This window comes from Equus quagga, chromosome 7 (assembly GCF_021613505.1).
Source record: "Equus quagga isolate Etosha38 chromosome 7, UCLA_HA_Equagga_1.0, whole genome shotgun sequence".
NCBI classification, from domain to species: Eukaryota; Metazoa; Chordata; class Mammalia; order Perissodactyla; family Equidae; genus Equus; species Equus quagga.
Genome location: NC_060273.1, coordinates 39,098,720 through 39,169,791, shown reverse-complemented (window position 1 = coordinate 39,169,791; position 71,072 = coordinate 39,098,720). Strand labels below are relative to the sequence as shown.

At 47.4% G+C, this 71,072-nt stretch overlaps 2 protein-coding genes and 1 long non-coding RNA gene across 5 annotated transcripts in view; 1 reads left to right on the top strand and 2 right to left on the bottom strand.

Annotated features, from left to right (window-relative positions):
• YWHAG (tyrosine 3-monooxygenase/tryptophan 5-monooxygenase activation protein gamma) overlaps positions 1-20,505 on the bottom strand; it is a 24,537-nt gene extending 4,032 nt beyond the window's left edge. Inside the window, exon 1 of the mRNA XM_046666722.1 lies at positions 20,165-20,505. Within this exon, the coding sequence (XP_046522678.1) occupies positions 20,165-20,251 (87 nt within the window). The 5' untranslated portion in view covers positions 20,252-20,505. The remainder of the gene's footprint in view (positions 1-20,164) is intronic.
• A 13,246-nt stretch (positions 20,506-33,751) lies between these two features.
• On the top strand, positions 33,752-39,299 carry LOC124241724 (uncharacterized). The gene is made up of 3 exons (XR_006889306.1): positions 33,752-33,859; positions 37,376-37,508; positions 39,171-39,299. It is a non-coding gene; the product is annotated as an uncharacterized LOC124241724 (long non-coding RNA).
• A 708-nt stretch (positions 39,300-40,007) lies between these two features.
• SSC4D (scavenger receptor cysteine rich family member with 4 domains) lies at positions 40,008-62,575 on the bottom strand. Of its 3 annotated transcripts, XM_046667388.1 has the most exons (15): positions 62,518-62,575; positions 53,965-54,176; positions 53,575-53,714; positions 53,347-53,487; positions 51,611-51,683; positions 49,040-49,235; positions 47,595-47,630; positions 47,014-47,319; positions 46,194-46,271; positions 45,127-45,441; positions 44,010-44,087; positions 43,377-43,451; positions 42,949-43,260; positions 41,991-42,068; positions 40,008-41,345 (listed from the first exon to the last, which is right to left on the bottom strand). In XM_046667388.1, exons 6-15 carry the CDS (start codon positions 49,200-49,202, stop codon positions 41,029-41,031), a joined length of 1,758 nt encoding a protein of 585 aa, XP_046523344.1. In that variant the 5' UTR covers positions 49,203-49,235; positions 51,611-51,683; positions 53,347-53,487; positions 53,575-53,714; positions 53,965-54,176; positions 62,518-62,575; the 3' UTR covers positions 40,008-41,028. The 3 variants fall into 3 exon arrangements, with proteins under 3 accessions (XP_046523344.1, XP_046523343.1, XP_046523345.1); XM_046667387.1 differs by having other exon boundaries at positions 53,347-53,714; XM_046667389.1 differs by lacking the exon at positions 47,595-47,630 and having other exon boundaries at positions 53,347-53,714.
• Positions 62,576-71,072: the final 8,497 nt, after the last annotated feature.

Sequence of the window (71,072 nt, the reverse complement as noted above, 5' to 3'; positions counted from 1 at the left end):
TGGGACCATGGGATTGAGTCTGCCCACTGAGATGTTTTCGCCACTTGGGGAACTCGTATTCCTTAGTGTCTGAATGAACACAATTAGCAATACAAAAGATGGAGGGATGAGCTAGTACTTCGGAGCTGAGGCGGCCAACAGGGATTAACCTTCTTTCAAGAAGGGCATTTCTAAAGGTTTCTATCTTCATCATCCCAAAGACTAATCACCTCGAGGAAACAAGCACCACCACACCAAGGTTCTACATTTTTATGACTACCAAACAACTGCTTATAATAAAGAAATTAAGTCATCACAACGCTACATTTGATTTATTTTACCTGATTTCTGTGATATCCGTCATATACCATTGTCTGATAACCACAGGAAACAGAAAATTTTACAAGAAGGCAAGAGCTCTGACTTTTCATTCCTATTGTGAGGCCACAATTTTATGTGTCTGGTAAACTCTCATATCCACGCCGCTGCATGCTAAGTCCACGGCTCAATTACAACATCGGGAATCCCAGACCATTCACTATTTCCTAAGTCTTACATAAGACTAGACACTTCCTCACCTCATCCCCACATGTACCCAGTCATAACGTGTTAACTGCCAAAACTGCATACTTCTGCCCTTTGTTCTTCTGCCCCTGCCTAGAATACGTGTCAGTGTTCCTGCCTGGAAAATACTTTCACACTGGTCAAAAACCAAGTTAATATTCATGTCCTCTATGAAATCTTTCCCATTTCTCCTCCTCCTACTCCCAGTCAAATTGGCTAAAGTCCTCACTCTCCCCGTGTAGATGAACCATAGCATCAACATAACATTATATTATTTATAGATGTGAAAGGCGGAGATATAATCCAAAAAGACATATCAAACCATATCAAACCCTTTTGGGGTGGGTTAGGATACCAAGAGACTCTGTACGTAGTACCCCATTTCCATCCAGTACGTACCCCATTTTTTTTAAGCCTAAAGGATCTTTTTTTTTTAACACTTTTTTTTTTTTTTTGGTAAGGAAGATTGGCCTTGCAGGTAACAACTGTTGTCAATCTTCCTCTTCTTTTTTTCCCCCCAAAGCTCCAGTACATAATTGTATATCCTAGTCTAAGTCATTCTAGTTCTTACATGGGACGCCACCACAGCATGGTTTGATGAGGGGTGTACAGATCCACCCCCAGGATCCAAACTGGAGAACTCCGGGCCACCAAAGCAGAGCCCACAACTTAACCACTCAGCCACAGTGCTGGCCCCTATACTCCACTTTTATAATCGAGGGGGAAGAGGAGGGTTATACTTAGTGAAACTGGTTGTGTAATTCAAATAGCATCTCTCAGAAATAATTAAATCACAATGTAAACCAAATCATACTTATTAGTTTACTGCAAGCAATTCAGTCTTTGAACTGATCATGCATTGCTTACTAATGCTCACAATAGCCAGTAAATGATAGACAGTCAAGTATCTCCTAAACTAGTAGTTTCCTAAATGAGTCGTTTTTCTTATGTTAACCTTTCACTATGCTTACCGATTTCCCACTATAATGCTAGAGGACAACAGTACCTCTACCAGACACAGGCTAGTGAAATAGACTGCAGCGTGGCAGAACGGGGGTTTGGTACCGCTGGGCTTCAGAGCAGAAGGAAACCAGGACAGAGGTGCTTTCTGCTCCATGACCCCCTACCCCACTCCCCTGTGGAAACTGCTTCTCCTGAATAACGAGGCTTATTATCTCATAGCCAATTTTTCATATATTCTAGGCTTTAAGACACTATTCTCAGCCCTGAGACCGCTGTCACTTCTATTGATTTCTGATGTATATTCAAATAACCCAGAAGACTGGGGTTTCCCCAGTCTCACCATTTGCAAAGTAACCTTGGGGGCAAACCAGTTCATCTCTCTGGGTCTTGATTTTCTTATCTGCAAAACAGAGATCTCTGCCTCTTTCATAACATTCTAGGTATATATCACACAAATGATAAAGCACTCCTGACAAGGTAAAGTGCTGTAGGGAGGTGGGCAATTACTCTTGAGAATATCTTGAACAATTTTCCTTCATTTTAATTCTCACACAGGAGGCCTCTAAATTTCTTACAGTAACAATCTACTAGCTTATCTTCCTATTTCAAGTATCTCTTCTCCATTTCATCCTGTTCTCTATTCTACGCTGAAACTTCCTTAGCTACCTTACATCACTTCCCTTCCATAAGCCTTAGTATCATATAGCCTGAAAATACTCCCCAGACTGGCTTTCAAACAAGCTGAGGCCTCTGCAGGCCTTGGGCACGCACACCATAGAACTGGAGCCCGCACTCACTGCCTGTGCAGACAGTGAAGACAGCCGCCTCTGGTGCAACTTGGCAACTGTCTCCAGTGCAAGAAGCCAGAGTGCCTGAGGCCACTGAGACTGAGTTCTGGCCTGTCCCCTAAATCATGTTATCCTTCTTTCAAGAGCCAGCAACTATTTAAGGTTCAAATTACCTCACCAGTATGCTATAGGGTGAGGTCTCCTCCCGCTGCAAAAGAAGTTCGGTGGCAGAGCCCAAAGGTAGCAAGCTGTGCTCGTGTAAAGTTTGCCTAGTTGCCTCACACCAACTGGAACCTGCAGATTATGAAATGCCAATGTCACCTTTAGATATAGTAACTCAAGCACATTCGGAACATACCCAGATGTTCTCTGCCACCGAAAAACTAAGTTAGAGGGAAAAACTTTAAAAAGTCTGCTCAAAGGAAAGTGAGGTTTCTCTAAGAACTGTAAATCAGAATTTTTAAAAATCCTTAAGATCAAAATGGCTTGCATAAGAATTAATCTGTGATTTTTACATTAAAATAAAGTAGAGATCCCAACTATAGTAGTTTTAAAAGGTCAAAGGATAATTTTTTAAAAGGAAAAGAATTATTCCTCCAGTGTCCAAAAAAGATTTAAGCAAGATAGAATGGTTATTCAATGTGGGAAGATGTGAGAAATGTCTCACTTTGGAAGGGAGGGAACATTTTCAAAACAGTCACTGAATGGCTTCTAAGAATGCAACACTCACAAATAAAATCCCCCAAATTCACTGTCATGTCTGTTGGAAAACGTATAGTTTGTATTCTCCGGCACTGCACTTATAAGGTATATAAATAAAAACGTGTAGTTTGTCTTCTCTAGCATTGTGGTCTCCTTAAAAACAAAACTAATCAACTCCTATGCTAACAGCTCAAGGCCAAATTTCTTTTAGCCAGAGAGCTATTAGAAAAAAGGTTAGAAAAATCTGTTATTCTCAGCCACAGGTTAAGAAACAAAACTCCCCAAAGCCCAGCTGCTAAGGAATCAGATCTTAACCAGCATCAACTGCTCTCCCCTAAGAGTTGAAGAGAAAAATCCTTCCTACCTAAGATTAGAAACCCTTGAGATTCTTGGAGAGCTATTTATGTGACTTTCTGACCCTAAGTCTTGGAGTACCAACTCATTCACAATTTCCTCAACTTATCTATCAAGAACCTTAAATTGTAATGAATGCAACTTCAAATGTTTAATTGTCTTAAATAAGATAAAACTTAAACTAAGTTTACTTTATTTAAAGGTATTTCTATCTTGCAGAATCTTGCGTACAAGTTACAAAGTAACAGTTATGGTGGTGAACAAAGGACACATTGATTTAAGAAAGCTGAAAATCGCCAAAGAATTTAAGTTCACATCCAAAAAACAAGAGGGATGAATAGGCGGAAAAAAGGATTTTTAGGGCAGTGAAATTATACTCCAGGATACTCTAATGATGGATACTTGTCATTACACACTTGTCAAAACCCAGAGAATGTACACCACCAAAAGTGAACCCTAATATTAAGTATGGACTTTGGGTGATAATGACGTGCCAATGTAGGTCCATCGATTGTTCTAACAAAGGTACCACTGTGGGATATTCATAGTGGGGGAGGCTGTACATGTGTAGGGGCAAGCAGTGTATGGAAACTGTGCTTTCCGCTCAATTTTGCTATGATCCTAAAACTGCTCTAAAAAATAGTCTATTAAAAAACAAACAAACAAAAACTAGCAGATGGGGCTGGCCCAGTGGTGTAGTGGTTAAGTCTGCGGTCTCTGCTTCAGCGGCCTGGGGTTCGCCAGTTTGGATCCTGAGCGTGGACTTATGCACCACTTGTCAAGCCATGCCGAGGCAGCATCCCACATATAAAATGGAGGAAGATGGGCATAGACGTTAGCTCAGGGCCAATCTTCCTCAGCAAAAAGAGGAGGATTGGCGGCAGATGTTAGCTCAAGGCTAATCTTTCTCAAAAAAACACAAAAAACAAAAACAAAACTAGCAGACATTAAGTATAACATTTGGCCCCACCATGCATTTTTTGTCCTCCTAGGTTTGGAATACTATTACCTGAAAGGGCCAAGAGGCCATGAAAAAAAAAAAAATGCAGTGATTGCTATATATGAACACCCTACACCAAAAACATAAGAATAAGAAATAAGATGACAAGGTGCAAGATGGGCATCAGTGTCCACATAACGGACGGTGTCTATATACAGTGCAGGCAACAGAATAAACCACTACAAATATATGTGACACTGTTCTGCCTGAGTATAATTAATCGTGTATTCTAAAGACGACCTGTCCACTAAATAACTAAACAATTTTTAAATATGAAGTTAGGCCTTGCACATCAGAGAAAAATGCCTTAAACCTGAATTATAGTCTGTGCAGAAAAGAGTTAACAGAACAAGCTTGAGACTGCTATCTTTAGAGAGGTCTGCTTGCAAAGCTGACCCTTGGCTGGCATCTGAGAACTTGGGTTTTGGAAGGGTTCCCACCATTCCCAGCTAAGAATGGCTCAGTGTCCCTCAAACTGTTTGTGCAAACAATGTGGTTTATGCTAAACACCTGTTTTCCTTCTAGGAGTCTTGAGTTTGGTACGTGCTAAGCAGAAAGTGCCTATAGGAGCAGGCCCCAATAAAACCCTTGGGCCCCAAGTCCCTAACGAGCCTCTCTGGGAGGCCACATTGCACACTTGCATCCTGAGAGTCCCCTGGGCGAGGACCCTTGGAAGCTTACGCCTGGTCTACTCAGACCTTCAGCCCAAGCAACTTGTCCCTTGGTTCATGTGGCTTTCTTTCACTGTAATAAATTATAGCCATGAGTAAAATTATATGCTGAGTCCTAGCAAATCACTGAACCTGGGGTTTGTCTTGGGGACCACCAACACGTATTCACTCTAGAAAACTGAATTATAACATGTCCCGTAAGGCGAAATGACAAGGAAAATATACTTAAAGGCCACTCATCAGATACTCGGTCAAGTGTTCACTGAGCATCTAGCATGTGCCACACTGCACCACACTGTATGGATGATAGAAAATTTAGAGAGACATCCCCAAGGTGCTAGTTCACAGGAAGGAAACACAAACTTATTCACATTATCAGTAACACAGATGTTCTTAAGGTAGCAAAACCGCCCAGGAAGCTTAGAGGAGACTTTAACTAGGAAGTAACAAGATTAGGCAGGTTTTTAAAAACCAGCAGCAATCACCTGGATAAAAACTGTGCAGGAGGGGAACATGCCAGGAAGACGAACATCCCAGAAGAGTCATGAAACTTCCACGGCATATTCAGGGCCAAACTCAAGGTCTGAGAGATGAGAGGAGAGCTGGCTGAGAACCTGGGTTTTTCTGACAGCCACCCAAGTCCAGTTCTTTTCACAACTACCCTACAAGGTGGACAACATTATATTTATTTTACAGGTGTGATGTAGAGAAATGAAATGACTTTTTCTCAAAAATCAGACCACTAACATACAGCAGAGTAGGGACACAAACTGGGGCCCTCTGGCTTCAAATTCTGTGCTCTTTCTTCCATGCTGAGTCTCTGATGATGTAAACATTGCACACATCACAGAGAAATGGCTACTTTCTCTAATACATAAAGACGACATAAAAAGAATTTAAGATCAACCAGTAACAGAAAAAGGAGCAGGGGCCAGCCCCGTGGCCGAGTGCTCAAGTCCACACACTCTACTTCAGCAGCCCAGGGTTTCGCCGGTTAGGATCCTGGGTGTGGACCTAGCACTGCTCGTCAGGCCATGCTGAGGCAGCGTCCCACACAGCTCAACCAGAAGGACCTACAACTAGAATATACAACTACGTACTGGGGGCTTTGGGGAGAAGGAAAAGGGAAAAAAAAACAAAAATGAGCAAAACGAATGGACGGTTGAAGGAAAGGAAAACATAGGTAGAGCACACAATGTCATTCGTTATAAATGTTAATTTTTCTCCAATCAGACTGGCAAAACTTCAAATTTGATGACTCACTGTGAAACTGGTGTGGCTAAACAAGCACTCTCATCCACGGTGGAAACTAAACTGATAGGACCTTTATGGAGAGCAATTTGGAAATGACGGTCAAAATTACAAATACTCAAAAACTTTGATTCTGCAATTCCATTTTTAGAAATTGATTCACTGCATTATTTCTAACAGCTAAAGTCTGGAACCACCTAAATGGTCTTTGATGGGAGACTGGTTAGATTATGATACATCCATACAATAGGAATCCTAGATTGCCATTAAAAGAGTATTTGTAGGGGCCGGCCCAGTTGCATAATGGTTAAGTTTGCATGCTCTGCTTCAGCAGCCTAGGGTCCACAGGTTCGGATCCCAGGTGCAGGCCTACACACTGCTCATTAAGCCATGCTGTGGCACCATCCCACATAAATAGAGGAAGACTGGCACAGATGTTAGCTCAGGGCCAATCTTCCTCGCCAAAAAAAAAAGAAAGAAAGAAAAAGAAAAAAAGAGAAAAAGAATTTGTATATTCTCTGTGTATTTCTAGAAGGGTCTGAAAAACAGAATGACTGGGAGGTACTCAATGTTGAGGTGGTCAAATTTGTACCTGTTACCAATAGTACCTATTCAAACAAATCCTCTCCATAATTTACCATTAACCTTATCCACAATTAAAGTTTAAAGCTGTTTTGAAAAGCAGGTTTTCAAAAAGAGCCCCAGACGAATAGTTTTACATAAACAAGTTTACTAATGTGAATAACTCAAACCCACATCTGATGCTTTGTGCTTACCACCCCAACTATACCAAGAATGCCTTTTTTCCCTTATTTTAGTTGTAAAAAAATCTTTCATTTTATCTTTATATAGATTAGAGTTGCTATACAGAATATATACTATAGATTACGGCCCTCTTTCATCGCACCAAATACTAATTCTAATACTTTTCCAGTTTATTCCCAACATAATCATAAGTTTCCAAACATCACTTATCCTGTCCCAGGTATACTTCTTTCACTTGTATCATACTGCCTGGACAAGGACAATGTTAATGCTCATAATGAGCATCTTTGTTTTGTTTTGAATTTAACGGAATATTTTCAGCGTTTCATTCTTAAATACTGACTCTTGGTTTAAAAGATACATCTCATGTTAAGAAAGTATCCATCTATTCCATATTTTTTCTTGGGGCCGGCCCAGTGGTGCAGCAGTTAAGTTCACACGTTCTGCTTCTCAGCAGCCTGGGGTTTGCTGGTTCGGATCCCAGGTGCGGACATGGCACCGTTTGGCAAAAGCCATGCTGTGGCAGGCGTCCCACATATAAAGTAAAGGAAGATGGGCATGGATGCTAGCTCAGGGCCAGTCTTCCTCAGCAAAAAGAGGAGGATTGGCAGCAGTTAGCTCAGGGCTACTCTTCCTCAAAAAAAAAAAAACCTTATTTGCAGTGTTACATTAACTTACGAAAATCAAATTATACTCAAATTCTACTGAGCTTTCAGTTAAAACCCTGTATCTCTTTTTCCCCATATGTGCTATTGTGAAGTGCCATCTGCACCAAACACAAAAAACAGTTGAATTTGGGGGCCAGGGTACAGGACTTTAAGCAAAAATAAGGACACTTTATTAGCCTAAAAAATTAGTTAAATTCAAATTACACAGGTTCTTATACAAACCCATATCAACTCCTTCATAATAATCTCCTCTTCCACAGCTTTTCTCTGCTTCTACAATTTCTCCTGGAATCAATGTCATGTTCACCTTCTTTGGGATTGTTACCTGGGTCCAGACCTCTGGTTCCACTTCCATTATCCAAGGTTATTCCCCCAAATTAATTATAAATAGTTCAGTTATCTTGATTTTGACAACTTATTCCCAAACCACACCTTGACCTCATTCAGAACCATTTACTTTTAAAATCAAACTCCTATAGGGGCTGGCCCCGTGGCCAAGTGGCCCAGTGTTTCGTTGGTTCGAATCCTGGGCGCAGACACGGCACTGCTCATCAAACCATGCTGAGGCAGCGTCCCGCATGCCACAACTAGAAGGACCCACAACGAAGAATACACAACTATGTACCGGGGGGCTTTGGGGAGAAAAAGGAAAAAATAAAATCTTAAAAAAAAAAAAAATCAAACTCCTATAACCTCCCATTTTACCAGTCTTCACTCTCACCTACTGGCCTTGCTCTTGAGCCCCATGCTTTTTCTCTCAGCCCTGTCCCTGGAGGCTTTATTCCTTCTTTCCAAGGTTCGTCAAGATTCATCACTTCAATTATTTCTGCCTTAGTATAAACTGTCCTACGTTTTGTCCTTCTCCTCCACCATTTCTAAAACACACAAATGCACAATCAAGCCAACTACCCAGGCTTTCTACTCTCATACCCAAAATTTAGGCAAGGAGGGAGAGAGACAGAGGGAGACACTAACAAAAAACTATAGATTACAGCCACTACAAATTAAGCATTTCTTAACCTCAGTTGGGCCCTTGGCACTCACTGCCTGGCAAGTCTCGCTTCTACCGCCTCTTTACAGAAGCAAGTGACCATGAGATGAGCCAATTTCAAGGCCCTTACTTAACAAACAACGGCACCCATCACTGCCTCCTCCCTGTAGACCAAACAAGGCGTTTCTTCCCCTCAATATATTCCCATCAGTCGTTCTCTTTCCTGTATTTTCCCTTCTACTCTCCTGCTCCTTCCCATCTACATACAGTCCAACTAAAGGATTAATATAAATAAATGATGCCTTTTAATCTCATCTTTCTTATTTCCTTCAAAATTAAGTTTCTGAAAATAAGTTTATATTTGTTACCATTTCTTCACATTTCACTCACTCTTTTACCCCAAGACCACTCTAACCACTCTAAAAAGCTGTAAACGTCTTCCTATTTCATATATCCACTGCTCTCTTATGTCTTCATCTTAAATCTTAATTCATAAAGTAATCTAACACTGTTGACTACACCCCCCCTTTTTTTTTTTTTGCTGAGGAAGATTTGCCCTGAGCTAACATCTGTTGCCGATCTTTTTTTATTTGCTTAAGAAAGATTAGCCCTCAGGTAACATGTGAGCCAATCTTCCTCTATTTTGTATGTGGCATGCCACCACAGCATGGCTGACGAGTGGTGTAGGTCCACACCCAGGATCCAAACCCGTAAACCCAGGCCGTCAAAGTGAAGCGCACCAAACTTAACCACCATGCCACAGAGCTGGCCCCTACACTCCCTTTCTTGACACTCTTTTTATTAGCACTCTTTTCCGGTTTTCTGCATATATCACTATCTACTTAGTGTTTTCTTCCTCAGTTACCACATAAGCGCTATTCCCAGGGTTTCACATTTTGTCTTCAACTCTCCATTTTCCCTGGGTGACTTCACTATGCCTGGTTTTAACTTGCATGGGTATATAGAAGGCTCCCCTAGAAGGTCAGTTCTATGAGGACAGGGGATATTACTTTCTCCAGATCTTAGACCATACCCTGGCCCTTAGCAGGTCCTAAGTAAATATTTGTTTACTTAATGAATTAATAATAGGGAACACTGAGCGCTTACACTCTGCCAGGACTGTTCTAAGTGCTTTTCACATGTTAAATTGTAACCATGACATCTCTATTAACCTTCACTTAAATGTTTCCTCAAACTCAGCACGCCACAACTGAAATCATCTCTTCCATCATTTTTCCTTCCTCCCCTTTCTTGCTCTAGCTCCAGCCTTCAAATTCTCTCTCACACCTGCCCTCACTATCCTTGCCCAGGTACTCATCCCTTGAGACTAGACCCCTAATAATCGGTGTCCCTCCCTCTACCTCACTGCCCCATTCAATCTCCACATTGCTGCCAATGATCTCTCCAGACCAAAAATCAGATTATGATTATGATCCTCTTCTGCCTAAAATACTTCAATGACTCTCCATAGGTTATGCAGGAGCCCAAACTCCCAAGGCCCTTCATGAACTGGCCCCCATTTCCATCTTTTGACTCATTTCCAACTAGTCCCTCAAATGCACAAGCTACTGCAGCATTCCGAGCACAGCCAATGGTGAGCAAATAAACGAACCAGGCAACAGATTCTGCTCCTTGCACATCTTGAAGCTAAACATGCTGTTCCTTCTGCCTGGACAGTCCTTCCTCCAACAGTTCTCCCTCCCCTCCAGACTCCAAAGACACTGCTCCAGCATCGCTTTCTCTAGGAAATCTCCCCTCATGCCCAGTGTGACATCAGTGTCCTCTTTTGATCCCACAGCACTGAGCTTACTTCAATTTTTATGCGTGGAATGAATATTCTCACAAGTGTTCAATAATACCCCATCACAACTCTATCTTCCCTTTGTGACTGTGGATCAGTATCATTCACTTCTTTCACCTGCCTAGATCGTACACAAAATATTCAAATGAGCATCTTTTTTCTTCCTTTGTTTCAACCAAATCCCATCAAAACACTGTTTCCACACTCCAGTTTGTGAAATCCACACAAGACTACATTATTTTTGATGTACAGAAAGGTCACAGCTTCCCCCTATTTCTTTCAAGCGTGGTATACTTTTCCATTCAGTTCTGAGTGGCATCCTTTCACCTCTTGGCAATACCCATAAGACTCCAATGGCAGAAGTACAGTACTTACCTCCTGATGTTAAAAATCTGAAGTTCTCCCTTGATAAAATATACCACAATCACGGGAGTCAAATGTTTTATAAAAGAAACCAGATTACACTCGTATTGGGTAAGATATCTTAGGACTGTCCTAACAGAAATTTGTTCTGTATTTAAACCTAGGCTACACAATGATCCTCTCAAAGACAACTAAGTGGGAAAATATTAAACATGCAGTAGTCTGAATGATTTTCAGTGCTTCTGCAAACTATGGGACATTTACTAAAACTAGCCAAAATAGATCAATTAATGAGACAACAGTTAAAAGATCAGAGGCTGGTCCGGTGGCCGAGTGGTTAAGTTCACGGGCTCCCCTTTGGCAGCCCAGGGTTTCACCGGTTCAAATCTTGGGCAAGGACATGGCACTGCTCATCAGGCCATGCTGAGGCAGTGTCCCACATGCCATAACTAGAAGGACCCACAACTAAAAATATACAACTATGTACCACGGGGCTTTGGGGAGAAAAAGGAAAAAAAAAAAAAAAAGATCAAGAGTACCCAGATATACACTTTACTCCTTTTTTTTCTTTTGCTGAGGAAGATCAGCCCTGACCTAACATCTGCACCAATCTTCCTTTATTTTGTATGTGGGTCACCACCACAGCATGGCTTGATGAGTGGTGTAAGTCTGCACCCGGGATCCAAACCCACGAACCCAGGCTACTGAATCTGAGCATGCAGAACTTTAACCACTACATCATGGTGCCAGCCCCTATAAGAGAGCTTAGATTTAGCTTTTCAGTTCAAGCCTTAGGCAAATCACTTAAACGTTTCCACCTGTAAAATGGGAGCATCACTTAATAAAACTGCTGTGAAATTAAATGAGAAAAGTATAGAAAGATGCTTCCCAAATGACAGTAAATGTCAAACTATATTCGATATTTTATCTAAGAGTGTGTAACTTAAAATCTTCTCTTCCCAAAAAGATTTTTGTCAGTGCAGAAATCTATAAACAGATGTCAAAAAAGTCATACCAAAAAGCACCATAGGGGGGCCAGCCCTGTGGCAGAGTGGTTGGGTTCCTGCGCTCTGCTTCAGCAGCCCGGGATTTTGCCAGTTCGGATCCTGGGCGCGGACATGGCACCGCTCATCAAGCCAGGCTGAGGTGGCATCCCACACAGCACAACCAGATGCACTCACAACTAGAATATACAACTATGTACTTGGGGGCTTGGAGAAAAGGAAAAAGAAAAGATTGGCAACAGACGTTAGCTCAGGTGCCAATCTCTAAAAAAAAAAAAAAAAAACCAGTAGCCCAGGTTTTCCATTGTGTTCCAAATGCTGAGTTTAACTCATTAACATTGCACAGTAATGCTACGCTGCAACTCACTAACAGTACTGACTTGATTTTCACAAGAGATGGAAACACTTGCTAAATAAAAAGTTAGTCTTTAATCATTCTTTATTAAAAAATGAGTGCGTATGTGTATATATATCCAGTCAGATTAACAGACAAAAACAGGATCAAAATGTATGAGTACCGTAAGTCCAAAATAAGAAGTAGTTATAATTATTTTTGAGAATCTACATGCTAGACAGAGTTCTAAATAAGTAATGTGAATAGAACTGTATCTTATGCAAGTTTTAAATAAAATTCAATCCGTTACTAAAGCTTGAAGTTTACCATATTGTTTTCCCTTCCTCAATAAATGGATCCAGTTCCAAAAATCTAAAGTTCTTTTCTGCAGACCCTTCAAGTGTTAAAAAAGTAAATGAAACAGCAGCATCCCCACCTAAACTCCTGATGCTAAACTGGTCAGCTGCACACTCCTGAGCGTGGATTCAGATCCAGGCTGTCCAGGCCCAGATGGCTGGTTTATATACTTCCTACCTATCTGTACATACACACACTCAGCAGTATAAGAGTATAAGTATACTCAGACTTTAAGGCAAAAATCATTTTTAAAAAATGTTTGGCAAGCAACAAAGCCAATAAAAGCAAAACTTGTTTACTTACATCGTCCTCCACAAATCAATTGGCTTTTAGTTCTTCTATCAGATTAGTGATAAAAGTCACAAGAACTGAGAGAAGAATCCAACTTTGTTGTCCTTTTCAGGAAAAAAAGGCAGTAAAAAAGGAAGCGAAAACAGTCCTGTAATGATACAACTTGTCTCTTAACCTACAGACACTGTATCATCCTTCCTGTGCCCACTCATGACCCACCCAGCCTTTCACGCCCTCATGAGAGTAAAGGCTGATGGGAGGCAGCACGTGGATGTCAACTGAAAAGAAGCACTCCAGGGACCAGCCCCGTGGCCGAATGGTTAAGTTCACACGCTCCGCTTTGCAGGCCCATGATGGTTTCGCTGGTTTGGATCCTGGGCGTGGACGTGACACCGCTCATAGGACCATGCTGAGGTAGCGTCCCACGTGCCACAACTGGAAGGACCCCCAACTAAAATATACAACTATGTACTGGGGGGATTTGGGCAGAAAAAGCAGAAAGAAAGAAAGAAAAAAAAAAAGATTGGCAACAGTTGTTAGCTTAGGTGCCAATCTTAAAAAAAAATAAGCACTCCCCTTAAAATCAAAGAAAAATGAAATTACCTGCCATCTGGATTAAATGCTTTAAGGAAGAAAACTACACTTCAAAGTCACCAAATCTGAACGTAAAGAGATCTTGTTCATAATCTGAGCATTTGTGGCAAATAAAGGGTAATTTTAGGTCCACAAAAAGCCACCTTCCAAGAAAGTATATCCCAAAGGGGCCAGAAGAGTAGGAAAGTACACAGATACAAGGTTGGTCAACATGCCGACAAATGGTGAAGCTGCTTACATGGGGGTCTATTTTACTATTCATCTCTATGTTGTGTATATTTGAAAGTCTCCATATCAGTTTTTGGGTTTTAGGGTAAACATTCCAACAAGAAAACCAGCAAAAGGGACATCTGCCGCAAGTAAGCTAACAGGCAAGCTTTCCCCCATTTCAACCTCTTTTTGTTTTTCTTCTTGGAGTAGAAAGGGCAATACGGTATGCTGAATTCTGAACCATGTTTATGTAATACCTAGTCAAATAATTACATTTTTCAAAACTTTTAAGAGACAATACCCAGTACTAGTGATAGTTTCAAGATCCTTAAAACTTATTCTTAGCTATTCTTTTAGCAGCTCCACTTTTGGGTCTGTGTCCTAATGTATAAACTGTGTTTGAGCTTTAGCCAAAGATATTTACGACACTATTATTTATAAATATAAATTTGGAAAAGAGCCTAAAGGCTAAATAAAAGTATAATTAAATTACGACACAGCCACAGGATTATTCCGCCATTGAAAATACTAATGACAGAAGAAAATATCCTTGAAATAATGTCAAGTGAAAAAGGCAAAGTTAAAAGCCTAAACTCTGTAGAAAAAGACATGATGGAAATATCCCTACATGGGGAATGACTATGGCAATGATTTTTGTCATTTTCCCCCCAATTTTTCTAGCCTCTGAAAGGCCAGGCATTTTTGTCATCAGCAGTCTCAGCCTTCCCAAAACCAGACTCTTAGCAAATCACAGCATCCCAAAACTCAAAATATTCTAGAATATTCCCTCTCTGCTCACTTGTCCCTACTAGCCTTCCTTGCATCAGAACGTCCTTTTCTGCTGTTCTCATCCTCCTATCCTAATTCTTGCCGTTCTGGATTGGGACATTTTCAACCTCGCAAAAAAAAAAAAAAAAAAACCTAGTGTAAAAAAAACCCTAGTGTCTAACCTTTAAAGTCTGTTTCTATCACACAGATGTAATTAGGAAGACCAGACGTAGGTCATACGTGCGAGCGGAGGATGACTCGAAAACATCTGTCCACTAGTCTACCCATGCCGGCAGGCCCTCATGGAAAGGATACCGGCAGGGAACAGGGATTATCTGCATGGCTACTACCCATGCTGAGTCTTCACTGCAGACACACTCACTACTTCAAGTTAGACTGCCACAAAAGGAGCACTGTACTGAACTAACGTGAAACAATGAAGCAATCCTGCCAAGAAAAAAAAAGTAAAGCCTACTTCTCTGTCCTTAAAATCCTGGCACCATGGGCAACCTTATTTCCTACACCTAGGTTATTTAAATATGGCAGCTTAAGCGTAATATTAACAATTCCTTTCAGAAAGCTAAGGAAATTTAAATATCTCTTCAAAATAAACCTGCACTTTTAAAGCCTTCGTCTCGTTACCTCTCAGCCCTCTCTCACTTCTCTACACACCGCAGCTGCTCTTCACACTCAGCTCGTGGGGGAGGCTGGAGAAGGGATTCCTCTGGAGCTACTGTCATTATACGTTCAGCTGCCCGCTGCTGTCACTGTCATTCCCAGCTCCGACAGCACTGTTCTACTAACAGAATTATTAAGAGGGGAAAGCTGACACTACACTGGGTCCTACTCACTAAGTCTGGCTTTAGAGCTCTCCAAAAATAAGATATCGCTCCAAAGGTTAAGAGGACAAGACCAACGAGTTTATCTAGAAATTTATTTATTAACATTATGTTAAAAATCTGTATATGTAAGAGCACTCCCATTTCTATTTACTAATTCACAACCCAATTAATGCTAAGTGGCACAGTAACAGCAGTCAACTTAGGTAAAGAAAAATCTCCCTCTGTGGGACACACCCTTACAAGTGAAATGCTGATGAAAATTTGGCTTAGACTTCACCAGTTCTTTAAAAAGGAAGAAAAAAGACTCATGCAAAGTCTTTAAGATTTACAATTTTTATTGTTTCTGCAAAATCATGGGACCAAACCACTTATTTAACCACTTATCTTAAAATTAAAGCTTTCTTTTGGGAGTTTTTATTGATCACTTTTCATGTAACTATTTTTCTACTATTCAAATTCATAAATTAGCAAAGTTAAAATTTCAAGGGTCTCTACAAGTGCCAGTTTAAAGATAATACAGTTTGGTGGTGAACCAAAATGACAGCTGATCTCTAAAATGGAATTTGGGGAAGACAACAGGAAAATGAATGAGAGGAAAGGCCACAAAGCAGCTGGCAGTGGTAGCCTTTATCACCTAAGAAGACAATAAATATAGCTTCCCAAAGCTATAGTTTTAAGTATTGGGTTAAGCACTAAGAAACAACTTAGAAAACAAGACAAAAGAAAAGATAGTGGTCTACACGTGATTTCTTCCCTTTGACTATTAAACATACAAAGTGGTCTTTGCTTTTCTTCCACATCCCCTGGACTGTGGTAGGACACAGGAATAACAGCCGTCCTGCCAGATAAAAGGATTAGCGTTGGTGATAGCAGAGGTGAGCAGCAGCTCCTGGCAGCCTCAGAAGCACTCTGGTAACCCAAACAACGTATTTAACACATCTTATTTACGGGAATCCCATCAGTTTAGAATGTCATGCTTGAATAGCTCACCACCCAGTGCCGCAGTGTCCACCAGGGGACAGCTGCCACCGCAGGGAAATCACTTATAACAAAGTCAGCCTTGGGGTGGAAAGCGAGTCATAATACAGACACCAGCAAAATTTCCATAATCTTCAAATAGTTAATAATCCGCTAGTTTCAGGTAAATTGTTCTTACTTATTTGGATGAGCATCATGTTTTGTAAGCTCTATAACTTTTTAAATGGAAATATAAACCTAGCTAAAATAATCCCTTTTTTAAATCTATGCTGAAAAGGTTCAGATGTTAGAAAACAAAGACAAAGGGACAGCGATTCCCATTGGCTGTGAGCTGTAGGGCACTTCATTACTGACACATTCCTGAATCAGTAATCAGGTTTTGAAATCTAGCCAGCTGCAGCCAGACCATCATCACTTGAAAATGGTTAGTTTACGTTATATGACTTTTACGTCAATAAAAACAAAATCATTTCTCCACTCTTCAATAATTTAGAGTTTAATTTAATAAACAAATAAGACTTCCCCCAAGTGCTATGGGATGAAATCCTCTGCAGTTAATCCAAAGGACTGTAATGAGGATGCACATTTAACATCTTTCATCTCAATGTAATTCAAAAGATACACAGGAGATTTTTTTTAAATAATTAGAAAAAACACTTAAATAGTCACTACAGTTCTTGCAAAAGATAACACACAAAAAGCAAACTGTTATCTGTATCCTTTCCACTCCAGAGAAGAGAACAATTGAAACCACATGACCCAGAATAATGGCTGGCAGAACTCCACCTCTGAAGAGTCTACAGAGGTGTCATTACTCCATTAGTGATAATGGCTATTGATCTGGCCTCCTGGAAGAGCTAATAGGAAAAACAGAGTATTTAAGATAGCAAGAATTTTAAAGTCTATCGATTCCACTAGAAAGACTTTTTTACATAATTAAGATAGCCTTTTGGCACCAATGCCCCCCATACACCCCTCAGTTAAATTGCTTAACCCAGTAACTTCAACAAAATTTGCAGCCCAGAACCTTTCCCCCCGACGACAAGTACCAGTAGCCTACTTAGAATAGTAACTTAAGAGGTTATTAAAATCCAAAGGACAAGACAGTACTATCTTAACAAGTAGGAGACCTCTAGGTGTTCACTCTCTCCTTAAATGCAAGATGACATATTTGTCTTAAAAGACTAAACTTCCCTCTTTCTTCCTTTTCAAAATACTGCATATTATTTCTATGCTGGTCATCCACATACAACTACCACCCGGCACAAGTCCCAACAGTGTTATTACTAGGATAACTTCATTGAATGCAAATAAATTTAATCCCTCTATCATCAGGATGATTTCAGCCTGAGAAAAGAGCTCACTTGAGTGGTAGGACTGAGTATTTTCTTTGTATCTGCCTGTATTTTCGAAATTCTCCAACAGAGGAAGAAACAAAGTTCTATAAGTTGTTACCATTTGGGGGCACCTACACATTTCATATTTAATCCGCATAACTTTTTCAAGTAGATATTGATCCATTTTACAGATGAGGATAATGAGGGCCAGAGGGGAGCCTAACTCCTCAAAGTCACAGTAAACAGGTTTGAAAAAGGTCTGCTTTATTTTATAAACTGTTCTTTCCTCTATACTCTGTCAGGGAGCAGAAGCATAAATATAGCAAAAGAGACCTTTTCCAAATCCCCACCTAAAGTGTTCTGTAACAGATTCTCATTCTCTAACATTTACTGAAAACGACCAAGTAGGAAGTCCTAATTTTTAAAGGTTTTTATTAAAACTTGCCAAATTACTAATTTGCAATAAATCTAAGCATACAGCCCACCCCTGCACTATCATACAACATTCTTATTTAAAACGTCTATCTTTATTCCGTCATTGCCCAATTTTAATAGTGAGATTAATGCTTAAAAATAGGAATGTATCTTATAAACTTTCGTGAGAAAACTAGAAATAAGAAGGCAAATAGACATATCTAAAGGTCACTGATTTGCAAGTCTAACGTTAAATGCAATTCTTATTTTTTGGACCAATTCTTATCTGGTGGAAGATGAAGTGCTTAATTCCACCCAGCTAATCTGTTAATTTCTGCATTACCTTGGACAAATGCCATTTGCATACTCCCTACCAGCCCTTAGGTGCATTGCAGCCTCTGTGTCATTGTGTGTGACATCACTGGGTTGCTATGGTTATAGGTGCGAGGTCACTCGCTTTCCTGTGAACCTAGAAATATGGAAAAATTAGAATAGTCTAAATAACACAAACCAAAGATATTTTCAATACTGATATTAAAAGTGCAACTTACATCATTTGAGCCTTAAAGATAGTGACTGTGGCAATATGATAATACAGCAGTACTCCTAATTTCAGAACCAATTCTCTTCCTTAATGAGATAAAAACCTTTTTTGTTAATGTAGCTGGCTTAAATATAAAGGCATCGGCATCATCATCTTTTGGGAACCAGTAAAGTTATTCAAGTTATTCTGTAATTAGTTATTTTGTAAAAAGTTATTCTATAATTAATAATTACAAAACATCTATATTGCTTCATTAAAAAGATTTAACATGCAAGGTACACTCCTACACCCACTTCACACCGGAGATGCATTTTAAAACCTTTGTTACATAAGGCAGAAAGTTAAATATTAAGATAGTGGGAGACCTAAATCATTAATTAATTTTCCACGTTTAACTGAATAATGCTCAAAAAGTCCCCCCTCCTCGAATATCAAACTGGTTGACAGCCCATCAGATAAATGTAGTGTTACTGACAAAATGGTGCAATACAGGCAGGAATCTGCATCCTGGACAAAATGCGACACCTGGAGATCAGTATTCGCTTTTCATCAGAATGAAGATGCGCTAGCTTTTTTTTTCTTTAAAGCCTCAGATGTATCTAACAAAACAAATTAAAAAAAAAAAAAAAAAAAGACTTTTGCCCCTTTAAAATAACTCCTCCCAGCCTCCACCCAGTCTAGGCTCTCTGCAATATGACAAATGCAGAATCTTCTGGAATGACTTGATACTGCCTCCCACCACCGCTTTGTTTGCAATATCAGAACAGAGAGAATATTTTTTCAACTTATAGGAATTTCAACAGATGTGTGCCTGTATTTTAAAAAGAAACAGCATATGTCACAAATTGAACCAGTCAGCTAAATTCACCACCTTTATTTTAAAGACAATACCTTACCCTTTTCAATACAAAAACGGGAGAGAAAATAGGGATGACATATTGAGAACAATCAATGCAAACGCTAGCGAGACGAACGTTCCCCCTTTCCAAAAGCAAGAGAACTTCTTTTGGAGAACGGAGAAAGGGAAGCCTTTTGTTAAGAAAAACGTGAGCGAGGAGGTTTCGATTTTGCACCATTGAGCCCAGGTTTTCGGGAGACCCTACATTTTTCCCGGGGAGGTCCTAAAGGATCTGTCAGGAGAGGCAGTGGGGAAGAAAATGGGGGGGTGGGGGGGAGTATTAGAAAACCGGAGACCTGCTGAGTGAATGGGAAAGGCGCCGCCCAGACACCAGGGAGAGAAAGAGGAACCGCATCCATGCGGTCCCCCGCCCCCACGCCCAGGCTGGGAGGAGGGGAAGTGGGGCACAAAGGATGCGCACGGCCCCCGCTCAGGTCCCTGGCACGCCCGGAGACGCGGCGGCCGGAGACCCGGCTCCCGAGCCCAGCCCAGCCCTGCCAGACCCCGCCCCAGCCCGAGCCCGGGAAGGGCCGAGGCGGCAGCGGCGCCGCCCCGGGGGACGCTCGGGGAAAGGCTCTAGCGCTCTCGGGATCCTCCCCAGCCCCCTCGGTGGGTGAGCAAGGGCGGCCCACCCTGCAGTCGCGACGGGCGACTCGTCCCCGGGCCGTCCCAGCGAAGGCCCGCGTCCGCGAAGGGGCTGGGGTAAGGCGGGGGGAGGGGAAGAGAGACTCACGTTCTTCATGGCCGCGGCCATGTCGTCGTAGCGCTCCGCCTGCTCGGCCAGCCGGGCTTTCTGCACCAGTTGCTCGCGGTCCACCATCTTCGCGGGCTGGGTCGGGCCGGGCGAGGAGACCTGGGCGGCCTGAAGGGCTTAGAGGGCAGCTGCGGCGCGGCTGGAGCCCGTGTGCCGGAGACACCGACCCACGAAGCGAGCGGCTGAGGCGACGGCGGGGACGCGAAGGCTACGGCTCGAGCTGCGACCGCGGGACCGTGCGCGAGGCGGCTGCGGCTGCTGTGCGTGCCGCGGGCGGACAACCCCCTGCGGCCCCGCCCACGCCGCGTGACGCAGCCGGCCCCGCCCCCCGCCTGCGCACCCCGCCCAGGCCCCGCCCCGGCCCTTCCGCTTCTCCGGCCTCCCCTCCCCAGCACAGCTCGCCACCGCCTTCTGGGCGTCCCTTCCTCCGCCGCTGCCCCTCAGCACTTCTCCTTCTTCATTTCATCCCAGTGGCTGCGCCCCAGCTTCTCCAGACGCGCCCCCGACCTGTCCCGCTGCAGACCCCCCACCCTGCTAGGCCCCGGCGCGTGGGCCTTTGGGAGTTGTAGTTCATCCTCGCGTGGGGTGATACGTTGAAAAGATCAAGGACAAAGGGGCGGTCAAGACTACATCTCCCAGTGGTCATAGCGCGCAGGCGGAGGAGGATGCGGGGGGGGGGGGGGGCGTCTAACTTCGCAGCCGCTGGGGACCCCTGGCGGGGACCAAGGCTGCGTCAGTCCGGGCGAGTGCTGATTCACTGCCGCGCCCCATATTCTTTGAGAAATTACCCGGGGAAGGGGCCCCAGGGCGTCCGCCCTGGACCCCCTTCCCCAGATGTAGTAGCAGGCCATGAGGGGATTGGGGAGGGGGGCGCGACCGCTGTAGATCCAAACTGTCAGGGTGGTGCCCGCCCGCAGGATGGTTGAATTAAGGAGCTAAACCCTGGGGGACTGTCACCCTCCCATACAAGCTTCCAGCTCCCCATCCCTAGCTTGAGATTCTTGGACCTGAGGAGGTGAAAACATGGAAGGATAGATACCACCGGGGTACTGGTTAATTTGCAGAAAGGATGTAGCTCCCTGCAGGCTGACCCCTGGGGAGCCTCTTCTTCCTCTCCAGGGTGGAGTGTTAAAGCTTCAATTCCGTTATCAGGAGCCTACCGTATGCCTAACACTGGGTTGTATTTGAGGGTTGACCAACCCTCCTCTGCCTTAGAACATACACACTGAGGTCAGACTGACAAATTCTTGCTCACATGCTTCCCTTTTTGACGTTCCATGTAGCTCACTCACCCTGTAGTTTTGAATGCACATTTTATTTACTTCATTTATTCGGCAATTATCTATTGAGCCCTATGTTCTAAGCAATGGGGTACAGCAGCGAACAAAACAAAGAATCCCTACCCAAGAAAAGAGGCAAGATAAAGGTGAATATGTCGAGTACGTTAGAAAGTGATAAGGAGTGAAAAAATAAAGGAGATGAAGTGCTGTGTATGAGAACCCAGAATGAAGGCGTTTCTGTGAGGGAATATTCCAGGCTCTGCGCTGGGTGCTGGGGGAAGAGGGCACGGAACCCTGCCCTCGAGGAATTTAGAACGTGTTAAGTATTTTTTAAAATTCTTTCAGGCTGGATAGGAAGAGGTTCTGAAAAGCTTCTCCAGGGAGATTGGTGACATTTCCAGCCCAGCCCTGAAAAGACGTGTAGGATTTGAGAGCAAGCAGAGGGCACAGACAACGAGACTCAGAGGCAGGTTCCTATCAATATTTATTGATAGGCAAAGAATCCAATGTGTTTGTTGCCTGAAGGGATGTGTAATGGGGCTGCAGCCAGAACATGAGGAGCCCTGAATGGCAGGCAAGGGAGTGAAGTCTTCTGAAATAAATAGAAAGCCTGTGAGAGATTTTAACCAGGGCAGAAAATGAGGAGATGTGCATTTTGTCTTCATCATCATCATTCATCATTGCCTCCTCAGTGCTTAGGACAGTGCCTGGCACACAGTAAATATGCAGAACATATGAAACAAAGAAATGGAAATAAACAAATGAATGCATGCACCTTAGGGAGACTACTTTGGCAAGAGAGGAAGAGATGGACTGAGGGAGGAGAAAGTCTAGAAATAGCTATCTTCTCCCCCTCCTCCAACATAGGCTGTAGCCCCTTTTCTCTTACTACACCACCCAGCCAAATGCAACCGTGCTGGTGAATAAACCCTCCCACTTCCTTCTGTCTCTTACATGAGTGTTCGCCAAGTCATTCCTCTTCCTTTCTCTTGATCCCTGCAGGCCAGGCTTAAACCATTCTGGCCTGGGCATCACGGGTCCGTGGGAATGAGCCCTTTACAGCCAACCCTGGCTGTCCACATGTAGATTAAGTGTGTTAACGATTCAGGCCCCAGATGCTAAATCTCGGGAACTTCCTGGCACATTTCAGGCTGCCTCTCTGACCTGCAGTCTCCACATGGAGGCTCCCCTCCAATGGTGCAGGGGAGAGCTGGCCCTGCCCTCCGTTCCCTTTTTGGTTTTTTTAAGACTCTAGGCTTAAAGCTGCAGCTGCCCAGCAGCCCCTGGCTGCTTAGAGGGCTGCTTCAGAGGCATGGTGACATTACACAGAGCAAATGGCTTAATATTCTGGCTTCCTCCTCCACTGCTTGGTACTGCTGAAAGAAACCTGGAGCAGGGAGGCGGAGAACCAGCATTCTGGCTTCTGCCTCGCTCCCAGCTCTGTGTTAAAGGCCTGTCCCCTCTCTGGGTCTTAATTCCCCCACCTTTAAAGTGAGAAATTACACAAAATGAGCAGTAAGTGGTCCGCCCAGCTGTGACAGTCATAGTTCTAGATTCAGTATGTTCATCTTCTGAAATGGAAGGCTACTGGCATTCTTTAGCTGTGGAAACAGGGAATCTGTATCTGCAGACCTGGGAGATGCTTCCGTCCCAAGGATTCAGAGGCTCAGAATTGTCCCTGTTTTTCAGACCATGAAGCTGAGACACAGAGAGGCTGTGTGACCAGCTAAAGTTCACACACTAGTGACTGATAGAGGCTGAATTCAAACCCAGGCAGATCTTCCGGACTCCCAGGAGCTGGGGCACCCTTTCCAGCCCAGGCTATGAGGATCTACCCCTTGGCATCTGTTCAGGAAAAGAGATGACCTCTGGTGACTGGCCTCACACAAGGGCACTGGGCAGGCACCCTGTATGGCTAACCCTCCGCCCCATCTCCAGTGATGGAGGACGTGACCTTTAGATGCATCCTCTCTGGCTGAGTTGGCAGACAAGCAGGCCAGCCAGACACATTAGTGTCCTGCTGTTTCTGTACAGTCGTAAATCACTGCAGCCCCATCCCCTGGCTCCTGGCTTCCTCCTGCGGCTAGAAAGCTCCCTGATTGGTGTGGAGGCAGCAGCAGCAGCAGCAACTGCAGCATCTTCCAAAGCAGACCAGCAATGCTCCCCACCCTGTCCTCTGGGAACACTCCCTCGTCACTGCCCTAGCAGGCTGGGCTGCAGTAGGACAGAGCACATAAGAGATTCAGAGGCAAAGGACAACAGAGAAATCCCAGTAGGGTGCTTCTCCTCCTGAGGATACTGGGGCAGTGAAGGAAGACTTTGCTGGGAGGTAGGACCCATAGGTTAAAGCCTGGACTTTGCTATTGATCTTGCTGGGTGACCTTGAGTTAGTCACTTTACCTCTCTGGGCCTCAGACTGTGCATCTACAAAATAAAAGAATTGGCTATATCCTTCTTAAGATCTTCCAGCTTGTAGCAACAGCCTTTCAACTGCCCCGCCTCAGTGTCTTCCCAGCCTCCCCAGTAAAAGGTGTGAAAGATCTTTCCAAATGTACATCCCATCTTCTCCCTCCTTTGCCTTGGGTCCGCCATTAATGCCACTCCCATCATATATGCGCCAAAGTCCCTGCTCCTTAGGCTGGAATTCAAGGCCATTCCTGAGGGCTCCAGTCTACCTGTCCAGCTGCATCTCACACAGGGCATTCAACTGGCATTTCCCAACCACTCTTCCGACTCTGGGCCTTTTCAAAAGCTGTTCCTTCTGCGGGGAACTCCTACTCCCACCCCCATTCAACACTGCCCTCGTCATCTTTCAGACTCAGACACTGTGAATTGAACTGATCACTCCCCCTCAGTGCCCCCACCCCACACGCTCTCATGCTACGTGCTTACAGCATGGCGTCTACACTTTCCTAATGCACCTGTGTGTATGAGTCTGTCTTCCCCTAGGGTCCTACAAATGGATTCCTTGAAGACAGAGATCCATCAGAGTCACCTGAGTTCTTAGGGAAGTTTTATTCAATGAAAAAGATTCTGCTTCGAGAAAGGATCAACCTGGTGACGGTCTTTCCTCTTGAGGAGGACTTGACAGGTTTTGTCCCAAAACAAGCAGCCACGGCCAAGTTGTGGCGAAAACTCAGGAAGGCAGAACTATACACAATCCCAGGAGTAAACAGACCAGCCACACAGGATGGCCTTCAAGAGGATTTTAAAGAAGGGCCTGTTGACATGGGGCTGACGACCCACAGAAATTCTCCGTTCCGAGTACCTGGGGCTGACCACCCCTACCAAGCCAGCTTCCCTGAATCTAGGGCCTAACTCTCAGACTCCCTAAAACTGACTGGGCTGGAAAGAGGGAGAGATTGAAAAGTCTACTACAGCTTTACACTATAAGTTTTGCATTCCCTGAAAAAGAGCCAACTTCAAAATTTATCACACCAAGGGAATGTCTGTCACCATAAAAAATGGGCCATTGTCTCACAAAAAAAAAAAACTATCCCCATTCTCAAGAGACTCAACATTGCAGGCCAGAAGAGCCTGGGCTAGAATCTTCTCCCTTTTAAAACTCAGCTGCGTGAACTGCGGCCAACTGCTTCCCCAATCTGGACTGGATTCCCCATTGAATCTTAAAGAAAAATCTCTACCCTGTCCTCTGAACTGGACTGTGAAATGAATGCATTCTTTGACTTAGTAGAGGAAGGGTCTGAAGCAAATTTTTTTTTTTTTTTTTGAGGAAGATTAGCCCTGAGCTAACATCCATGCCCACCTTCCTCTATTTTATATGTGGGACGCCTGCCACAGCATGGCTTGCCGAGCGGTGCCATGTCTGCACCCGGGAGCCAAACCGGTGAACCTTGGGTCGCCGAAGCAGAATGTGTGCGCTTAACCGCTGCGCCACCGCACCGGCCCCTGAAACCAATGTTTTGATGCTTGAACTCCAACACAGAGCAAATGACTCATGGGAGACCCCCGGTGATGGGGATGGTGGCAGCCTGCTGATCACAAAGAGGGAGGTAGGTGCGAGCTGCAGAGAGCCCACCAGTTTCAGCTCATTTGAAGGAAGCAATTTCTCCATCAGCCGGAGCTATCCAGGGATGGCATGGACTGAGTCTGGAGGGGATGGGATAGGAATCAGGGGTCAGGAACCAGCAGATAAGAAGGGCCACAAGACCAGCTACTCATAGGCGATGCTGAGCAGTGGTTCTCAACCTGGCTGTGCGTCGCAGTCCTCCAGTTCCTGAGGAAAGCTTGTCTAGAAAACAGAGTCCTAGGACCAACATGCTGGGTCAGAATCTCCAGCAGTGGGGTCTAAGAACCTGTATGTTTTCAAAGCTCTCTGGAGGAGTCTTCCACCGACAGTGGTCTGCCAGGGTGACCTCAAAAGACTCTAGCAACTCTGAAGCAGGCTAGGTGGGGTTGCCTAGAGAGGAAGTGGAATGGCCATGAGGCCTTCTGAGAGCTGGCTGGAAGAGCTGGGGAACTGGCATTTTCTTCTGCTGGCCATTCTGCCGAGTGAGCCCAGCTCTAACGCTTCCAGAGTGCGAATCCCACTTGGTCATGTAATAGGAACGCTGGTGCTGACACAGCAGGCAGACGGGAGCTCAGGCTGCACCAGGGGACAAGCGGTGGACACAGACACTCAGCACCAACTCCTTGCTCAGAGCCTGGGGACAGGCAGGGGCAAAAGGCACCCGCTCCACGCCAAGCCTTGAGCGAATCAAAATGACTCAAGAGCATGGGGCCTGCACTGTCTTCCAGGTTTCAGAGCCAACCGAATCCCTCCCTGTCTTCTTGGAGTTTGGGGCGGGTAATTAGAGGGGACAGCAGAAGGACTCCTGTGCATCTAGCAGAGGAATCCCTTATGCAGCACCCCATCTCCTGGGTGTCAGTCCTTGCGAGCACACCTCCAGCCACAGGCAGTTACCATTCCCTGAGGTCCCCATTCCTCTGTGGGACAGCACCCCCGTTCCCAGACCCTTCTGCCCTTTGTTCCTCATTCTACCTTCTGGTATTATAGAAAAGGAGAACTCTTCTCCCCAACAGCCTTTTCCACTTGAGGCCAGCACATGCGAAGCCCTTTTGTGTCCACGTTGGACAAGCTTCCCCAGGAGCGGAGAGGGGGTTTTAGCATGTGCTTTTCTCCATCCATAATGCCTGGTGCAGGAGGGAATGGAGAGATGGCCAAAATATGCGCTACTGAGCTCTTGACAAACCACCTCCCCACCCCTCCCACCCCCCACTGCCACTTCAGAAATATGTGCCCAGAGGGTTCTATAAGGCCTAGGAGCATTTCATGACAAGTGGAGGTTTGGCCTCCAATCCCTGGGTACACACCCCCAACCTAGGCTGGGCTAGATGCCTATATCACTGGCTGCCTCAGGGTCTATAATCAATGCTTTATCCTCCTCCTCAGTCCATATCTCGGTTTCTACAACTCAGATGGCAAGGAAAGGCCAATAAGCGAGAAACAACAGCAGGACAAATGCATTTGCCCCATGCCCCCATAGACAGTAGAGAAGCCAAACATCGGATGAGGAATCCAAAGCACAGAGAGGTTAAGTAACCTGTCCAGGTCACACAGCTAGTAAGTGGAAGGGCTAGGTCATAAAGGAGGTTCATGAGTCTCCCATCCCTCATCCCACCATCCAGAAGCACCACCTCAGTAGAGGGAATTTCTTCTTCTTTCTTGGCCTCTTTTCAGAGCCAATGAAGGCAGGCCTGACTCCCTACACACAGCTGGGTTTATTTCTAACCTCTCCTGTGGGAGGATGCAGATAAAGCTGGGTAAGAGACGGGGACAGAGAGAGGAAGTGAATGACCCGCTCACTCATGTGAGTGGGAAGGAGTGTGGTCTCTAGGGGGATGAGGTAAAGCCAAGGCCCTCCTGGAGAAGCTGGAGGGACAGAGCAGTTTCCAAGTGTCCCGCCCAAGGCCATGGCCATCCATGCTGGATTCAGGGGCCTGGGACAGCAAACAGACTACTGGAGGCCTGGTTCCATGAGTGATTTGCTGAATAACTTAAACAAATTTCCTCCTTTGCAAAATGAGGAAACAATGATCCATCAGCTCAAAACAAGCCACTTGGGTTAATACTAAGATCTTCACATTCTCTGGCCTTCACTGAAATGATATAAACTCCAGTTATTCTGTGCAAATCAGAAGTGCTCAATGATATCAGGGGGGTTTCCTGGCTATCAGTGACATCATGGGCATTTCCTGGGTTCTAGGGATGGGGGAAGGGAGGATAAATAAAATGGGTAGTGAGAGACACCAAGGCTGGGAATCTCAGAATGGACCAGATGCCGCCCTTTAGATTCTTCAGCTAGGAAGGATGTCAGCAAGGGAGAGACGGGGTCAGATCTGCATTTTAGAGCAGTCACTTTTGCAGCTGGAGTAGAGGGTGGATTGGATGGGGAGACCAGAGGAAGGGAGACCATTTGGGAGGTTCCTGTAACAGCCCCTGGAGAGGTGGTGGGGGTTGGGTTAGGGCAGCAGTGGTAGCTGGGGGAGGAGGGAGATGCCCAGCATGACTCCTAAGAAAGTTGGTGGACAGGGACAGTCCCATTCTCCTACACAGAGCAGGTTTAAGGGAAAAATTATGGGTTCAGTTTGGAAAGTAATGAGAGTGAAAGGATATATCCAAGTGAGGTGCCCAGGTTGGGTCTGGACACAGAAATTTGAGTTTTCAGTGGGAGGCGGCCCCGTGGGTCTTAGAAGAGTATAAATGGGAAGGGGGTGAGGTGTGGAGGTAGGCTAGCAAAGATGGGCTCAGAAGGAAACTTGGAGGAAGCACTGGGAAACCCAGGAGTCCATGTGACTCAGAGATCACAGAAGGAAGTGACCATCCAACGCTCGTGGTGCTCCACGGTGCCAAATGACTCTGGAAAACTCCTGTAAGGACACAAAAGGAGGCCTTTTCATGAGTTAGGGCGTCTTTGTTGACCTTGGCAAGTGCAATTTTTGTGGAGCCCAACTATAGTGGTTCAGGATGGCAGGGGGTAGAGAGGCGACAAATTAGGATTCGGAGAAGACTGTTTTCATCAGTAATTTAAAGGCGAAGAAGCTGATATTGCTGGCAACTCAGGGCAAAGGGAGGGTTTCATTTGTCTGGAAAAGGCTGGGGGTTGTTTAAATACTCAGGGGAAAGAGTCTGGAGAGAGAGAGGCTGGAAAGATGGGGGCTGGAAGGGACACGTGGGTGAACTGAGGTAGGGGAGGTCAGGAGCCCTGGAGGAGGGGTCAGCTGGGATGCAAGGCGGGCGAGATGGACTTGTGAGTGGAGAGTAGGGAGGTTCCTGGGAACCTCTTTCTCTGAGGAGGAGAAGCTGAAGTCATCTGCTGAGTCATGGGAGGAGGAGGGGGGGAGGCTGGCGAACAGGCGGAAGGTTTGAAGGAGCTTCTAGGGAGGGTGGGGGAGTGAGCTGGGGAAAGGCCAGCCATTTGAGAACCAGCTGGGCCTGGAGGCCATGTACACAGGGACCCCCATCTGCCCGGCCCTGTGGTTTTCTCCAGCAGCCCTCAGCAGGGTGGGCTGTGAACTGAGAAGGTTGAAGTCAGACGACCCAGAGCAGGCAGTGGTCAGCTATGGCCAAGGAACCAGGGGACAGGGAGTCCAGTATATCAAAGGAATGAGCGCTGGGATTGGCCAAGGACCAGGTGAGCTGGGGGAAACAGAGGCCAGGAGGGGAGCAGGGGCTGGAGGCCTTGGGGACACAGCAGAACAGTAGAGGGGTGCAGTGAAGTGGCGGTGCCAGAGGATCAGGAGAGTAGGGCATCATTCTGGGAGGCCCACCAAGACCCGCAGAAAATTCTGGGGAGTAGACATGGGCTAGGGTGAGGCCCAATTTGAGGAGGTTCCCCTGAGAGGCTCCGGCGGCAGATGCTGTGTCCTGTGGATGCTGGAATCCCCCAGAATGAGAAGGGCCTTGGGAAGGAGACAGTCTACAAGCAGGGGCTGAAGTCCTCAGGAATGCCAACCAGAAACGGCGGTTTAGGCAAAGGGCAAGGCTGGAGCCCCAAGGGCGGGGTTTGCCCAAGGCGTCTGGAAGAAGCAGCGTGGTGGCAGGGCACCAAGTGGCTTGGACCTTCACATCTTTCAGTTCTGTCTGGCACAGTGGCGCTGCCACCATCACATCTTGCTCCCCTAACTGTGATCTCTGGCCCAGCCCTTCCACCTCTAAGACGGGGACAACTCAGGCCTCTCGAGCTTCATAACGAGGGAAGAGGAAGCCAAGGACTTGAACAGATTAGGGCCTGACCACGGTATTCCCCTGCTTTGTCATTTTTTATCCACTGGGTCATGCAGGTGGCTGAGGAGAGGCATCAGACGGAGTGGGGCAACCGGGATTCCTGAGGGACTAGATGCCTAGCGTTACTCCTGGCGCAGGGGAAAGGCCAGGGAGGAGGCCCTGAGGCAGACAAAGAGAACAGAGGAGAAAAGAGTAATGGTGGAGAGACAGATACACAGTGGTGGAGACACAGACACAGAGAGAGAGAGACAAGGATCCAACAGAGGGACAGACAGGAAGACAGACTGCCTGAGACAGAGATGGGGAAAGAAGGTGCTGAGCAGCCTGGCCAGGTGCCCATGGCTCATCCCAGAGCTGCTGGGCTGGACCCAATCAGTGCAAGATGGATCGCTGCTCTGGGAAGGCAGTGGCTTCCAGGCCAGGCAGCTGGGGCCTCTCTTCCATCTGCACGACCTGCTGCGGGAAGCTCAGCCAGCTGACCCTGTCTGCCCACAGCCAGACTGAGGAGTGGCTTCCTCAAGGGCAGCAGGAGGTCGGAGAAGGGGGCTGCTTTGAAGGCATGGACTCCCTCCCCCGCCCCTCTGCCTCTCACTAGCTGTGAGGTTTGGCAGCCACTGAGCTCCGCAGAGTCGTCATTCTCATGCTTTCAAATGGGAAGAACCACCCCAGTCCTCAGTGATCCTGATCTTTTCCCCTCTCCACAGAGACAGGGACCTGGATAACCCGGCATTAAGGGTGCCCTTCAGGTCCAACAAGAACTTGGAGGTAACAGATGCCTTCTGTTCCCAGCACCCTTTGGGACAATTCCAAAAATCTGGCCAAGCTGTTTGGGCTGAGAGCGGTAAGTCAGGAGAGTAGGTTGTGACCCCAGTGATAAAGGTCCCACCAATTAAGGAGTCCTATCCACCTCCCCTCTCCCCCAAACCTCAACACTGAGCCCTTATGCTGTGCGCCGAGCCCTGCCGCACCAGGAGGAAAGGACATATTCCATCGCTCTGTCCTCAGTGTCTAAGGGTTCTGACCCAGATGGTGGCCCTCCACAATGGGGCTGCAAGAGACCCTCCTGATCACGAAGGCCACCTGCAAACTGGCCTCATCCTGCCTCTCTGCCCATCATTTACCCCTTCATTCATTCAAACATTGAGTGCCTACAAATGCATAAAAGCTCGTAGGTGAGACAAATAATGACATGTGATGAGAGAGGTGAGCCCAGGATGCTGGGAGAGGACGTAGAAGGGACCCATCACCCTATCCCCACCTTTCCAAATTTGTGGTCTTCAACTCCAGCTTAAACACTCCCTCTTCCAGAAGGCTTCCCAGAACTTGTTTTTTTTTGAGGAAGATTAGCCCTGAGCTAACATCTGCTGCCAATCCTCCTCTTTTTGCTGAGGAAGACTGGCCCTGACCTAACATCCATGCCCATCCTCCTCTACCCTATATGTGGGACACCTACCACAGCATGGCTTGCCAAGCGGTGCCATGTCCATACCTGGGATCCAAACCAGCAAACCCCAGGCCGCCGAAGCGGAACGTGCGACTTAACTGCTGCACCACCGGGCCAGCCCCATCCCCAGAACTACTAGGAGTGATTTCTTCTTCTGCCTCTAAGCCCGTGACACTTCTTCTCCAAAGCCCCACACACTGGGGTCTTATACAAGAGCGGGGAATGTATATACATTCTATCTCTATAGAGTGTCTCCTCTTTGTGGCAGAGCCCAGGTCCCATTCATCTTTGCATCTTCCAGAGCCCAGCACAGTAGCAGGGGATCATAGCTCAATGGATACATATTAGCTGTGTGTCTTTGAACCTCAATGGAGCTCAACAGATGCATAATAGTTCATGTCTTTAAGCCTCAGTCTCTTCACTTGTAGAGTGGGGATAATAATTTTCACTTCCTAGTGCGGCCAGATGGATCAAATGAGATAGTGCATGCAAAGTCCCCTGGCAAGCTAGAGGCTTTACAGCTCTGCGCAGCCGTGGCTGTTGCTAATAATACAGCAATCTCGGGGCAGGAGTGGGACTCAGAGAGACAGGCAGCAGGCGCCCCTCTGTCTGCAGCTTCTCCTCCTGCCTGACAGTGGCAGAAGGGCTGTCCAAGCCTGAAACAAGCCAAATGTGGGCAGCTAGACTGCAGTAGGAAGAGAAGCCAGGGAGAATCTGGATACCCAGGTTCCCAGTCGGCCTCTAGCTCAGGCGAGGGACCCTGGGCAGGTCAGTCTCTTCTCTGAGCATCAGTTTCTCCATCTGCCAAGTAGGAAGAATAATCTCTGGCTGGCGAGCAGCAGAGATGAGGCGAAGCCCTGGTGAAAGGAAGAACACGTAGGAACCCCCTCGTCAGTGTCCAAATGGTATGCAGTTGTGGAGTCACGGTGAGGTCCGCACCAAGCTTTCCGCAGCCGTCACCACTTCCCTCCCACCCTCTGACTGGGTCAGACAGCAGCCCCTCTCCTTGGGAGACTAGGCATAACTTCTGGCCCAGAGTGGTGCTCAAATATTTGTTGACTGAGAGAATAAACAAATAAATAAATGGGGCCCCAGGGAAGGAGCCCCCTTTGGACAGGGCAGCAATTCAGCCTGTGCTCACTGTCTCTATACCACGTCCACCACGTCTATACCTCTATACCCCCGTCTCTATACCACCAGAGTCCAAACCATCATCATCTCTCCCCTGCATTATTGCAGCAGTCTCCAAACTGGCACCCCTGCTTCTGTCTTATCTCTTATCTCCCCTACCATCTATCTTTTCTCCACAGGATGCCCATTTTTAAAATTCAGATCTTATTATGTATCTCCTCTGCTTAAAATCCTCTAATTAGCTTCCTAGTACCCTCAGGATAATCTCCATTATCTTTAATGAGCCTACATGGCTCTCCTCCCATCTCAATCCACCATCTCCCAAACCTCTGTTCCAGCCATCTGATTCTCATTCCTTTCCTCTCATAAGGCCAGGCTCACTTTCCTCTCGTTAAAAGTTATTTTCTTCCAAAAGCGTCCCCTGGACCCACTCCCCAGACTAAGTTAGGGGTCCTTGCAACCAGCCCCTGAGCTAGCACTCTGTTCTTCCCCACTGCAACTCGCATCAGGCTTTGATGTTACCACTAGTCAGTCTCCCAACTACACTGTAAACCGTGGAGGAGCAAGGACCTGGTTTGCCCAGTAATGGGCCTTTTGACCCCTGTCTGACACAAGGAAGGGGCTCAAATCCTAGCTGAGCAGCTGAGTGAGCTGGAAAGGAAGAAAGACTTGCAAGGAGCAAGATAAACTGTAGTCCACCCAGACAAATCAAGAGCAGAGGCGGGGTGGGTGGAGAGCAGGGCAGGGCCAGGACAGGAGCCAGGGCACAAGGCCTTGACTACATGAGTTTGAGAAGCAAACCGCTGAGATCCGGAGACCACCCTCGCCGCCTTGTGTACATCGCACAGGCCCTCAGGGTCAACTCCGGAGACGACAGGGTCCCCATCCTCAGCGTGACCCCGCATCCCCATGCCTTCGCTGGGGTGCCTCTACTCAGTCGGTTGTATTAAACCATCAGTCTAGTGTGCATGTCTGCGGGTGTCCGGGCCCGCCCCTTGCTAATCCCACTTTTATAGAAAACTGACTTTACAATTTTAACAGGCCTCTGTACGTTAATCTTCCCCTCTGAGAACAAAAGTAAAGAGCCCAGCCCGCCCGATTCGGAGGCCAAGCGCCCTTGTAAATTGCAAATGGCTGCACAGACTAGAAAAGGTCGCCTTCACCCCAGGCTCTCGAGGGCCCTTCCAGAGCCTTCCTTCTTGTCCCCGCGTACGCCGCACCACAGCTCTGCAACCGAGGTCCAGCTAACCCCTCCCTTCCAGTGCGAGCCCTGGACACTCCCAAAACCCCGGAGGGGCGCGCCGGGTAGGGCGGCTTCCAGGGGAGGAGTGGGCGTCTCCTTTGCCTTTGGCACCGCCCCGCCCACGCTCCTCAGTTTGCTGTGATTGGCCGTGCCATTCCCAGGCTCTCCAATCAGAAGGCTACTGCGGAGCCAGGGGTGGGGCTTCGGTTCCCACGCGAGATCGGCCCTAGCCTCCTCTACCCTGCGCGCCGTGCCCGCCCCGCCCCGCCCCGCCCGACGGCCGTGACTCAGCAGGAAGGCGTGACCGGACCCGGCCGGAAGGGCTGAGGTACGCCAGTCGTCCCGGTCCACGCGGCTGGGCCGGTGGAGCTGGGAGGAGGCTTTGCGGGCTGAGGTGGGAGTCCCAAGACCTGGTCCCTGATCTTTCTGTGTGACCCAGAAAAACTCTTGACCCTTCTCTGACCCTTGGCTCCCCTTCCCTACAGTGGAGATGAGGATAAACACCAGGGCGGTCATGAGACAGGATAGTACTAGTTAGTAGAAAGAGCCTAGGGCTCTTTGGAGTCTGATCGTTCAGGGTGCAAATCCTGCCCCCTAGTTAGCTAGCTGTGTGATCCTGGCCAATCCCTAAATCCTCATGTGTAAAATCAGAACGATTCACCTCCGCCTCTCAGTTTGGGACAGTGAAATGCGACAGTGGTACACAAATGGGGATGGGAAACAAAACGACTTAGTTTTGTAAGTGGCTGCAGAATTCCAATTAGGAGAGCCAGCTTTGATTAGCAAAACAAAAATGGCAATTTTGGAAAGCTGGTCCTGGAGGCTAAGCAGTAAACAAGATAGCTAGACAGTTCTGCATAAGAAATGTGCAAGAGGGGCCGGCCTGGTGGCGCAGCAGTTCCCACATTCCGCTTCTTTGTGGCCCGGCCTTCGCCGGTTCGGATCGCGGGTGCGCACATGGCACTGCTTGGCACCGCCATGCTGTGGTAGGCGTCCCAGGTTTAAAGAAGAGGAAGATGGGCATGGATGTTAGCTCAGGGCCAGGCTTCCTCAGCAAAAAAAGAGGAGGACTGGCAGTAGTTAGCTCAGGGCTAATCTTCCTAAAAAAAAAAAAATTTAATTAATTAATTAATTAATTAAAAAAAAAGAAATGTGCAAGAACCTGATTGAAAAATGGGCAATGGACTTAGAGACATTTCTCCAAAGAAGATATACAAATAGCCAATAAGAACAAGAAAAGATACTCAGTATAATTAGTTATTAATAGGGAAACAAACCAAAACCAGGAGTTAACACTTCACACCCACTAGGATGGCTAGAATTTTTTATAAAGGGAGGGAGGGGATAACAAAAGTCAGCAAGGATGTAGAGAATTGGAACCCTTGTGCATTGCAAGTGGGAATGTAAAATGGTACAACCACTATAGAAAACAGTTTGGCAGTTCTTCAATGTTAACCATAGAATTACCATATGACCCAGCAAATTCCACTCCTGGGTAAATCCCTGGGAGAATTGAAAACAGATTCTCAGATACTTGTACATGAATGTTCATAGCAGCATTATTCATTACAGCCAAAAGGTGGACACAGCCCAAGTGTCCATCAACAGATGACTGAATAAACACAGTTTGGTGAGTCCATACAAAGGACTATCACTTCACCATAAAAAGGAATGAAGTACTGATCCATGCTACAATGCAGATGAAACTTGAAAACGCTATGTTAAATGATAGAAGCCAGACACAAATGGCTACACATTGCATGATTCCAAGTCTATGAAATATCTAGAATAGGCAAATCCATAGAGACAGAAAGTAGATTAGTGGTTGCCAGGGGCTGAGGGGAGTGGGGAATGGGGAGTAACTGTTAATGTGTATGAATTTTTTGGGGGGATGGGGGTGATGAAATGTTCTGGGATTAGTGGTGATGGTTGCACAACCTGCGAATTTACTAAAAACCGCTGAATTGTACACTTTAAAAGAATGAATTTTACAGTATGTGAATTATCTCAATAAACCTGTTATTTTTTTTAAATAAAAGCAATGAGTTGGGCCGCCTCAGTGCCGCAGCGGTTAAGTGCACACATTCCGCTTTGGCAGCCCCGGGGTTCACCGGTTCAGATCGCGGGTGCGGACATGGCACCGCTTGGCACGCCATGCTGTGGTAGGCATCCCACATATAAAGTGGAGGAGGATGGGCATGGATGTTAGCTCAGGGCCAGTCTTCCTCAGCAAAAAGAGGAGGATTGGCAGCAGTTAGCTCAGGGCTAATCTTCCTCAAAAAGAAAAAAGCAATGAGCAAAAATGTGAGAGTCAGAGAGTTTGCAAACAAGGGAGGAGAAGGAAGGAGGTTACAGGAGAGAGGGAGAGTCCCCCCATTGGGGTAGGCTATAAGGGCTGGAGTAGAGAAAATGAGTGAAAATTACCTGGGAATGTCTATGTGTGTGGTGATAGTGGTGGTGTATGTGAATGCACAAGGGCTTATTATTTTTTTATGATTTCATTTTTCCTTTTTCTCCCCAAAGCCCCCCGGTACATAATTGTGTGTTTTTAGTTGTGGGTCCTTCTAGTTGTGGCATGTGTGACGCCGCCTCAGCATGGCTTGATGAGCGGTGCCATGTCCATGCCCAGGATCCGAACCAGCAAAACCCTGAGCCGCTGAAGCAGAGCATGTGAATTTAACCACTTGGCCACAGGGCCGGCCCCTTTATTATTAATTAATTAATTAATTAATTTTGCCGAGGAAGATTCGCCCTGAGCTAACATCTCCACCGATCTTCCTCTGTTTTGTATGTGGGTCGCTGCCAAAGCATGGCCACTGACAAGTGGTGTAGGTCAGTGCCTGGAAGCCAAACCCAAGCCACCAAAGCAGAGCACGCTGAACTTAACCACTAGGCCACAGGGCCAGCCCCCAAAAGAGCTTTTTAAAAACAGGGTGTCTGATTTTCAATTTTCAGTTGTTTCTTGGGTCCTTGCTCCAAATCATCAGCCAAGTCGGTTGCACACACAGCCTGGAATTGGTGGAACTTCAGGAGTGAAGGGCTTAGTCAGTGAACAGGAAAAAGGAGTCATGGAGGAGGCAAAAGCGGATGGGAGATTCACAAATCAGCAGGATCAGGGCTGCTCAGCAGAATCTACGCTCCCTAAGAACTCATGAGGTTTTGGGTAGGGATGCTGGGTTTCATGACTTTAATGGGAGATACCTGGCTGGGTCCTTTTAATTAAATCTGAAGAGGCAAGGCACACTCAGCAAGTTGAAGGAGGTGGGAGATATTCAAGAGGCTGACATCTGGGGCACCTGTATCACTTTCCAATGGATTCTCATCGCCCTTAGAGTAAAACTCCTGCTCCCCCAACAGCCTAGAAAGGCCTGAGCAGTCTGGCCCTTACCAGCTTTTCTGACTCAGCTCTTAGCACGCTCCTCTCTGCTCCAATCACAATGGCCTTCTCGCTGGTCCTTCTGCAGGCCAGGCTAAATCCCCACCGATGGGCCTGGAATGGTCTCCCCAAACCTTTTCATAGCCAAAAGGTTCATGGTCAGCTCCCTCTCCACTCAGGCCCAGGTCAAGCCTCACCTCCTCAGAGGCCTCTCTGACCACCCGCTCCCTACCACAACCCCTTGCTTTGTGTTCTTCATGGCACCAATCACTAGCTCAAATTCTCTGGGCTATTGATAGGTTCTATGGCGTATCATCGAGCTTCTCTTGAAAATCATCTCTGTGCTGTGCAAACGGGAACCTGGTCTAGACCTCTTCTTGCTCCTCAGCCCGAGATTCCAGCTCCGCCCTTGGCCCAACACACAGATGCTCCAGAAATATTTGCTCATATCCTCCATTCACTTGACAGATATGATTTGAACACCTTCTGTGCGTGAGTTCCTACGCACAAAGTTGGGCCCAACAGACCCAGACCCAATCCTCAAAGGCCCCCCGGGCTAGTGGAAGATACCGTGAAGTCAGCAGTCTGCTGAGATGCAGGGGTGAGTGCTGTCTCTGGGGAGGTACAGGGTGTGATGCGGGCTCCTAGTCCAGACCGGGAGGGGGTGGTAGCAGCAAAGCCCTTCTGGAGAAAATGAAAGCTGAGATGTGAGGCTAAATAAGAGTTGACTCAAGGGAAGGAGGGAAGAGGGTGATGCGTATTCCAGGCAGAGAGAACAGCATGTGCAGAGGCCCGGTGGGAAGAGAGCCCAGACATTAGAGGAATTAGAAGTAGTTCAGCCTGGCTAGATCCTGGCAGCAAGTGGTGAGGGATGATGCCAAAAACACAGGCAGAGCCAGGCTGTGCCAGACCTTGTAAACTGAGCTAAGGAGTTGAGGAAGAGCACGGGGGAGCCATGGAAGGGGTTTAAGCAGGGGAGTGGCACCATCAGATTTGTAAACATTAGACGATTCACTGTTCTTGTGATGTGGGGAATAGGTTAGAGACAGGGAGACACTGAGGAAGCCATGATAAGAGATGTGGGGATGGAGAGAAGGGGACAGTTTCCAGCAGGGCCTGGGAGATAGAATCAATAGGATTTAGTGACTAGTTTTTTTGGGGGTGGGGATTGTTGGAGATAACACCCAGGTTTCCAGCTTAAGCTATTGGTTGGTAGTGCTAGTTACTAAACAGAGAAACCCAAGTTCATGGGGAGGTGACAAAGTTCTGAGTGAGACAGGTTGAGTTTCAGGAGAGCACAGGACACTCAAATCAGCATTGGATTACTCTATGAGTTTCTCGAGGTCAGAAGCTCCGTCTTATTTATCTGTGTGTTCTCCATTCCAGTAGGCCCCGGCACAGGGAACAACAAATGTGCTGAATAAAACAGTGAGCAGATCCAGCCTTAATAACTGGCTGGAAAACAGGTTTCAGAAAACCCCACAGGACAGACAAAAATTGAGGAGGCTGAGAGTGTCAGCCAGGAGGGGCTGGGTTAGGCTGCGCAGTCGCAGTAGTTTACAACAACAAAGATGGATTCCTCCCTCCCTATGTCCATCTTGAGTCAACGGAGGCTTTGCTCCAGGTGGCCCTCACTCAGGGACACACATCGATGCAGCCTCCATCATCTGGAATGTCACTGGTCACCCTGAAGGAAGCGAAGTTGCCAAATTGGTCGGGTCCTTGACGGCCTCTGTCTGGGAGGAGAGACTTCCACACACATTTCACTGGCCGAAGCATGTCATAGGGCCATGCCTCACTTCCGGAGGGCAGGAAGTGCAAATCTACCACGGGCCAGGAAAGGGAAGAACTAGGCATGTTGGTCACCAGTATTAACGGGCATCAAGAATCTTAGGTTCTAGTCCTGGGTCCACTGTGCAAACTCGGCCAAGTCATTTCCTCTTGCTGAGCCTCAGTTGTTCCTGTCTGTAAAAAGGGACAATAATACTTCCCTCACAGAGCTGCTATCAGGGTTAATTGAGAGAGTGTGGATGAAAACACTTTGTTTAGAGGGGAAGGGTGTGTCCAGGGCTAGGAAGCTGTGACACTTCTCAGGATAATGGAGAGACACACTCAAATGCAGGTGTGGCTGGAGAGGCTGTGACCATGGGTGAAGCAGAATCTGAGTGTGCTGCACTCAAATTTGGGGGCTGCAGGGTGGCTGGAGCCCCTCTGTGCTGACTCCCTGAATTCTTAAGCATTTTCATTCCTTTCATTCCTCCAGTCCTCCTCCCACCAGTGACACAGTGGGTCTCAGAGAGCTCTGACAAATGGAGACAAAGCCATTACTGCCAAGAGCTGATGGAGTTTGGAGCTAAAGTGTCTGCCTCACTCCTTGGCTGGGAGCCAGGACCCAGGCTTGGAGCCTGTGGGAGGCAGAAGTAATGGCCCCCCGAAGATGTCCACAGCCTAATCCGTGGAGCCTGTGAATTTGTTACCTTACACAGCTAAAGGGATTTCGCAGGTGTGATTAAATTAAGGACCTTGAGATGGGGGATTAGCCTGGATTACCCAGGTGGGCCTAATATAATCACAAGTGGCCTCAGAGGATGGAAGAGGGAGGCAGGAGTCAGAAAAGGAGATGAGATAATGGCAGCAGTGGTCAGAGTGATGCAGCTGCTGGCTGGAAGGAGGTCATGGGCAGGCAGAGAACGCAGGCAGCTTCTAGAAGCTGGAAAAGGTAAGGAAACGGATTTTCCCCAAATCCTCCAGAAGGAACACCGCCCTGCCGAGACCTTGAATTTAGCCCAGGACCCATTTCAGACTAGTGACCTCGAGAACTGTAGGATAAGTTTGTGTCATTTTAAGCCACTATATTTGTGGTAATTTGGTACAGCAGCTATAGGAAATTAGTACAAAGCCTGTACGCTGGACCTGGAGGGCAGAGGCTGGACCTAGAGAGTTGCTACTGGCAAGTCCCCCACCCTGGGGCTGAGAGAGGCTCTGGCAGGATCCCCCACTTCCCTCTGCCCCTGGAGCTCCAGGTGAGGTGCCCCAGGAGCAGCCTGTGGGGAAGCCCCAAAGCTGCTTTGCTCTTCCTCAAATCCCTTTCTGCCTCCTATCGATTTTTCTCTTCTAGTGACTCCGGCACCTTGCCATGTGACCTTGAGCACACCCCTTCCTTTTGCAGAACCCAGATTTCTCTATATGCAAAAGGCAAGCGGGGATGGGCTAGGGGACCTCTAGGGGCCTTCCAGGCCTGACACTGAGAGTCAGCATTTCCAGGACGTGTGGGCCTGCTGAGAGCTCTCTGACCATGTTCTTGAACCACCCTCCACCTCCAAGCCTGTTTCCTCCAGCAAGTCCTAACCAGAGTCTTTCCTGCTGCCACAACCGATGCACTTGTGCCCAAACACCGACCTCAGTTAAAAGACGGGGGGACAATGCTTTATTGACTTGGCACCTATGAACGGGTGGCTACAGGCCCCCAGGGTTCTTTGCTAGTGCAAAGTGGAGGCTCTGTGGTGGGGGCAGCATAAATCAGAGATGCTGTTCTAGCTGCAGGGAGGGGCCGCTGTCCCTGTCTTGGCCCCTCCAGTCCCCTTGTCCAGCCAAGCACCATCTGAGTCTGGGCCCTCATGGAGCAGGCCAGGGCAAGGACCCAGGTTCTTCTGCAGGCTCAGGCAGTCCAAGGTAAGAGCCGTAGGCCTCTCCTGCCTTCCCTCTTCTTGAAGATCCCAAGATGGGTAGGGGGAAGGGAGGGAATCCATTTACGGAGGGCTCCCGAACCTCTTGGACCGAGGTCTAGGAAGGCAGGGTCGGGGTGCTGTAACAGGAGCCCCACCAAGGAGGAGAATTAGGAATCATTCCCTTCCCACGTTTTCTGTTTTGGCTGAGCAGAAAGTGGGAGCTTTCATTGAATTGGGCCTACAATAGCTGATGACAGGTGAGGTCACACAGTAAGTTGATGGAGTAGAGCCAGCCTCCTCTATACAGGACCACACTGTCTGAGCAGGTTCTCACCCAGACAAGGGAGGGAAGGGCAGAGTGAACTGCAGTTGTCACAGGAGGAGGGCTTCCTGGAGGAAGAGGGGCAGGCCACAGTAGGCTCCCAGAAGAGGTGGTCTGCAGAGCAGGCTGAGTCACAATGGCCGGCACAGGACACTGGCATCCTCGCTGTGGTCACAGTTGTGGGCATCCCAGCGGATATGAGAGCAGAGCAGAAGGGCACTCTCGTCCCCACGGCACTTGACATTGTCCAGGAGGATGGGGCCTCGGCCTGGGCCAAAGTGGGCCTCGCCAGGAGCTGCCAGGGCCTGGCCACAGCCCAGCTGGCGGCACAGGACACTGGCTGCCCGCAGGTCCCAAGCATCATCACAAACAGTGCCCCATCGCTGCCCTAGGAAAAGTTCTACACGCCCCTCGCATCGGTGGGCTCCATTGGCCAGGCGTAGGTGCCCTGTGGGAGGACAAGGCCCGGGGCTGGAAGGGGCTGACCCATGCCAGGCCACTCCCAAGCTAGGCCAGGGAAGGGGTAGATAAAGGAGGCAAAGGGCGGTGGCCTGAGACAGAGCACCACCCTGGGAGCCACTGGAGGAGGGCAGACGAATGAGATTGAAATAGAATGGGCATCAGTCCAGACTCAGTCTCTGGACTGGAGGAACGTGTAAAAGACTTTGTGGGGTGCTGTGTGCATGCAGAGTGCTTCATATCTGCTCCCCCTTAGTCCTCTGTTCATAATCCCAGAACTTCAGCCCCAGGGCCAATCTCTGGAGATTGTGATTATTTCCCCTGCAAGTCATTGTCTCCCTTCGCCCTCTGGACTTCCTGGGTTAGAGTGAATTCTTTCATTTCTCTCCTCAGGACAGAAGCCCCATCCCCTCATTTTGGTCTCATCTCTAGAAATCTCTAGATTGGTCTAGCTTAAAATCCACTTCCCTCTTTCTGGACACCCTACCCCTATTAATAAGGTCTGAGATTAGCATAAAAGGACAAAGGTTCCAGGATCTGGTGAGCTGCGTTACCCCAGGCTGTGACCTCCCTCAACGCTGGTCCTTCACATCCTAATGCCTCTACCTTCCTCCTGGGGACTGTGGGCACCTACCGTCTCTGGGCCGAGGAGTGGGCACCCAGGTGGTCTCAGAACCGTCCTGCTGGACTTGCAGTCCTAGCTCCTCTGGGCCTGGCTCAGCAGGACAAAGAAAAAGAGGTGGCTGTCACACTGGGGAACATGTTCCTTGAGGCCAGGTCACCTCCTACCTTCCCAAGGGAAGCCTGACCTAGGGACAGAGGGACCTCACAGGACCCTGAAGAACTGCTCTCTGCCCCTTGGATCAGAAATGGGGTTGTTTCTTTCACCGTGGGACCCAGAGCAGAACTCTTTGTGGCCTACCCCTTTGTGGTCCGGGGCACCAAACGAGGGTGAAGATGTTAATTCCCACACCAATTAGTGAAGAGAAGCATTTAAAAATGTGTCCGACTCTGCAAACGTCCCTTTCCATTGATTCCTCCCAAAGGTCAGACGCTTGCTCCCCGAAAGCTAATCAACTGTCTCTGCCTCCTAGAGCTTTGCGCGTCCTTGACTCGGCAAAGCACAAGGGCCGCGGCCCCGCCCTGTAAAGACTTTCGTACTCTATCCCTGGCCTTCGCTCTCTCCCCTCGGACTCCGCCCATCACTGCCGCAGAGCGCGCGCCCTCCCGAGGCCCCGCCCCACCCTCTCCCTGCAGCTGGCTCTCCGTTCCCGGCCCCGCCCACACTGCGCAGCCGCAGGGCGCGTCAATGGTCGGGCTCCGCCTCTCTCTGCGGACTGCGTCCTGTTCCGCCCGGCTCACGCTACAGTGCGGCAGAGCGCCGCGCGGCCCCGCCCATTCCTCAGAGCCTGCCTTGCCCCGCCCATGTCTCAGTACGCGCCTGCGCGCGGCCACGCCCATTTCTCAGATCCTGCCTTACCCCGCCCGCGCTGCAGTACGTGCCTCCGCGTGGCCCCGCCCACTCCTCGGAGGCAGACGGGCCCCGCCCAGGCTGCAGTGTACGTTTCTGCGCGGTCCCGCCGCGGCCTCACCTGAGCAGAGCGCGCCCGCATCCTCGTGGTGGCCGCAGTTGTGCTGGCCCCAGCCCAGGTGGAAGCAGTCGCTCAGGCGGGCCTCCGTGCCGGTGCAGCCCACGTTGTCCAGCAGCACAGGGCCGCGGCCGTAGCCGAAGTGGCCCAGGCCTGTGGCGCCCAGCGCAGGCCCGCAGCCCGCCTCGCGGCATGCCACGCGCGCATCCGCGAAGTCCCAGTCATCGTCGCAGACGGTGCCCCAGCCCCCGGCGTACATCACCTCCACGCGGCCGCGGCACGGGCCCGGGCCGCCCACCAGCCGCAGCCGCCTGCCTGCGGGGCGCACAGGCCCGCGGCCAGAGGGGCTGGGCTGGGGCTGCCAGTTCTGGGGCAGAGTCCCAGCCCCACCCTCTCCCATCCCGCTGTGGAACCCAGGCTCTGCCACTTACTTTTCTTCCCCAAGGCCCAGGCAGGTGTGGTGAACAGTGCCGTCTCCCTGGAAGGCAGGGCACCAACTCCTGTAGCTGCGGAGACAGGACATCTAGAGTATTTGAAGGGGACAAGGAGGCCTTCCGGCCTGCAGCAGGGCACAGGGGCGCCTCCTGAGATCCCCAGCTGTACCACACCTGCACCCCACACTGAGCCTCCATCCTAGAGTCACCATGTTGCTTGGTGTGATGGGGGTCCTCAGAAACGACAGGAATGAACCGAATCCTATTTCCAGCCATCATCCTAATTTCAATCCTAATGATACTTGGATCCCTAATTCCAACCTAATTCCTTCATTCACCGTTTATCTCAGCCATCTCACAAGGCTTCTCGATTTCCAACCTCAGCACCAATTCAAATTCTACTTCAGAGCGCTGAAGAAATCTCTTCCTACCTCCTCCCACCCTGCTGAACTTTTCAGAGCTCTGGATTTCATCCTTGCTCCATCTGCCCATCTGTTCTCTCACCCACCTCTTTACCATCTGGCCGAAAGTCCTGCTCCGCTAGTCAGGCCCCCCCTCCCTGGGGATCCAGAACAGCCTTCTCAATTCCCACTTCCACCCACCTTGCCCCTACCCTTCCAGCCTCCTTACCCTCTGGCTGTGTGTGCCAGGCCCAGTCCTCTCTGGTGGCTGAGGGTGGCAGTGCTGCGAGAGTCGGGAGGCCCAGGACTAGAGCAAGAGGGAAGGGAGCAGAGTCAGAGGCCCAAGCTCTGGTTCCTAGTCAGCCCTGGGCTGCAGGGAAGGATGGGAGGGTCTCCCTGGAGAAAACAACAGGTTTTCTTTCCAGAGCTGGGGGCTGGGGGTCCAAGGAGGTCTCCCTACTTTGACAGTGGTTGCAATTTACTCGTGCTGCACAGGTGTGCACTTCACAGCTTATATAGGGCTTATGCAGACATGCTTTCATTTCTCTCCAGTGTTCTCAGAAGCCAAGTGTGTATCCAAGATGGAGAGAGAGAGAAGGCCTTGCCATCGAGGGAGGGTTATGCTTGCGGAACAAGACTTATTATCCCTATCTTACAGAGAAAACAGGACTAGAAAGGGCAAGGGGCATGCCAGAGACCATGCAGCAAGGTTAGCCACGGCTTGGCCAGGGCTCACTGTGTGACCACGGGCAGGTAAGGCTCTGCCTTGCTGGGCCTCAGCTTTCCCATCTAAACTGGGGATGATTGTCCCTGGTTTGCTCTGTGGCACGGGCAAGCACTTTACATCCTGCGGAGCGACATTCATCTGTGAAGTGCCGTTATCGGCCCTATTATTCCTATTGCTCAGAAAACTTCTCCAAATGACAGAGGGGCTAGGTGCGGGGAAATACTTTTACGAGAGCAGCAGTGTTAGAGAGGGCTGTGCTGGGTAATTCTGGGGACATACCGGGGCTACAGTGAAAGAATTGTAGAGTATCTCTGGGGCAATTCTAGACTACTATTACTTTACTCTGAAGTACCCGATGAAGAGTACTTAGAAATTGCTGGAAAATTCCGGAAGCATTCTTGGGGTACGGCTAGATAATTCTGGAGTATTGGCAGAGCAATACTGCAGTATTCCATAGCTGTGGAGCTTACCACAAAGAGTACTGGGATTTTCTGAGGCATTTCTAAAGCAGTACCGAGACATTAAAAGTAATTTGGGACCTTCCTGGAGAGCTCTGGGAAGCACCAGGGCAGCCACTCGCCCCCGCCCCCGCCCCCGCCCCCGCCCCCAGAGCTCGCACCTGCGCAGAGCGCGCCGGCGTCCTCATGGTGGCCGCAGTTGTGCACGCCCCAGCCCAGGCTCAGGCAGGCGGCCAAGCGGGGCTCGCCGCCCTCGCAGTGCACGTTGTCCAGCAGGATGTGCCCCGTGCCATAGCCGAAGAAGGCGTTGGTGGTGGCGGCCAGAGCAGCCCCGCAGCCCAGCTGGCGGCAGACTACGGCCGCGTCCGGTAGCCCCCAGTCGTCGTCACACACGGTGCCCCACAGGCCGCCATGGAGGATCTCCACTCGGCCCTGACACGGGCCCGCGCCCCCCACCAGGCGCACGCTGCCCTCACCTGGTGACGGGGGCAGGGAGCATCTCCCACAGGGCTCTGCCTCCCATCTCCTCCAAAAGTGCGTCTAACTCAACACTTCCAAAATGCCCCAGGCCCTCCATGTACCCATGGTGCACGGTGCCCCGGGACCTAAAACCCAGGAGGAGCTGCTCACCCACTTTCCCCAGGGCACTACCTCCTCGCAGTTCAGATTGGGGGTGGTTTGTGGGATCAGGGGACAGATCGGCTTTGACTGTGTCACTTCCTACCTAAAACCAACCCTCCGCGTATGCCCGTGTCGATGCTCTCCTAACCGTCTAGGATGTATGGCTTCCTCATTTACCATTTCCATGGGGCACCTTTTCCTCCAGGAAGCCCTCCCTGATCTCTGATGGATGCGACCCTCTTCCTCCTTTGCTCTTCCTTGCCTTTTGACCTGTCTCTCTTTTAGGGTAGTTTTCATTTTCTCGTTCTACATCATTATCAGCATTTCTGTGCATATCTGACTCTCCCGTTAGATTAAGCTCCAGTCCCCACCTCTCTCACTTTCTCCGACCTTGTGCTTTTTTTAATCATCCCACAGGAATGAATCCTCTTTCCCCATCCAGACCATGCTGGGCCTCAGGGGCTGCAGAGGGCACGGTGGGGAGGGGCAATGACCAAACTGGCCCATCGGTAATCCCTCTCTTCCTCCCACGAGGGGAGGGGCGGGGAACTCCTCCCTGGGTCCCTTTCCCCAGACCCCGGTGGTCCCCCACATCGCTCTTACTTACCTTTCCCATTCTGGGAAGTTGTAGAGGGTGCCTTACTGGTTAACACTTTCCTTGTTGGGGTCTGCGTGGGCAAGAATTCTGGGAAGGAAGCAGGGTAGAAGGGAGGAGATGCATGGATCTTTCTGTTCTCCATCCTCATTCCCACGGGTGTGTGAGGGGCAGGGCATGGACCCCTAAGGTACCTGCCCCTCAGGGCCTCTGGCCACACAAAGGGTCAAAGCCAGGAACCCTGGGGTATGAGAGGAGTCCTGGCAGCAGTAGCTTTCGAGGAGTTTGGTTTAGAGGAGTTCTTTGAGTCCTTAAAGCAGCATCACGTCACTTGAGAACTTGTTAGAAATACAAACTCTCAGGTGCCATCCCAGACCTGCAGAATCAGAAACTCTGGGATGGGGCCACAATCTGTGTTTTAATGATCCTTGCAGGGGATTTTCTTGAAAACTGGAACTACTCCTCTCAAGTCAAAGCCTCTCAGAGATTTCTGAGTTAGCTCTATACCAAGTGAACCTTATGGCTAGGGTTTACCCCAATCATCTGGCTTTAAAAATGGGGAGAGGGCTCTGCTGGAACAGTCAAGACCCCACATGGAAGCAGCAATACTGGTTCTTGGCTGAGATCACACAATGAGCCAGAAGCACCACTGGTGCCCAGGACTCCTGACAGCCCAGCTGAGGCTCTTCCCCAGCATCATGCAATGCAGCCGCTGGCTTGGTCTTCTGCATGGAACAGTCTTAATGCTGGGAAGTCCCTTCATTTATCTAGCCTACAGCCCTGCTGCCTGCCACAGTCTGTCTGCCCTCCTGGGTCACAGGCCTCTGCTCACCATCGCACAAGACAGCCACATCCTCATAGTGAAAGCAGTTGTGGACGCCCCAGCCTCTGCTGCCGCACTCGCTCAGCGCAGCTTCCTGCCCTCGGCATTCAACGTTGTCCAGCAGGATGGGGCCTCGACCCTGGCCAAAGGCGAGGGGCCGAGGCACCGGCAGCGCCAGACCACAGCCCAGCTGACGACACACCACATTAGCGTCCACCACGTCCCAGTCATCGTCGCAGACACTGCCCCAGGAGCCGCCATGCAGGACCTCCAGGCGCCCCTGGCACCGGCTCGGGCCCCCCACCAGCCTTAGCTCTGTGGAGAGGGTTGATCTGGCACCAGGGGGATGACCGGGCCCAACCTACAGGATGCTCACCTTGCCATGAAACCATGGGAGCTTTGGGAACAGACCCTTCTCGGCCTCGTTTCTCCCTTTCTGTAAAATGGGGAGACTGGTGCCACCCCTTTGGGGGTATCTAGGATACTGGAGCACTACGTAGTCATTACTCCCTGAGCTCTTCTGTCTGAGCATCTGAGTACCTACCTGAGGGGCAGGGCTGGGGGAGGGACAGAGGGCCAGGGGCACCTACCTGGAAAGGGCAGTGGAGTAAGCTGTAGGGCGCTGGCTGGAACAGAGTGAGGAAGAGCATTGGCCCCTCTGGCCCCTTCCCTGGCTGCCTGGCCCCAGGAACACAGCCTCCCCTCCCCCCATGGTCCTCAGCATCGTCCCACTCCTCTTCACTACCTGTGTTTCCCTGAAGCCCCATCTTCTCTTTCCCTGACTGTCCTAATTTGCCTTTCTTCACCCCTTGCCCACTGGGCCGTGGGCCACCCGAGAGGTCTGCCTGAGACACGGATCTGCTCATCCCACTCTACTGCTAATTTCCTCAAAAGCTCCCCATTTCCTGCAGGAGTCCTAGACCCTGAGCTTTCTCTACAGAGCCTTCTGGTATCTTCTGAGCAGCCTTACCTTACTTCTTAATCTCCCATCAATCTTGTCTCCAAGTCTTTAACCCTGCAGTCTTCTCTGCTTGAACCATTCTGGCTCTCCCTGCTCCTTACAGCCCTGCGGATCCTTCCAGCCCCAGCGTGGAGGCCCCTCCTCTGGGAAGCCTCAGCTGGAAGTGGTCTCTATTCCCTCTGAATCCCTGGGCACCATATACATGCCCCTTTCCGAGCCTTTTGCGTGGTGATGTGGGCCATGCATGTCTCATCTGGGTGTCCCCCATGGCCCCCTGCCCAGAGCCTGTTACTCAGCAGATGCTCAGGAGCTCCGCCTTAAGTGTGTAAATTGCCTTTGGGATTCATTATGACTTCCCCCAAAAGATTTCCCTGTGTAAGTCCTCTTGCTTCAGCTCTCATGTACGCATATGCCCAGCACTGTGCTCATTGCTTTATGTGGCCTGGCTCACTTAATCCTTGGGGCCACTTATGAGGGAGGTAGGATTTTACAGATGGGGGAACTTCAGGTGTAGTGAGGTTAGGCAACTTGCTGAAGGCCACGCAGCAAACAAAGGGTAGAGCACATGACCTGAGAGGTGGGGAGAAAACAGGGAAGCTGGCCTAGCATGGGAAAATGAAAACCCCGGAATAGCCCCTCCCTTGTGCACTTTCACATACATTGCCTCATAGCATTCTTACAATAGCACTCTGAGGCGTGTACTAGTGTACCCATTTTATAGACGAAAAAACCAACACTCAGTTTCTTCTTTCTTAAGTTAGGATAGTCATGGATTCTATCTGTTCTACCAGCTGCCTTTCCAACAGCCATTGGGGAGGCCACCCCCTTTCCCTCCTTCCCTATTTCCAGTGTCCTCTAACCGCCCATACCCTGCGAACATTGAGGCCTCACTTCCAGGATCGAGCCCTCCACTCCCCCGACTCAGACCCTTGGCTTTCATCATCCCTGGTTAGTTGTCAGAGCTGGAAAGAATGCTGGAAGCCACCTCATTTACAGACCACCTCCCACCATAATTTACAGCTGGGGAGACTGAAAGCCAGAAAGGGGAGGGACAGGTGAGGGGAGAGCACTCACCCAGCGGCAAGAGGAAGAGGAAGGAGAGGGCTGGGGGGAGGGGAGGGGTGATGCTCCCGTCTCCTGGCCTCCACCCCCTGCTCTTCTCATCCAGCTGGGAACCAATGCACATCTCTGCTTCCTTTGGCGTCCAGCTGGTGGACGACCTTTCAGATGGTCCCATCAACGGGCCCTGGAGGAGTCACAGCTGGAACATCTGGAATTCAAGATCTCAAGTCACTTCTTCCAGCTGGAAGGGCCCAGCGATAGATTCAGGGGGAAGTGACATTTCCGCTTGGGTTTGGCATTCTGAGTGGAGGCAGCAGTGGGGGCAACAGCTGGGAGACCAGGAAGACAGGAGACGGGGGCAGGGAAACTTCTGAGGAATTAGGTTTGGCTGAAGCAAAGAGTGTGTGAAAGCAAGTGGTGGGGGATGATGTTGGAAGGTTGTCTTGGCCCAAACCAACACAGGCCCTCAAGGCTGTGCCAAGGGCTCCAAGTTTATCCTCCAGGGCAGCACATCCCAAAGCCTGGTGTTGGTGCCACTGGGGGCAACTCACATAATTTTAGGGGGAGATGGACATTTACTCTTTTCATTTATTTTTTTTACAATGACTTCTATTTATGGCAAAGCATTCTGGTTTTCTATTTATTTGGAGCAATATAAAGTTTCCCTTTAAAGTTAATTTAAATCAGAAGAAATGAGTCAATTTGAAGAAAAAAATCAAGGAAATATAGTTCCCATGACTCATGAATATGCAAAAATGAAGGGCTGGGAAAGTAAATGCCATTCGGGATGCTCTGCTCTTTAGGGGTGGGAAGCCCTTGAAGATTTTTTTTTTAAATTTTGGATTAAGGTATACAAACCAAAAAGTGCATAAATCATAAGTGCATAAATCTCAGGGAACATTCACGGCATAGCCAGCATCCCAGAAACACGCCCACGTCCCCTTCTGGGCAGACTTCCAGCGGGAGTCTGATGCAGAGTGTGTGGACGATGATTGGATGTGGCGGGGAGATGGGGGGCTTGTTTAGAGGATGATTCTGTTTGGGATATATTGAGAGTGAGGTGCCCGGGGACATGAGTGCCCCTCCCAGCCCGAACACACACTCACACACACACACACACCCATCTCTCCCTGGCTTTGCCTCGGTCCTGGCATACAAAGTCTGGTTGGGGAGAAGATGAAAACCTATCTGGATGTGGGCACAGGGTTTTCAATACCCCATTCATGGGGCCCCAGTACGGCCCCCAGTGGAATAATCAGCTTTTGTCTTCGCTGTGCCTGACTTGGGGACAGCTGGGAGATGGGAGTAGAGAGCTGTGAGGAGGGGGAAGCCAGGGTGCAGTCTTTGCTGAGAGGATGCATAGTGATCTGGGCCTGCCTCTGTCTCCAAGCCCTTGGGGCTACCCACCTCTCAGGCTACTGGGTTCACCTCTCAGACTCGCCCCCCAGGTCAGGTCAGACCCCACTATGTGAGTATGGGGACACACAGCTTCCAGGGAACCTGGCTGGGAATCCTCAAGTCCCCCCAACTCTCTCCTGCCACTCTGGCCCAGGAGTGAGGGAGAAGGACTCCCCCACCTTTTTTTTTTCTTTGCCGAGGAAGATTAGCTCTGAGCTAACATCTGTGCCAATCTTCCTCTATTTTGTATGTGGGTTGCCCCCTCAGCATGGCTGATGAATGGTGGTATAGATCCATGCCCAGGATCTGAACCTGTGAACCTGGGGCTCCCGAAGTGGAGCACCCCGAACTTAACTGCTACACCACTGGGCCAGCCCCAAGAAGTACCCTTGATCCAGAGCCCCACTGACCTCAAGTCCCAGCTGCCCCAAGATCTCTCACTGGGCCTTGTGGAGCCTGCCTCACCTCCAGCTCCAGGACTGGCCCCCAAGCCAGCACCTGCTTCACTTCCTGGGAACCTTGGCCAAAATGAGGCTTAACCGGGCCCTTCCCTCCATGAACTGTGGCTCTCTAAAGCTCTCATGCTCCCTCCCCACCCTACTCAGTGCACCTCTGCCCTGAACAGTCTCTTCACAGTGTGGGGCAGGCAGCAAAACACAGTGGTTAGAAACATCAGCTCCACCACCTGCTAGCTGTTTGTGCTCACCTCTCTCAGCCCTACTGTGCTCATCTGTAAAATGGCCTTAGTAATACACTTACCTCTAACAACCATTGCTAGATGAAATGAGCTAACATTTATAAAATGTTATAACTTATAAAATGGTGCCTGACCCACCATAAGTGAGGTAGCTGTTATTATTACTGTCTCCCCATCTAGACTGTGGACCCTCAAGAGCAGGGACCAGATCTTATTCAGCTGTAGCACCTGGCACAGGGTGGGTACTCAGGAAATGTTTGTTGAATGACTGAATGAAGTTTAGGGCTGCAGAATCATAGAATAAGCAGTCAGAAGGGGCCCGGGAGATCATCAAGGACGATTCCACATCTGAGCCCTGGAAAACTTGTCGTATTTTCTTTCTTTCTTTCTTTCTTTCTTTCTTTCTCTCTCTCTCTCTCTCTCTCTCTCACACACACACACACACACACACACACACACACATATCAGCAAAAGTGAAGGATTCATACCTGGGGGAATGTTCTGGGCTCTTTCTGTCCCTTCTTCTACAGTCAATCCAAAGTCAAATCACTTTTTCTGCCTCTAAAAGTTTAGGAGGGGGAAGGACCCCCCAAATGGAAATCAACACAGACCTTTCTTCTTTTCTTCCCAAAGCTGGAAGGTGAGCAGAAGCAAAGTCCCTGTCCATGGAGCTGGCTGGTGGCCCCAGCCTGTGCCCACCCGACCTTAGGGGGCAGAGGGAGGCAAAGGGAGGGTGGAGGTGGCCTGCGCGTCTGGAACTGCCGCAAAGAAGGGATACCCAGGCAGAGGAGGAGCTACGGCAGTGGGGGGCCGGTTGGGACTCTCAGGGCCAGGGAGCCCCTCCTCCCCCTCCTCCTCCCCCAGGGCTCAGGTTTCAGAGAGCCCAGGACAGGTCTCCACCCCTTTGCAGGGCAGCCAAGCATCCCTGATCTCCTAGGACAGCCCTGATCCAGCCCTTCGTCCTGTTGCCCGGGGGGTCCCCTGCTCATGTCCTGACCCACATCCCACCTGGGGTTTTGGAAACACGGTCTCTGGAGTCAAGAGTGTGTGCCGTGGGCTTCCCACAGAGGCAGGGCCACTTATTTTGCTGCTGATTTTGCCTTTCTGTGGCTCCTCTTAAGTTCTGGTATCTTTTGGGCTTTTGTAGTTATAGGTGACAAGAAGTGGCATGTGGCTTATTCTGTGGTTTGTAGCATCAATAAAATGCAGTACTGGAATTTCCCACCTTCCAACTGGAACCACAGATTTTCGGAGCTGGAAGGGCCCCCAAGAGACCCCACCAGGTGCTTCCAAACCTGGCTGTGCATCCACATCACCCCTGGGAGCATTTCTAAAATATATACAGATTCCTGCTCCCACCACTTCTGCCCCCAAGATTCCGATCCAGCAGTTCAGGGATGGGGGCCCCCGAAAGTATATTTTTGAAAAGCTCCTGAGGATTAAATGAGTTTGGGGACCTGGGGTCTAGCCTGAGCTGTTTATGGTGCAGGTGGGAAGACTGAAGCCAAGAGAGGAAGACAGAGACACAGCACCCCCGTGTGCCCTGCCGGACTCAGTTTCCTGACCCTCGGGCCTGATCTTGCTTCCCACTTCTCAGAAAAAGAAAACTGTGATGGGAAGTCTGCCATCACCCTGCTCCCAAACCTATACGTCCTCATGGGCCTGCACCCATCCCTCCTTTCTCCTGCCTCCTCCCTCCTCCCCTGGCCTAAGGAACCACTCCCCCATGGTCCACATCTCGTCTCCCTCTGCCTTCCCAGGGACCTCCCTCTCTCCATCTGCACATCTTCTCTCTTCCATGTTCAGCTGCTCTTTCCCAACTGGATTCTTCGCGAAGGGCTTCTAAGCATACCCTGGTCTCTGTCATTAAAAGCAACCAAGAGAAAATCCTTTCAACCTGTGTCTGGTGGGTCCTTAGGGTGGAAATGGCCAGGCCCTGGTATCCCTACGGAGATCTGTCACTGGCCGAGGGATGCTGGGGATAGTGTGGCCTTGGCTCCGATGCTGCAGTAGACCTGGAAGGGGCTACACCTGGAGTCTGTCAGCTGACGGCATTCCTCATGGCTCATCAGCAGGTTCTGTCTCCGCGGGAGATGCGAGCCGCACATCTCCACGGCTGCCACTGGATTCCTCTTCCCCCTCCAGCTAGTGGCCCACCTCTCTCCTCCCATCGCAGCCAAACTTCTCCAAAGAGTTGCCTGCACACACATCTCCATCTCCTTACCTCTCACTCGCGGCTCAACTTGCTCCAGTCTGCCTTCGGTCCTCTCTACTCCACTGAGGCAAGTCTTCCTAAGGTCACCAGAGACCTCCATGTCATGAGATTCAAGGGACAGCTTTCATCCCTTGTTTTATCCCATGAGCTCTGATAATGTAACCGAGAGAACCCATATGCATAGTCCTTGCTGTGTTGACGTGCATAACACACATCCCCCAGATGGCAATGGCTTACAGCAACAGTTCCTTTCCCGTGGTTCTGCACATCAGCTGTGCTAGCTCTACTTCAGGCCGTGGGTTGGGTTCAGGTCCGCTCTGTGTGCCTCTCATTCCAGGACCCAGGCTAAAGGAGCAGCGGTCCCCTGGGGCATGCTCCTCCTGTAGAGGAAGGCAGAAACCCCAAAGACCCGGCCAAACCATGCAGGCACATTTAAAACTGCTGCTTGGGTGTGGCATACATCCCATCTGCTCATGTCATCGTCTAAAGCAAGTCACATGGTCAAGCCTGTTATCCATCAGTGAGGCAGGGAAAGTGTGTCCCTCCCATAGAGGGGAGGAGGAGAGAGTGATGCACCAGAAACTAACAGAGGCTTAAACAATATCCGAATATCCAAACAGTATCTACCTCCGAGTCCTGGCAGGAGATCTAGAAATGGTATGACAGCCACGACTACTGAGGAGCCAGATCTCTTCTCTCTTGTTGCTCTGCCATCCTCAACACAGGGCTTCCTTCTCACGGTCTGAGATGGCTGCTCCAGCCTCCGCCCTCGTGCGTTTATTTCAGCCAGGGTATCACTTAGCTCCGGCTGCTGTCACAGAATACCACTGACTGGGCGGCTTAAACAACAAAAATTTATTTTCTCACAGTTCTGGAGGCTGGAAAGTTCAAGATCAAGGTTCTAGCAGGGTTTGGTTCCTGGTGAGACCCTCTTCCTGGCTTGCAGATGGCCACTTTCTCACTGTGTCCTCACGTGTTGGGGGAGAGCACTCTCTGTCTTTTTATAAGGACACTAATCCTATGGGATCAGGGCCCCACCCTTATGACTTCATTTAACCTTATCCATATACAGTCACATGAGGGTTAGGGCTTCAAGATTATTTTGGAGGGACGCATTCAGTCCATAACAGCCAATGAAAAGAGAAAGAAGGGAGGAATGAAGGGCTTCCCCCTTCCCCTAACAGGCACAGCCACAATCCTTCTGCTCATATCTCATGGCTAGAACTTCTCACGGCCATAGCCCAGCTAAGAATTCTATTACTGCGTGAGAAGGGAGAGCAGATGCAGGGGGCAACTGCAGTTTCTGCCATTGTCCTTGTATCACTTGATATCTCAGCAGCATTTGATACTCTCTCAGTTATGGTGTTTTGGGCTGCAAGTAATGGAAAACACAATCAAAGCCATTCAGAAAGGGGAGTTTTTACCTCACTTAACAAGAAGTCCAGAGGTAAGGCCATTTCAGGATTGGTTCATTCAGTGGAATGACATCATTAGGGACCCAGGTCCTTCCCAACAGTCTACTCTGCCATCATCAGCAAGGTGGCCCCTCCTCTCGGCTGGCTTCCCTTATGGCTCAAGATGGCGGCCTCAGTTCTGAGTATCTCACACATACGGCAATGTTCAGAGCCAGAAAAGGCGGAACGTCTCCATCCTATGTCCTATTTTAAAAGCTAGGAAGACTTTCCCAGAAAATTCCCAACAGACATCCTTTCAAGTCTCATTGGCCAGATCCAGTTATTTGCCCATGGCAAAGCATGCCTGGCAAGTGGAGGGGAGCCTTAGGCCTTCTCATCCATACCCCCTCTCTGAGAGATCTTGAACAAGCTCAAGGTACAATTTTTTGGTTTTTAATATATTCACAGAGTTGTACAACCACCACCATTATCTATCCCATCACCCCAAAAAGAAACCCTTTGCCCATTAGCAGTCAATCCCTATTCCCCCCTCCACTAGCCCCTGGCAACCACTAATCTAATTTCTGTCTCTATGGATTTGGACATAGACATTTGGACAAATTTCTATGGATTTTTTCTGGACATTTAAGATAAATGGAATCCACAATATGTGGCCTTTTGTGTCCCACTCCTTTAACTTAGCATAGTTTTCAAGGTTCATCCATGTTGTAGCCTATATCAGTGCCTCATTCCTTTTTATGGCTGAGTAATATTCCACTGTATGGATATACCACGTACATGAATTGATATATTCCTATCCAGACTCTATAAAGAACTCTCAAAATTCAACCTTTAAAAAATCAAACACTCCAAATACACAATGGGCAAGCCATAAAGAGACACTTCACCAAAGAGGATATGTGGATGGCAAGTGAGCACATGAAAAGATGTTCGACATCAGTAGCCATTAGGGGGATTCAATTTAAGACCAGCATGTGACATCACCACACTCCTATCAGAAGGGCTAAGATAGGGGCTGGCCCCGTGGTCGAGTGGTTAAGTTCATGCACTCTGCTTCGGCGGCCCAGGGTTTCACCGGTTCAGATCCTGGGCATGGACATGGCACTGCTCATCAGGCCATACTGAGGCTGCATCCCACATACCACAACTAGAAGGACCCACAACTAATAATGTACAGCTATGTACTGGGGGGATTTGGGGAGAAAAAGCAGGAAAAAAAAAGAAAGTTTGGCAACAGTTGTTAACTCAGGTGCCAGTCTTTAAAAAAAAAAAAAAAAAGAAGGGCTAAGATAAAAATAGTGACAACACCAATTGGTAACAAGGATATGGAGAAACTGGATCCCTCATAGATTGCTGGTGGGAATGTGAAATGGCCCAGCTGCTCTGGAAAAGTTTGGCAGTTTCTTTAAAAATTAAACATACAACATGAGAAGATCCAAGATGGCGGCATGAGTAGTCTTCTTTGTCTCTTCCCCTTCGAATCTACAACTAATTGGACATTCATCGCTTAACAAAGGATATCCATATAGCATCTCAGGACACCTGAGAGACCCATGCTGCTATACATCGGAAGGCGGACGGACTTCCCTCCGGGAGGAGGTGGAGATAGGTGAAAACTCTCCGACCCCAACCCCCGAACAGCCTAGTACCTGCAAGCGGCTTTCTTACAGCGGACCCCCCCCCCCCCAGAACATCGCCACACACCAAGGGCAGGAGGGAGCGCACACCAGAGGAGTAACGGTGGAAACTGGTGACCAGAGCCCTACCTAAGCCCCCCGCAATTACACCTAAGCCTGGAGGGAAGCTCCAGAGTTACACACCAGAGGCGGCGGGGAAAACCCTTACCCACCATTAGCGGAGAGGCCCCTCCCAGCATCCACAATGCCAGGAGGCTCCCGGAGAGAATCCCAAATGGGGTGGCGACCCACCGGCCCCACTGACCGGGCTTTCCCCTGGGCGGGGCTCGGGGCTACCGGAGATCTCCTGGGAGAGGACTGGGGCTGGGTGGGTAGCAGAGAGGCCCTGCCCAGCATCCACAATGCCAAATCCTAGGCAGGGCAGCAGCCGGCCAGCTACCACTGAACGCAAGGTCTCCAGCTATACCCCAGACAGGGCAAGGGGCTCCCCGAGATCCTAGGGGAGAGGATTGGGGCTGGGTGGAGTTCCAGCGACCCGGCTCTGTGGCCCAGGGGGAAACTCTACAGTCTCATAGCAGCCTCAGCGATAGCCTCTGCACAGCACTAGTAGAGAGCACCCACCCGGCAACCACAAGGCTGGAAGACCCTGGGACAAAAAGTTAGCTAGGCGAGCTAACCACAGACTGCAGAAGATGCCCATAGCTCTGCTGTGACCCATAGTGGACAAGTGAGATTTTGTGGGTGCCGACAGTGACAGAGCTGCAAATATAAGTGATCCTGCCCCTGGCCACTGGGAAAGCCCATAACACCACTGCAGACCCTAAGGAGGGAGCACGTCTAGGTGGCCTGCAACAGTAGGCACCAGCAGCCTGAAGCCCCCTGTGACGGCCCCCACAGCTGAAGAGGGAACCCACAGGACCACTGTGACTACGAGGAGGGGCCCAGGCCCAGTTAGCAACAGCTGATAGGGTTCCTGGTTGGTGCAGTACAAACAGCTGTCCCCCCACCACACCAGTAGAAACAAGTGGAAGCAGTAACTAAACTCTATCTCTATGCGGAGACACAAATATACACCATCAAGCAATATGAAAAAATATATTAAATCTCCAGAACAGAAGGAAAATGACAAATACACAGAAAACAATCCCAAAGACAATGAAATATATAACCTAAATGATGATGACTTCAAAACAGCCATCATTAAAAAACTCAATGAGTTAAAAGAGAATTCAGATAGACAACTCAACGAGTTCAGGAGCTATGTCACAAAAGAGTTCGATACTATAAAGAAGAACCAAACATAAATACTGGAAATGAAGAACACAATAGAAGAGATTAAGAAGAATCTAGATGCACTGAACAGTAGGGCCAATAATATGGAGGAAAGAATTAGCAATTTGGAAGATAGGAATATAGAAATGCTGCAGGCAGAGGAGGAGAGAGAACTAAGACTAAAAAGAAATGAAGAAACTCTCCGAGAATTATCTGATGCAGTTAGGAGATGCAATGTAAGGATTATAGGTATACCAGAGGGAAAAGAGAACAAGAAGGGGGCAGAAGGCCTGTTCAAAGAAATAATGGCTGAGAACTTCCCAAACCTGGGGAGAGAGATGGAACTTCATGTGACAGAAGCCAATAGATCTCCGAACTTTATCAATGCAAGAAGACCAACCCCGAGGCATATAGTAGTGAAGCTGGCAAAAGTCAATGACAAGGAGAGAATACTAAGGGCAGCCAGGCAGAAGAAATTAACCTACAAAGGGACCCCGATCAGGCTATCAGCAGATTTCTCAGCAGAAACTTTACAGGCTAGAAGAGAGTGGAACGATATATTCAAAAATCTGAAGGACAAAAACCTGCAGCCGAGAATTCTCTACCCAGCAAAAATATCCTTCAAATACGATGGAGAAATAAAAACTTTCCCAGATAAACAAAAATTAAGGGAATTCATTGCCACAAAACCTCCTCTTCAAGAAATGCTCAGGAAAACCCTCATTCCTGAAAAATCAAAAAAAGGAAAGGGGCTACAAAACCAAGAGCAAAGGAGATAAGTAGAAGGACAACAACAGAGAGTAGCAGCTCTCCATCAGAACAGACTAAACCATGGGACGAGAAACAAAGGAAATTGAAGAGAACCAGAAAACAAGACATAAAATAGCAGCGGTAGGCCCCCACATTTCAATAATCACTCTAAATGTAAATGGATTGAACTCTCCAATCAAAAGACACAGAGTGGCAGGATGGATCAAAGAACAAGACCCAACAATATGCTGCCTCCAGGAAACACACCTCAGCCCCAAAGACAAACACAGACTCAGAGTGAAGGGATGGAAGACAATACTCCAAGCTAATAATGAACAAAAGAAAGCAGGTGTCACTATACTAATATCAGACAAGGTAGAGTTCAAAGCACAACAGATAAAGAAAGACAAAGAGGGACAGTATATAATGATAAAAGGGACTCTCCGCCAAGAAGACATAACACTTATAAATATATACGCACCCAACACAGGAGCACCAAAATTTGTAAAGCAACTCTTAACAGAACTAAAAGAAGACATCAACAACAATACAATAATAGTAGGGGACCTCAACACACCATTAACACCAATGGACAGAACATCCAGACAGAAAATCAACAAGGAAATAATAGAATTAAATGAAAAGTTAGACCAGATGGACTTAATAGATATATATAGAACACTTCATCCAAAAACAGCAGGTTACACATTCTTCTCAAGTGCACATGGAACATTCTCAAGGATTGACCATGTTTTGGGAAACAAAGCAAGCATCAATAAATACAAGAGAGTTGAAATAATATCAAGCATCTTTTCTGATCATAATGCTATGAAACTAGAAATCAACTACAAGAATAAAGCAGAGAAAAGTGCAAAAATGTGGAGACTAAACAACACGCTACTGAACAAACAATGGATTATTGAAGAAATTAAAGAAGAAATCAAATATTATCTGGAGACAAATAAAAATGAGAACACGTCATACCAAATCATTTGGGATGCAGCAAAGGCAGTCCTAAGAGGGAAATTCATTGAAATACAGGCTCACCTCATTAAACAAGAAAAAGCTCACATAAGTAACTTCAAACGCACCTAACAGAACTAGAAAAAGAAGAACAAACAAAGCCCAGAGTCAGTAGAAGGAGGGAAATAATAAAAACAAGAGCAGAAATAAATGACATTGAAACAAAAAAGACAGTAGAAAGGATCAATGAAACAAAGAGTTGGTTCTTCGAAAAAATTAACAAAATCGACAAACCCTTAGCCAGACTCACCAAGAAAAGAAGAGAGAAATCTCAAATAAATAAAATTAGGAATGAGAGAGGAGAAATCACAACAGATACCAAAGAAATACAAGGGATCATAAGAGAATACTATGAAAAACTATATGCCAACAAATTGAACAACCTAGAAGAAATGGACAAATTCCTAGACTCTTACAACCTTCCCAAACTGAACCAGGAAGAAATGGAGAATCTGAATAGGCCAATCACAAGTAAAGAAATAGAAACAGTAATCAAAAACCTCCCCAAAAATAAGAGTCCAGGACCAGACAGCTTCTCTGGAGAATTCTACCAAACATTCAAAGAAGATTTAATACCTATCCTTCTCAAACTATTCCAGAAAATTGAGGAAGATGGAGTACTCCCTAACACATTCTATGAAGCCAACATCACTCTGATCCCCAAACCTGACAAGGACAACACAAAGAAGGAGAACTACAGGCCAATATCACTGATGAACATAGATGCAAAAATCCTCAACAAAATTCTGGCAAACCGAATACAGCAATACATCAAAAAGATTATACACCATGATCAAGTGGGATTTATACCAGGGAGACAGGGATGGTTCAACATCCGCAAGTCAATCAACGTGATGCACTACATTAACAAAATGAAAAACAAAAACCACATGATCATCTCAATAGATGCAGAGAAAGCATTCGACAAGATCCAACATCCATTTATGATAAAAACTCTCAATAAAATGGGTATAGAAGGAAAGTACCTCAACATAATAAAGGCCATATATGACAGACCCACAGCCAACATCATACTCAATGGACAAAAACTGAAAGCCATCCCTCTGAGGACAGGAACAAGACAAGGGTGCCCACTTTCACCACTCTTATTCAACATAGTACTGGAGGTGTTGGCCAGAGCGATTCGGCAGGAAAAAGAAATAAAAGGAATCCAAATAGGCAATGAAGAAGTAAAACTCTCGCTGTTTGCAGATGATATGATCTTATATATAGAAAACCCCAAAGAATCCATAGGAAAACTATTAGAAACAATCAACAGCTACAGCAAAGTTTCAGGGTATAAAATCAACATACATAAATCAGTAGCATTTCTATACACTAACAATGGACTAACAGAAAAAGGACTCAAGAACTCAATCCCATTCACAATCACAATGAAAAGAATAAAATACCTTGGGATAAATTTAACCAAGGAAGTGAAAGATTTATACAATGAAAACTAAAAGACTTTCTTGAAAGAAATTGACGACGACATAAAGAGATGGAAAGACATTCCATGCACATGGATTGGAAGAATGAACATAGTTAAAATGTCCATACTACCTAAAGCAATCTACAGGTTCAATGCTATCCCAATAGGATCCCAAGGACATTCTTTACAGAAATTGAACAAAGAATCCTAAAATTCATGTGGGGCAACAAAAGACCCCGAATTGCTAAAGCAATCCTGAGAAAGAAGAACAAAGCGGGAGGCATCACAATCCCTGACACAGTAATCAAAACAGCATGGTACTGGTACAAAAACAGGTGCACAGATCAATGGAACAGATTGAAAGCCCAGAGATAAAACCATACATCTATGGACAGCTAATCTTTGACAAAGGAGCTGAAGGCCTACAATGGAGAAAAGAAAGTCTCTTCAACAAATGGTGCTGGGAAAACTGGACAGCCACATGTAAAAGAATGAAAATTGACCATTCTTTTTCACCATTCACCAAAATAAACTCAAAATGAATCAAAGACCTAAAGATTAGGCCTGAACAATAAGTCTTCTAGAAGAGAATATAGGCAGTACACTCTTTGACATCAGTTTCAAAAGAATCTTTTCGGACACCATAACCCCTCAGATGAGGGAAACAATAGAATAAACAAATGGGACTTCATCAGACTAAAGAGTTTCTTCAAGGCAAGGGAAAAGAGGATTGAAACAAAAAAACAGCCCACTAATTGGGAAAAAATATTTACAAGCTACTTATCCGACAAAGGATTAATCTCCATAATATACAAAGAACTCACACAGCTTAACAACAAAAAAACAAACAACCCGATCAAAAAATGGGCTGAGGACATGAACAGATATTTCTCCAAAGAAGATATAAGTATGGCCAATAGACACATGAAAAGATGCTCATCATCACTAATCATCAGGGAAATGCAAATCAAAACTACACTAAGATATCACCTTACACCCGTTAGATTGGCAAAAATATCCAAAACCAAGAGTCACAAATGTTGGAGAGGCTGTGGTGAAAAGGGAACCCTCATACACTGTTGGTGGGAATGCAAACTAGTGCAGCCACTATGGAAAACAGTATGGAGATTTCTCAAAAAGTTAAAAATAGAAATACCCTATGACCCAGCTATCCCACTACTGGGTATCTATCCTAAGAACCTGAAATCAGCAATCCCAAGAATCACATGCACCCTATGTTCATCGCAGCATTATTTACAATAGCCAAGACGTGGAACCAACCTAAATGCCCAGAAACTGACGACTGGATAAAGAAGATATGGTATATATACACAATGGAATACTACTCAGCCATAAAAAAGGACCAAATTGTTCCATTCGCATCAACATGGATGGACCTTGACGGTATTATGTTAAGCAAAATAAGCCAGACAGAGAAAGACGAACTCTATATGACTCCACTTATAGGTGGAAGTTAACATATAGACAAGGAGAACTGATCGGTGGTTACCCGGGAAAAGGGGGGGTGGGGGAGGGCACAAAGGGTGAAGTGGTGTACCCACAACATGACTAACAATAATGTACAAGTGAAATCTCACAAGGTTGTAATCTATCATAATCTTAATAAAAAAAAAATTAAACATACGCTTACCCTGCGACCCAGCAGTTGCCCTCCTGGGCATTTATCCCAGCGAAATGAGACCTTATGTCTGCCCAAAAACTTGTACATGAATGTTCATAGCAGCTTTATTTGTAATAGTCAAAACCTGGAAACAAGCAAAATATCTTCCAAGAGGTAAATGGTTAAAGAAACCATAGTACAGCCATTCTATGGAATAGAATTCCAAAGAATTCTCAGTGACAAAAAGGAACAAACTATTGATACATGCAACAATTGGACGGATCTCAAGGGCGTTATGCGATGTGAAAAAGCTAATTTCAGGAGGTCACACTCTATATGATTGCATTTCTACAACAGTATCGAAATGACAAAATTACAGAGATGGAGAACAAAGTAGTGATGCCCAGGGTTTAGGGATTGTGGAGGAAAGGGAGGTGGGTGTGACTGTAAAGGGAGAGAACCAGAAAGATCTTTGTGGCGATAGGATAGTTCTGTCTTGATTGACTCGATGGTTACAGGAATCTACCTATATGATAAAATGACAGAACTACACACATACATTGTATAAATGTCTCATTCCTGGTTTTGATATTGTACTACCATTTTTTAAGATGTAACCATTACGGGAAACCGTATGAAAGGTACAGGGGACCTCCCCATACACTTCTTTGCAACTTCCAGTGACTCTATAATTATTTCAAAATAAAACAAAAAAAAAGTCTTAGCTGATTGACAACAACGAAATAGACTAATATTTTAAAATCAAAGCAGGGGCCGGCCGGGTGGCGCAGCGGTTAATTTTGCACGTTCCTCTTCAATGGCCCGGGGTTCGCTGATTTGGATCCCTGGTGCAGACACGGCACCACTTGGCAAGCCATGTTGTGGTAGGCATCCCACCATAAAGTAGAGGAAGATGGGCACAGATGTTAGCTCAGGGCCAGTCTTCCTCAGCAAAAAGAGGAGGATTGGCAGTAGTTACCTCAGGGCTAATCATCCTCAAAAAAATAAATAAATAGGGGCCAGTTCTGTGGCTGAGTGGTTAAGTTCGCGCACTCCGCTGCGGCGGCCCAGGGTTCGGATCCTGGGCGCAGACATGGCACCGCTCATCAGGCCATGTTGAGGCGGCGTCCCACATCCCACAACTAGAAGCACCAGCAACTAAGATATACAACTGTGTACAGGGGGGTTTGGGGAGATAAAGCAGGGGAAAAAAAAAAGATTGGCAACAGTTGTTAGCCCAGGTGCCAATCTTAAAAAAAAAAAAAAAGACACTTCAACATCATGAAAATAAATAAATAAATAAATAAAATCAAAGCAAATATTTTTAGTGCTTCAAATCATCACCTTGAGGTGTGAAAAATGGATTCCGACAAGTGGTTTCTCCTGGTGTGAGATGCTGCCCGCCTTGGCTGGGGTGTAGGAGAATGCGGTGTCCAGTGTTTGAGTGGATTTCCGCTGGGCTCCACATTCTGGAATGCCTTTCCCAAGCGGAGCACCTCTTCTGTCTTCAGCTCCCTGGGGGGACAGTGACACTCCAATGCTTTGATGATTCCATTTAGGGCAGTTATGAAAAGACCTCCTACTGCAATTCTCGCAGCTCTCCCTATTCTCAGGAAATTTGTTGCATTAAGTCCGACAAAGCGCCCCAATCACGCTGTGTCTTGGTGTGTTTATCTAGGCAAGATGGCCGACGTGGGACTTTGCTGAAACCCGTGGTTGCAAAATGAAAGTCACGTTGCGAAATGCATTTGCACGGTCATGAAATGCAAGTTCCACAGAACACGCGAAAGTGAAATCCAGAGGATAGAAGAGAAGTGCCAAAGATTTCCCCTTAGACTCACTGGCGCTTTATTGTTTGACCCTTCCACAGACAACTGCAGGGAGCATGTTGGTGAGTGGAGCACTGATGTTGAAGGAGAGTTTTGTGTGTCCGGTACCAGGGGCCATTATGTTTGACTAGCACTTTCTTTCAACAGCAGCCTAAGGGAAACATCCCAAGAGAAGGTGCTCTTGTACTCGGGAGCCAATGGCCCAGAGGAAGCTTCTGGCAGCAGCTGCCACATTCTGAGAATCAAGCAGACCCTACTGGCCAGAAACTGTATATATATATATATTTAATACAATATATATATTTTTTAAGATTTTGTTTTTCCTTTTTCTCCCCACAGGCCGCAGGTACATAGTTGTATATTTTTAGTTGTGGGTCCTTCTCATTGTGGCATGTGGGACACTGCCTCAGCATGGCCTGATGAGTGGTATCACGTTTGCACCCAGGATCCAAACCGGCGAAACCCTGTACCTCCGAAGCAGAGCGTGCGAACTTAACCACTCAGCCACGGGGCCTGCCCCTTAATGCAATATTTTTTAAAATTTAATTTAATTTTTAACTGTGGTAAAATACATGTACCAGAAAATTTACTGCCTTAACCAATGTTAAGAATGTTCACATTGTCGGGGCCAGCCGGTGGCCGAGTGGTTAAGTTCACGCACTCAGCTTCGGCGGCCCAGGGTTTCGCTGGTTCAGATCCTGGGCGCGGACATGGCACAGCTCATCAACCCATGCTGAGGCGGCATCCCACATACCACAACTAGAAGGACCCACAACTGAAAATACACAACTTTGTACCGGGGGGCTTTGGGAGAAAAAGGAAAAATAAAATCTTTTAAAAAACCCACAAAAAACCATGCTGAGGCAGCATCCTACCCAGCACAACCAGAAGGACCTACAGCTAGAATATACAACCATGTACTGGGGGGCTTTGGGGAGAAAGAAAATAAAAGGAAAAAAGAAGAAGATTGGCAGCAGACGTTAGCTCGGGGGCCAATCTTTAAAAAAAAAAAAGAATATTCACATTGTTCTGCAATAATGGATCTCCAGAACTTTTCCCTCTTCCAAATCTAAAACTCTGTACCCATTAAACAGTTCCCCATTCCCCCCTCCCTCCAGCCCCTGGCACCCACTATTCTACTTTCTGTCTCTATTTGACGTGCTAGGTAACTCATATAAGTGGAATCGTACGGCGTTGGTCCTCTCGTGCCTGGCTTACTTCACTCGGCATAATGTCTTCAAGGTTCATCCATGTTGTGGCAGCTGTCGGCATTTTCTTCCTTTTCAAAGCTGAATTATTCCATTGTATGGATATACTACATTTTATTTATCTATTGAGGTCATTCTCCAGTCTTCTTTTTCTTGCATTCCACCATTGGCATCCATTCCACCAGCCAATCTTTTCAGCCGCAGCTTCAAAATATCTCCAGAGCCCAAGCTCTTCTCTCCTCCTCCATGTCAGTCTGCTGCGGACACTTCTCAACTGGGATGATTTCGCCCCCTAGGGGGCACTTGGCAACTTCTGGAAACATTTTTGGTTATCGCAATTAGATAGATGCTGCTAAACATCCTACAATACACAGGACAGGCCTTCACAACAAAGAATTATCCATAGTGCCGAGGATGAGAAACTCTGCTGTAATATATGCCACCATCCTACCTCGCCTGGATTTCTGCAGTAGCCTAATTGGTCTCCTTGCTTCCATGCTTCCCCCTCTAGAGGTACTCTCTGCACCATGACCAGGTATCCTTTGAAAGGGAAATCACATCCTGCTTCTCTCCTGCTCTCATCCTTGAGTGGCTCCCCATGCGAATGAGATCTAAAAGTCCACAATGCCCTTCGTGAATTGATCCCTGGCTACCTCTCTGAGCTCACCTCCGACCACTCCCTCTCTCATTCATTCTGCTTCAGCCACACTGGCCTCCTTGCCATTCCTTGAACATACCAAGCTTGCTCCTGCCTCAGGGTCTTTGCACTGGAGCTGTCAGCCCCAGATAGTTGCACAACTCACCCCCTTACCTCATTCAAGGCTCTGCTCAAATGTCACCTCCTCAGAATGTCCTTTCCTGACCACTCTCTCCAAATTAGCAGTCTTCTCTACCCCCATGATCCTGTTTGAAAAGCCTGATGCTCCTGAAGCTCCAGTACCATGCCCTTGACTGTTGAAGGTGAACAGACAGTCTAAACACCAGCCAGTCAAGCACACACACAGCCTCTTGGAAAGTGCTCAAATGACATTTTGCTTCTGGTTCAAGAGACATAGTCTGTGTAGCTTGACCCCTGAGAAAGGCCCACAAGTATAGGACCTTTGACCTAGATCTCAGCATGGACAACATGGCCATACCCATAACTGGAAGAGAATGTGCCCCACACAATAACCTGCTGGGTAGGAATATAATACGGATAACAATTCCCCCTTGCTGGATTAGTGTGGACATCAGGGATAGGGAGTATAAAGACCCAGCGTGGAGAGACAGGTCTATCCATAAAAGGTTGGTGGGAACAAAATAGATTCAATGGCAGCATCTATGAAAAGTTTAAACACACATACCTTTTTTTTTCCTCCTCAAAGCCCCAGTATATAGTTGTATATCATAGTTGTAGGTCATTCTAGTTCCCCTACGTGGGATGCTGCCACAGCATAGCCTGACGAGCGGTGCCATGTCCACACCCAGGATCTGAACCAGCAAAACCCTGGGCCGCCAAAGCGGAGCGCGTGAACTTAACCACTCGGCCATGGGGCTGGGCCCAAACACACATACGGTTTGAGCCACAAATTCACTTGCAAGAATTGATCCTACAGAAATATCCAGGAAGACATGTAAAGATAGATGTACAAGGAAGTCCTTGTTTGTAGAAGTGAAAAAATTGCAACCATCTGAATGTTCAGCAAGAGGACCTGGGCTGGATAAATTGCGGTAAGTGCATGTAACGGTGTTCTGTCCAGCCATCAAAAAGAATGAGGTGATTTTCAGCATGAAAGATGTCCCCTACGCCTTACAATGTGAAAAAGTAGGCTGCATAACAGATTGAATATGATCCACATTTTTAACTGTATTTTTAAAGTAAACCTTTTCTTTTGGAATAATTTTAGGCTTATAGAAAAGTTGCCAAAATACTACATGGAGTTTCTATGTATTCTTCACCTAGTTTCCCCTGCTGTTGACAGTCTTAGACAACCACGATACATTTGTCAAAATGGAGAAATTAACATTGGTACATTAACATTAACCAGACTCTGGGCTTTAATTGGATACTACCAGTTTTCCCACTAATGTCTTTTTTCTGTTGCAGGATCCAGTCCAGGGTACCACATTGCATTTAGTAAGTGTATTTTTAAATGATTTATGTGCACAGAAAAAAATGTCTGGAAGCGTTCTCCACAAACCGTTAACAATGGTGGGGGTGGGAGGGAGTGGATTGCATTTTTACTTTAGACGCTTCTTTATTTTTTAAGGTAATTTTAAACACTTTATAGTAAAAAGCCAAAATATTATACAAATATATCTGTTTTCCTTTGCTGTAATCTGTCACACACTCGCTCCAGTGGGCTGTAAATTTTGTACACCATTTGACATTTAATAATGAAATAGTGAAGAGTTTCCCACACACTCCAGGGCCCCTTTCTTTGTACACCCCTAAATTTCTTTTTACCTCACCTACTGCACCAAAAAAATGTGCCGAGTCTCAACCCACTGGGGTCCCTTCAGCTAAAGTCTGGCTACAGAATTAATGCAATGGCTGTAGGGTCAGTGGCGTGTGCAAATGTGTGTCTGGCAAATTCCGACTGCCCCACAACTTGTGACTATTCTTATTTTCTATCACACGCCAGCTATTTTTCTCCCCAGGGTGACACGCAGAAAGAAAAGTCCTATTTTTTAAGCACCTAGTGACTATCTGATATGAACTAGTTGGGGAGATGGGCATGGAAACCCTAACACTTGTTTGTATTAAGGTTATTTATCCGGGGCTGGCCCTGTGGCCAAGTGGTTATGTTCACGCGCTCCGCTGCAGGCGGCCCAGTGTTTCGTTGGTTTGAATCCTGGGCGCGGACATGGCACTGCTCATCAAGCCGCGCTGAGGCAGCGTCCCACATGCCACAACTAGAAGGACCCACAACGAAGAATATACAACTATGTACCGCGTGGCTTTGGGGAGAAAAAGGAAAACAATAATAAAATCTTTAAAAAAAAAAAGGTTATTTATCCGGGTGTATCTCCCACACACATACGTGTTGGGTGTAATTAACTGTAATATAAAGTGTCAGAGGGACAGTAAGGTGTAGAGGCAAAAGAACAGGAAGTGGGATTCCCTAAATCTGGGATTAAATCTTGATTTGGGTCCTTGCTGGCTGTGTGACCTTGGGCACAACTTCTCTGGGAGCTAATTCACTCATCTGTAAAATGGGCCAATGACACTTCCCTAGATGGATATAAAGATTACGGTACTGGCGGATTATGAGTAAATGATAAATGATAGTTATTATTATAGGTATTTTTTGTCATTATTTATAAAATAAAAAGACACCTTTCTTTTATGATTTGTGCTTTTGGGGGTGGATGGGAAAGGAGGTCATATTTATCAAATACCCTGCACCTCACTCTGCCCTAGCAGGTTATTTATTCTAGAAGTTTTATTTATTTTTTTATTTTTGGTGAGGAAGATTGGCCCTGAGCCAACACCTGTTGCCAATCTTCCCCTTTTTGCTTGCGGAAGATTGTCGCTGAGCTAACATCCATGCCAATCTTCCTTTATTTTGTATGTGGGATGCTGCCATAGCGTGGCTTGATGAGCGGGGTGTAGGTCTGCACCCAGGATCTGAACCCGCAAACCCCAGGCTACCAAAGCGGAGCATGGGAAGTTAACCAGTACGCCACCAGGCTGGCCCCTCATTCTAGAAGTTTTAAAGTTTTGTTCTTTCCCATTCAGCTCTTTAATCTATCTAGAATTTATTTCTATGTTATGAAGCAGAAATCCAATTTTTTCCCATATGGATAGTAATTGTCACAGCTCCTTTTACTGAGTTATCCATCTGTCCCCTCTATCGTGTATCATATTTCCACATACGCAAACGGCTGTTTCTGGGCTCTCTTGTCTACAACACTGTTGTGTTTTTCATCCTAATGCCATCGTCCTTTAACTTCCATGCTCGATCATACATCTTAACATCTGTTAGGGTGTGTCTCTCACATTGTTCTTTTGTTTCAAAAGTCTTGGTTTCCTTGGCCCTTAGCCCTTCCATAGAAATTTTAGAATTAATTTGTCAAACTCCGCCCACATACACACGCACAAAACCTGTTAGGATTTTGATAGAAATTATAGATTAATTTTGGGAGAATTAATACTTCATGATACTGCACTTACCGTCCATGAATATGGTCTATCTCTCTGTATATTTAGGTGTTCTTTGATGACTTTCAATAAAGTTTTGCACATTTTTCCTCAAAGATCTTACAGATCATTTTTCGTTTGTTATATGCCTACAAATATGGTATTTTGTTTCAGCAATTGCTTTTGGAACCTGGTTAACAGCCTTCTCATGAAAATGGATCTCGTTATCTTCTCTTTCACTTGGATGTAACCTAGAGAGGGTTTATTTTTTTTATTTATTTATTTTTTTTTTAGATTTTATTTTTTTCCTTTTTCTCCCCAAAGCCCCCCAGTACATAGTTGTATATTCTTCGTTGTGGGTCCTTCTAGTTGTGGTATGTGGGACGCTGCCTCAGCATGGTCTGACGAGCAGTGTCATGTCCGCGCCCAGGATTCGAACCAACGAAACACTGGGCCGCCTGCAGCGGAGTGCGCAAACTTAACCACTCGGCCACGGGGCCAGCCCCTAGAGAGGGTTTATTTTTAACTTTTTATTTTGAAATCCTGTTTACCCTCTACCCAGATTCATCAGAAATGAACATTTTGCTACATATGCTTTCTCTATCTCTGTATCTCTTTATATGTGTGTGCATGTATGTGTATATATACACAGATATATGTATAAATCACACACATATGTGTACACGCATACATATATGCCCATGCATGTGTGTATATCCACACACATACATACATCTAAACTATATATACACATACAGATTTTTTTCTAAACACTGGTCATCAATCCCTCACATCAGGAGGCACAGAATGTCAGTTTATCCCACTAATGGGATAATGTTTATTTCACTAATAGTTAACTTTGATAACTCGGCTAAAGTCATGCCCGCCCAGATTTATCCACTGTAAAGTAACCACTTATTCCTTTGTAATTCATAAAGAATCTTCAGGGAGAAAATTTGAGACTATGTATTCAAACTTCCATCAGCTAGTTTTGTTTTGTTTTTCTTTATTGTTTTCATTGTGGTAGAATATACCTAAGATTGACCATTCTAACCACTTTTAAGGGTACGGTTGAGTGGCATTCAGTACATTCACACTGTCGTGCAACATCGCCACCATCCATCTGCGAACTTTTCCCCGGCTTTATCAAGAAATGATTGACGTATAGCATTGTATAAGTTTATGGTGTGCGACGTGTTGATTTGATACTCATACATTGCAAAATGGTTCCCACGAAAGACTTAGCTGATGTCACTATTGTGACATCAACTAATTTGCAACATGCACTGATAATTCTGGCCTGAATCTATTTTACTACTATGATGATTGCAAATGGATATGTTCAAAATCTGTCACTCTACAATTATTAGGTGGCATCCTACCATAAGGAAGTTTCTCTTTTATGGGCAAACATTTCCCATTTAT

Excerpts from the sequence above, each read along its gene's own strand:
- SSC4D (XM_046667387.1), bottom strand. The coding sequence starts at position 49,202 with ATGGGACCATCTGAAAGGTCGTCCACCAGCTGGACGCCAAAGGAAGCA. Across the intron at positions 47,320-47,594 it reads TACTCCACTGCCCTTTCCAG|AGCTAAGGCTGGTGGGGGGC; the intron begins GTAGGTGCCCCT and ends CCCTCTCCACAG. Across the intron at positions 41,346-41,990 it reads CACTCCTCGGCCCAGAGACG|GGCACCTACGCCTGGCCAAT; the intron begins GTAGGTGCCCAC and ends GTCCTCCCACAG.